This window comes from Uloborus diversus, chromosome 1 (assembly GCF_026930045.1).
Source record: "Uloborus diversus isolate 005 chromosome 1, Udiv.v.3.1, whole genome shotgun sequence".
Taxonomy (NCBI): Eukaryota; Metazoa; Arthropoda; class Arachnida; order Araneae; family Uloboridae; genus Uloborus; species Uloborus diversus.
Window position 1 is genome coordinate 107,540,558 of NC_072731.1, and position 72,089 is coordinate 107,612,646.

The 72,089-nt window shown below is 31.9% G+C and overlaps 2 protein-coding genes across 2 annotated transcripts; both read left to right on the forward strand.

Annotated features, from left to right (window-relative positions):
- Window positions 1-28,936: 28,936 nt before the first annotated feature.
- LOC129234242 (uncharacterized) lies at window positions 28,937-34,137 on the forward strand. The gene is made up of 2 exons (XM_054868220.1): window positions 28,937-29,546; window positions 30,293-34,137. The coding sequence occupies exons 1-2, from the start codon at window positions 28,937-28,939 to the stop codon at window positions 34,135-34,137; spliced, it is 4,455 nt and encodes a 1,484-aa protein (XP_054724195.1).
- Window positions 34,138-35,229: 1,092 nt separating this feature from the next.
- LOC129234248 (uncharacterized) lies at window positions 35,230-36,015 on the forward strand. The gene has a single exon (XM_054868232.1). The coding sequence runs from the start codon at window positions 35,230-35,232 to the stop codon at window positions 36,013-36,015; it is 786 nt and encodes a 261-aa protein (XP_054724207.1).
- The last annotated feature ends 36,074 nt before the right edge of the window (window positions 36,016-72,089 follow it).

Below are 72,089 nucleotides of genomic sequence, written 5' to 3' on the forward strand. Positions count from 1 at the left end.
AATCGCTGATTTTAAACGAGTCTTATTAAAGAGCATAACGTGCTCCCTGAGCGCAGCGCCAACTGGATTTTCGTTACATTTCACCTCAACTTTTATCCTTCGATCTGCACATTATTTCTAGGCACTAGACTTTCGTCTGGCATGTGTAGAAAGAAGACTACGGCGTAGTTTAATTCTGTTGCGACGGTAATTAACGTATGTGCTAAAGCTTGGTGATGAAAAGCGAGTCTCGGCGTTGTTTTTGATAAAATCTTCAAAATAATTATGCAAACCATGAAATACTAAAAATAATAAAGTTTTCTCTAACTTGAGGCCAGGTTCAGTTTTCATCGATAAACACTAATAGAGTTAAGTTTTTTTTTACTTGAAAGATACTATTTGGTATCTTTTTTGTTTATTTGGCGAATCATTTCAAATTGCAGAACAAACCGCTTCACTCGCTAAAGAGTTTTGAAGCAACTGTAAATCAAAAGTTTGACGAATAGTTTTACATTCCAAAAAAACTTTGATAGGTTTTTTGTTGTGTTCGTATTTTAGTTCAAGAAAAATGAGCATTTCACATCGGGGGGGGGGGGGGGGAATTTTTTCATTTAACGGTCTTCTTTTGAAATCTTAGCACGGGACGTTTCTCTGTATCTATTTTACGTTACATAATTGCGTACTTAATTTTTTCAATGAGTGAGGTGTTGCCATTTTCTTCTTCTTCTTCTTTTTTTTTTTGCAAACGCTGCTTTTTGCATACTACGGGCAACAAGGAGATAGTTTTTTTTTTTTTTTTTGCACTATTTCGTTAAATGAATAAAGCGCAGTTTTTTGAATGATCTTAGTTTAGATTAGGAAGGGGGGGGGGGGTAAAATAAATAGAGACGGACAAAAAAGTTAGAGATACATCGTATTGGTAGATAGCTGCAATTTTGGCGTTAAAAAAAGTTGAATGACACTAAACGCCGCTGAAACTAGGTATAGAAAATACGAAAAAGAGAGATATAGATTAACAGCCTTATTTAAACATCCGCCGTAAGCGGTGGAGTTGGAATAAAAGCAGGGGGATTTTTTTTATTCAACGGACGTCCTTTAAATTCTTAGCGCGGGCATCGCCATGAGGGTACTGCTAATATATATATATATATATATATATATATATATATATATATATATATATAACAACGAAAAACAATTTTACTCTAGTGGATATACTATTACACAGAATCTTATTGGTATGCTCAATGTGTTTCAAGTTATAGTAAAACTAAGAAGACATTAAAGATTACCTAAACCCTAAGCATATTTTATTATTTCAAGAGTTAATCTGTAATTTGCACTGTAAAAAAAAAAAAGAATCAGCCGTTCTTGGTCAAATAATGGTCACCTAAGTAGCCTAACATGTGCTGGATATATATTTGACCAAAAACGCAAGCAAACTTACCTACGAGTAGAAATAGCTCCCCGACATCCTGGAGAGCTCCTAATGCATTTTTGCAAATGTGGTGAAACCTTATGCAGAATTGCAAGCAAATATCTAACTGCTTACTTGTATGCACTTCTTAAACAGCTAAAGCATCAAGAGACTACTTTTTGCCTTAATTTTGGGTTCAGCCAATTAGAACGGGTCGTAACTGTGCTGAAGGCGATACATAAATTACCACGCTCAGTCTATCTTTAAACTGATAGCTAAAACATTTTTCACAGCAGTGATAAGTCTGTATTCGTGCAACTTGTAGTAGTTCTGTAAACTTTTTCGCACAGATATATGATTTTCACAGGAAACTGGGGGAAACCCGTGAAACCCGGAACGTTACTCGAAAATAATCTGTAACACTTCGGAATTTTTTTACAGTGTAAAAGCAAAACACGTTTAACGCACTAGAATTTAGAGATTAGACAAAAAATGAGAGACTTTTTATGCAGTATATACAATATTATAGCTTCCTTTTGGAAAGCAATTACTTGTATCTACTTTTTTGTTGCTAAATGCTTAAACCAGCAATTTCATACTATTTTCTGTTGTTGTGAATACAAAAAAAAAAAAAAAATGTTATCGGTTTTTGTACAAAACAAATGACACTCTGAATTCGTTTTTTTTTAGTAGAAATTTTTCTTCACAAGCATTATCAACTGCAATATCCGATGCTATGGGGATAGAAATTTTGTTAATGGAAGTAGTCTTCTTCGAATTCAACTACATTGACTGCGTTTCGTCACATTCTTCCAATCATCGTAGGGGTTTAGAAAAATTTAAAACATTTTTACCTGTCATTTTCAAGTCAAATTACCAATTATATTTGTTTCTGATTAATTATTTATTGCATGCGTTAAAAATTCCTTTTATGAAGTTCATTTTATTGCCGCAGTAAAAAGATTATTCCTTTATCGATGTACTTTAAAGTGAAGCACAAGACGGCAGATAGTAAAATCTTCGAAAAATGATTTTTTGAAAGTAAAGGGTCGAAGAGTTGTCGTAGAAACTGGACAATTAAGTTTTCAAGAGCTTTTCTCCAAACAAAAAATTGGTGTTTATCCGAGGAAATTCGTTACATCAAGTAATCTACCACCACTTGGACCTTCGGCATTTCGCATTTCCTTCTTCCACGCTCTTTAGCTCCCACCTGAAGATCTAGCCATTTTTTCCTCCTCTGAATGAAACAGGACGAAGGAAAAAGTGAGACAGCTCAGTAGCAGAAAATATGAAAGTTCCCTTAAAATCTAAGAAATCACCATTCCTGCGACAAACTATCTGTAAAGTGACAAATTAGCTTTGGAAGACATTCCGCTATTGGCCATTCATTATCGCAGAGCAATATTTTTCTTAAACGTGAAAAACAGAAAATAAACTGGTATCCTCGTAGCTAATTTATATCCTCTAAGTTTAATAGCTGGAAAACTTGATATGCATGAACAGGGAAATTTGACACATAATATATTTACTTCGGTTTTTGAACATTGAAAATTTATTGCATAAAGCAGGACATTCTTTTGGTCGATAATTCATTAAGCGGTTTCGAATGTATGCATGTCGCTGAGAGTTCTGGAATAAATTTGTCAGTAAGTTAAGGATAAATAGTTTTTTAATGAGAGAGAGGGAGAGAGACATACAATGGAACCCTACGTTATCATAAGTAATCTACACTGATTTTATAAAAAAATCGAAATGTTCCTAGAAAATAATGTGCCGCTAATGTGCCTAATTTCTGCCAGCAACATATCTGGCAAAAACCAGGAATGTTTCCGCTAAAAGTAACCTTCCTGAAATTAATCTGGGGCATTTCTGAAAAATTCAAATGCCTTCCCAGTCAAAGCCAGTCATGCTCTTAGACTAACTCAGGAACCTTTAGTGCCAACTTTGTCCGTATGTAGTAATAGCTCGGCACTTTCCCGATTCCCCAGGAAACTTCTTAAAGCCAATATGGCCGAAAGATGGAATCGCAAACAATTCCTTAGATGGTACAATATCTAGAGACTCCGTAACCAAAAGGAAGGAGAACTCTCTACAAACAATAAAGTATGTCTGGATCTGTGTGACGCGCTAAGTACCAATTTTCATGAAACTTGGATCAAAATTAGTTTGTAGCATGGGGCACCTTCAAAAAGGTTTTTAAAAATTCGAATTCGTTCTTTTTGTATTCCAATTTTTAGCTAATTTTTTACATAAATTTGATAATATAAGGGAAATTTATTTCATTCACATTTTTTAGTTTTAGGTCGTTCGATAGCTTGGAATTTTCTGTGTAAGAAGAAATCTGTTCGAGATTGCTATGAGCATTAGGAGAGCTGTAGGACTGGTTTAAAGAAAACCGAAGTTCAAGGCTTACATTCAGCAAGCCAAACGATTCTAAATGATTAAGATCGAGAAAAAAAAAAGATAAATGGAAATTATTTTCGGAGCGGAAATTAAATTTGTATGTTCCCATGGTTACGTCTTTTACTCCATTTGATTGTTTTGTTATTTCGTATTTAAAACCATTTTTCAAAACGAGCCTATTTTGGCGATAAATCCTTTTTTTCTATTGGAAAGGATTTAAATTAAAATATTTCAAGTGTTAAGAAAAAGTAGTTCACTTTTATTTTCTTACTTTTTACGGAAATATGTTCAGCAAATTATTAAAATATTGAATTACAACTGTACAACCGTTACTGTCTATGTACTAACGTTATTGTACTCCTATTGGTACTATAGAACATTTGCTATGTACAATTGTTGACATTTTGTACGAATGAGCAGTTGTATGTCTAAAATCAGACCATGTACTTGGAAGTTTAAATCTTTTATTAATTTAACAAGAGAAATAAATCTTTGGTCTTTACATAAGGATTTCAACAAAAGCTAGAGGCCGGTACATATAGGCACGTATGTGAGACGCAATAACCATCAGGTTCTTTGGAATGAAGGTGACTCAAGGCCAGATTGTATCTACTCACCCTGGAGCATTCATTGGGAGCCGGTTTCCCCTACACTTGCAAGTATCCGGTCGTTTCCATTTCCAGGGCCACGGGTTGGCCAGCCGAGCAACAGGTCTATTCCTATAACTATCCATTTTTCTTTCAGCAAACGCGGTAACCAGAATTCTAAAACCAAAAACTGCAATGATGCCAAATCAGAGAATACAACGTGGAGAGGACAAAAGGTGGAGGAAGAAGCGAAATTGGCGACAAACATTAAGCACCACCTCCCGGAGTCACATGACGGCGGAATCAAAGATGCAATATTGAAAGACGTTGTGAGCAATACAACATACTCCCCTATGCCAGGCAACATTTTGGAGAATGGTGAAAAAATTTTGGAGATAAAAAAAGAAAAAAAAAAAAAAAACAGATCTTCAACAAAGTCAGACCTGAATACTAATTAATTATAAGACCATCACAACGCAGTATCACATACAACATCAGTACATATCGACCAAATACCTGAGACCATTGATCATTGCCTTACAAAGATAAAGTTGAAGACGGCAGAATACTACAACACTCAATTTTCACATCACATGAACTTTCTAGATTACAATAAAATTTTCACATATACATTTGTATCCTTAAAAAATGGTATGCATATATAAAACACATGTAAACAGTACATCCAAATTTTGGCATTAAATTGTACAAAATTGTATATTCTTGATTAAAATTTTTAAATTAATAGTAGAAATCTCAAATTCACAGAAAGTCTAAAAATTACAGAAAGTCTCTAATTGATGAACCTCTTACAAACACAATCTACAGAAGTGGGAAACATTTCATGTTGGCACAACAATTGTCACATATCCTTCATTTGTCAATGGGTTATATAATTGAGTACCGACATAGTTATGCATTGTATATTCAAGTTTGATTCCAAATATGTATGCTAAATTTCACATATAAATTCATTACCTGTTCATGTACATACATGCCGTCTTTAGAATATAATGCATTCTTACAGTACGCACTTCACCATCATTCATCAACTCAAAATTTAGAATCACCATTTCAACTTCATATGGTTTTATATATCAACATTTCCTTACAAACACTATTCTTTTCATATTTGTCTGTAAAAAAACAAACTCAAATGTTTATCATTTAAACTCATGTGATTAGTAATATGAAATAAAAATTCCACAACACAATCCTAGCACATGTATGAAACTTGAGGGATAAACTAAAACATCTCTCATTGCTTAAGAGAAAATTACGGAACAAGCTGAGCAGGATATCATTTACCATGACATATGGAAACCATCATGCCTTATTAAATCATGAGTAATACCCAAAAAAATATTCCCAACAAAATGACTTGTGCAATAAATCATTCAATACTAGAGAACATATATGACAATATGTAAACATTTAGTTTTAAGCAATACCCAATACCTGCAATCCTATACAAGACATGCAACCTGTTCACACCAAGGTATGATGGAAAATATCCCAAAATTATCAAATGCCGCAAACTGTGAAGAAAACCAACATACATAAGTTTATGACTATGTAAGAATATATTTGATTTACTTTACACAACCTTCGCTTCATCTCAGTACTAGGTTCTCAACATGTTATGATAAAAATTGATTTCAACAAATTCATGTAGAAATTTGTTTAAAAAAAAACACATTTGGATTCAGACAAAATTTCAGGATATGACCACTTACATATTCCAAAAATTGTACATACACAGTAGACATTTACCTATGTTATTCATTGAAGAGCAAAACGCATAAACTGCATTTTCTGCAAAAGCTGCAGAAAATCGTTTGAGCATCAGAGGGAAAAGGTCACATATTTTCATAATATGCAAGGATTGAGAAATGTTGTGTTGTTCACAACGTCTTTCAATATTGAAAGACGTTGTGAGCAACACAACAACAACCTTCTTTCGATAATGTTTAATGTTGGAAACAAGTCTTATTTTGCATTTTAAGCGAGGAATATTCCGCGTTTTAAGCAACTTCCCTCTTCTTTCAAAACATTTCTAAAGCTTTTGCTGGTTTCTGTTAAGCTACTTGCTTAATTTTTCAATCTGCTAAAAATTTGAAGAAATCTTTTAAAAATATATACTATTTTGGCGTTCAAAGTAAATATACACATAAACCTAATGACTTTTTAGTTTTCTACTACGAGCAAAGCCGTACGGGTACCGCTAGTATCTAATAAAGAAGCCTAATATAATTTTGCATAGGTAGTTAAAAATGTTTTTCATCCCAGTATAACATCGGCATTCTTAAAATTCATTGTGAATCAAAAAATCTTTTCGCCAAAAATATTGTTTTTCACAGGAAACTAGTACCTTTGAAAACCGGAATCGCTATTTAGAAGCAATCGTTTACGTTTCGATTTTTTTTTCATGTGCATTCATATAAGTAATATGAAAGTTGTTTGAATCTCTTATAGATATTTTTGAAAAAATCTCTAAAAAAGAAAAAAAAAGTTTACTTTTTCGAAAAAAATTTCCTCTTCCAATATTGTTACGAATACAGTGATGCATACGTAATTAAATTTTGGGCAAAAAGATGCATATTTCTGTAGACTCTCCAAAGTATTGACAATCTATATTAAAGTAATAGTATGGGCAAATAATAGAAGTTTCTCTCATAGAAACGTCGAAAAGTTTCAAAAGTTCCCAAGGTACTTAGCATATAAAATGCTCTCAAAAAGAGGAAATAGCTGAGTAAAAGGCGCAAAGATTTAAAGCCCGAACGACTTAGATTTTTCAATGTTACAAAGCATAAATTAAAATAGAATATTTTGCATAAAACCTTCCGTCTTGTGAAGCCAGCAAACAATTACTCTTCCCCTTTCGCTCCGAGGAAGAAGAAAGAATTTTGTTTCTTGCATAGTTAAAGTTTTGGACTTTCCAAATGAAATAACACAAATAAAGGAATGGGGAAAACATTGCGAGTTGCAACAAAATTTAGACGGAATTTCAAAAAGAAATCGGAATTTCCTGTTGAATATTGTATTTTCTATATTTGTTTTTTCATTAAGAGAATTCTACAACATACGTTTTAAGGAAAAAGAGCAATAGAAAATGTTTTAAATATATTTTTGCCGTGGGCAGGTAAACGACTGCATCAGCAGAAATGAGTTTTCGAGATATTTGAAGAAATGTGATTTAGGTTCAGTATAAACAACAGGGAATTTTTGGAGTTAGACGCACTTTTTTTACACCGTAAACCGAGTAAGCAAACTTGTACAATAAAGGTAACGCACCGTAAACGGCAAAAATACACAAAATGAAAAACTTGCAGTTACTGCCCTTTATCTGCCCAGAGCAGTATAAATCACTAAAAATTTTTTATTAGTCAAAGCAATGAAACTACATAAGCATGACGTTACGTTGTATTATATGCTTTTCTGAGATTTTTCAACTCAGAAATATAAATGAAAAAAACTATCAGTTTCTGGCAAAAAAAAAAAATGTACTTCCAAAATATATATGGTTAAACCCTAATATTATTGGACCACAAAAAAATTAAAGTTGTGTCTATCATAATACTCAATCCATTTGAATGGGTGTGATATTTTTATGTTTAATTTTTCACTTTATTCCCGTAAAATGTGTATTAAAATTTTGATACACTCGTATATAAGGAAACATTATGGATGAAAATATAAAGTATCAACTTTCTTTATCGATTTCTTGCAAAAATATTTTTGCAAATGTATTAAAGGGAAATGTATTGGTTCGGCTTTTATTTATATTCAAACTAACTTTTAACGCGGCTTTGCTCGCGTCGATTTTGTCAATTAATTAAGGTTAATAGCCAACACTGGTAGATCATAAATTGCTAAAAAAAAAGGAACACCCATCAACATTTCATAAATATTTTTTTATTTGCATTTGAAAACCTTTCAAAATATTAGCATGCAGCACTCTTAGAAGTTTAAATAAATCTAAGAATAAAACGAAGATTGATTAAAGTATGCGAAAAAGCAGCATTTTGCAATGACACAAATCATGATTTAAATCATGTTTTGCCTAAAAGCTTCCTCATGAACGCTATTTGGTCACGTTGATGCGCTACGCAATAAAATTGCCAAATCCTTTGAGTTGAAGTTTTTATATGGACCCTTAAAACGAACTAAAAGCTCAATTGTTCGTATTACCAACAACATCAAACAGAACTGAAAACTCCTTAGGATTTTCGATAATTTTAATAATTAGTTTTACAGACGGCACCTTTAATGTATGCATTTCTTATAAGTTGGTTGCATGAAAGTATCTTTATTTACGAACTTCAATTTTACTTTTTCCCTTATTTGATTGCTTGTTTTTTTTTTTAGCTCTTGATAAAGAAGTTAATTATATCTAATTCCTTTAATATCCTTATACGATTTCATCAAAACTCAAAAAATATTAAACTATATTTTTTCTGTAAACGGTGCTTTTAGATAATTTCTTAAGAAGCATAATCAAAGAAAAAAGAATCACTACGTTAAAATAGGTTTATTCAGAAGTAACGGTGAAATTGAAGACTAAAAATGGAAAACGCAGTAAGTGCCAAATAAAAAAAATATAGGGAATCAAAAATGAGATTCCAGGCGGATTGTGGCACTTACTGCGTTTTCCATTTTTAGTCAAAAGTTAGTTAGTTCCATTTTTAGCCAAATAAAAAAAATATAGGGAATCAAAAATAAGATTCCAGGCGGATTGTGGCACTTACTGCGTTTTCCATTTTTTGCATTATGGACTTAGACCAACCAAGATAGGTAACCTTCAATAACCATGAATAGCACTTACTGTGCTCTCCACCGCACATGCGCTACTTTTGCTCTACTGGCGGACCCTAAGAACCTGAATTTAACTACTTTTAGGGGGGAATGGGAATTAAATGGTTTACCACAGTGAAATGTCTGGTATTCACTTCATTTGCCGATTTTTTTTTTTTTTTTTTTTGGCATTTAATGCGTTTTCCAATTTTAGTCTTCAACTATTTCAGTACTGCAATATTAAATTGTAACAATTTTTTTGGGGGGAGAGGGGGCCAAAAGAATTTTAGGCGATTTCACCGTAATGATTGAAGCACTATTGAAATGGTTAATCAAATGGTTAATTGATTCATTTAATGATTCATTTAACTATTTACAACCTTTTTATAAATTGCAGGCAAACCTCGTTACCACAAAACTCTAATTTTACGACACTCCGCATGTCACGTTAATTTTTAAGTCTCGAACTAATTGCATATAATCTTACTGTAAGGTGGTTTAGGATTTCACAACAGCGATTTATTGTGAAACACCGGTAACCGCGGCACGTTTAGCTGTGTCGGATGGATCGTATTTTCTTTTACAATTGAAATACTTTCAGTAAAATAAGGAATGCAACTGGAAAAGCTTACTGTAGGAATATCTGACGAGAGAGCTGTGCTATTATAGCTCTAATCATGCCATTTGAAGATCTGTATGAAACTTCTGAATTATTTTAGTTAAAAGTAATAAAAATAATAAATAACATCGAACTATTAATACATTTTATTAGTCTAGTTTTATTAAATATTGTATAGTTAGGTATTTTTAAACTATTCAAGTTAAGGCACCATTCCGGCTATGACGACACTAAAACGAGATAAAGAGACTCGACTGTGTCTCAAACAACACTTAAAGTTGATGAAGTAAATAATTTATTGATTTCATCGAATTTTATAGTAAGCATCGAAGTTATAGCTTCTGAAAGCAAATTAGTTTTTTAGTGTATTTATTAGCGCCTTTCTAATTATATGAAACTTGCATAGCTTTTCCCCAACTGTTTTGCATATTACATTGCTTTTTAATATAGTTTAGAAAAGCGTAGCTGCTTTTAAACATAATTTGTTTCTTGATCACGACTATGATTGTGTCATTTTTATCTATAAATTCCAAGTATTTTCAGTTTTCAAGGAAATTATCTGATTTAAATGCTATCGTACTAAACATATTTAATGAAACTAATTTGCTCTGCAGATGAAATAAGTCAAATGGATTAAATGATTAATAAAATTTAATGTTCCATTAACAGCGGATGAAACATTTTTATGGTTAAAACCGAATTAGTGGTTTATAATCTGATGGATGTTAAGAGTTCAGTCGAACGTTATTTTTGAATATGTTTTAATACATTTGTCATTAATTGAGTATGCTTTAATATTTGTAACATCATTGCAACTAAATTCTAGATAAGTTTCAGAAATGTGATTACAATTTCGAGAAATACATAACAAATAGTTACCTTTAATGTAAAATTAATGAAACTGATTTTAAGTACATTTGATGATGTACTTTCTAAATAAACTAACCGTAATCATTAATGATAAAAGCACATATTTGATCATATTAAAATATTTTTCTACATTTAATGTTGAACAGTAACATTTACAGGACTTTCAAAACCGTCATTTCAAATCATACCATTTCATGCTTAGTAATTATCAATATCGAGAAAGGAAGGTCACTTTAAACGCACCGTTCAGAAATAAAGAGAGAAAGAAATAATATAATTAATGAAAAAAAAATCTGTTTGGTTTCTGCAATCAATAACAGCAGTCAATTTTTGAAATATCATTATTAGCATATTACTTTTTTAAGCATCATTCCTTTTTCTCTTTTTGATTTTCTTTGCTGTATAGTTAATTCTACTCTCACAAAGTTTTGAACAAATTTCAAAATATCTTTGTTCATTTTTTTCACACAAATATCGTGAAAACAGAGACACACCAACAATAAAGCGCTTACTCTAATACGCAATCATTAAAAAATAAACTATTTGTGTAGTAAAAATGTGCAAATTGTTTTAAACAGGAATTTTCATTTTAGCAGAAGAAATGAAAACCAAAAATATATTACAAATGATTCAAATTACAGCTAGAGTGGTAAAAATTTTTAGTCAAATATTTAGACTTTCCTTCAATGAAATCAACGATTATAGTTGAAGAAAACCTAACATGACAACTTTTTACCTATGGTTTGATTAAGAACTGCGTGGCATTGATAATGCTGTCAAGTTAGCTTTTAGACTAGAATTCAGTTTTTCTTTTTAAAATGTTAAAATAGTTTTTTTATCTGATTCTGTCTGCAGTTTTTTTTTTTGAAAAAGTTTCATATTATAGAATTTTGTAAACTTTTTTGCTGTTATTGTTATTATTATTACTACTATTATTACTATTATTATTATTATTATTAATAATTATTTATGTTCAATTTCCTATGACCTACGTAGTAATCTTAATTCTTTGGGTGAGAATCGTTAGTACTACTGTCCTTCTCCAATGAAGATTTTTTAGGAATGTTGTCTTGTCGGCCTGTATAAGGAACTGTTATCTTTATTCAAATGAAAATTTTTAGTATCCGTCCTCATAACTCTAATATGAATGGTTAAGCATTGTTTCGCATGATATTGAAAATTTTCTAGAGGTGTTTTCCAAAATCTACCTAATGTTGGTTCACATAAAATACTGTATTCTTTGTACTTTTTATTCTAGGTACCGATCTACTTATTCTAAATTTCTGTTAAAAATTATCATTTCTACTAATTAAAATTTTAATCCGCGTGATGCGAGTGGACGTGTGTGTTAGTTCGCTCTAATTCGTCCATATTTATCACCATAAGGAATTTTTTCGACCAATCAAAGTTGAATACAATGGGGTTGTTTCCCTCAGTCAAAAGTACTACATTTAGTCACTGAAATTGATAGAATAAGTTTAAAAAATATAATAAAAAAATAAATAAAATAAATAAATAAAAATAAATAAAATAAAATTGAGTGAAAAAAATTTTTCATTTTCTTAACGCTAATTTTTTAATTAATTTTTTAAATGTCCGATTCTGAAAAAAAATGCCGTGTTTTTTATGACGTCACAAACAATGTACTTTGGCGCATCTCCACTGGAACACTGAATGCTTACGCTTGCTGTCTACCGAGTATCCAGCTTATGATAACTAAGAAGCGAATTAAATATTGCACTCTACGCTTGCTGTAAACCATATCGTTGCCAGTACACGTGAGTAAAGATACGAATTAAATATTGCGCTCTGTGCTAATGGCATCTGCGAATGTCATTTCATCGTTTGTGATGTGGTGGTGGGACTTGATCCATGAGTCCATAGATGTGCAAAAAGTTCAAGAAAAGCAGCGCATTGGTCCCAACCTCTTGTCTGGAAAAACCTAGGCATTGGAGGATGTGATGGGGAGAAAAGGGGGCGTCGTTGTATTTGGGGCAACGGGTGAAGAATGTCGAGAGTGTATACTCCTGGAAGTGTCCCCCAAGGAGTGAAGGCAGTTCCATTATGCTCCGCTAAGGTCTGCAAGTGAAGGAGCATGGACAGTCTTCTAACTTAGATCCTAACATTTAGCCAATTAGCTCCAGTTTTTCTGATCAACAGAAGCTGCCAAATTTCCCTCTCTTACCATGAGTCATTTGTGATATCATATGCAGAACCGTAAACGATGAAATTGCACGGTTTAAAATAATTGTTAAAAAATAATAAACTTTGTCAAATTATTATTTGAAAAATGGTTAAATACTACGTTTTTAAGCATGCTCTTTCAGAGAGAAATTCTTTTAAAATTTCGGAAACGATCCCATTGCATTAATAAGTAAATATGAGGCAAACGTTATGAAAGCTTAGTGAGAGCACAAAAAGCTTCTTTCGACGTGTTGGCAGTTTTTGAATTAAGAGGAATAGAACACAGCCGTGGCCACTGATACTCTTTCTCGCTTCTTTCTTCGAACTTCAAATTTAAGATTTTAGAGAGCTTGTGAAACACGAGAATATATTTTAAAGGGATTTCAAATTTCTTAACATGTTAACGCAACGCAACAAATACTCAATATTTAAAAGCTTGTAACTAAATTTCTATACAAGCTATGGTTAAAACTTCCGTTTCAAATAAAAACGAAAAATCTGAAAAGAAGACAAGATGGTACAGAGCATGCATTTGAACAATAGTTTTACTATAGTAAAAAATATTGATTTTTTTTTCAAGTTTGAAAAATTACATGTAACAGCACGCACCATATACTGTCGCACCTGAGCTCTCCAGGAGGGATTTGACTGAAGATCCAGTGACGGTGTTGGATTCCTTTAGGGTAAACAAACTCATGGACTTGATCTAGCACTGCTGACCATGGGAGCATGCAACAACATTGCTGTGCTATAAATTGCATATTTAAGTTTTCCGTTGTAAATTTCAAAATGTGCTTTATCATTGCGATTTTTAAACCACAAATGTATAATGATAATTTTTTTTAAAACTTTTCTTTAATTCCGGTAAGAACGGCAAAAAAAAAAAAAAAAAAAAAAAAAAAAAAAAAAAAAAAAAAGGCTGAAAATATGAGAAAGAGTTATAATTATTTACATCTATAGCTCAAATGTTATGTTTAAGTCTATTGGGGCTCAGTATGGGTTCATCGCCATTGGGGTCGATCTTGGACCTAATAAATGCTCTTTTTTGCCGCTTGTTTATTGGAGAAGCATCATTATCACTTTCAGAATTCACCGAGTTTCATAAGGGCACAAGGGGGTCTTACAATGCAAAATTGCACTAGGAATCTAATTTGGATGGTAGTTCTTAAGCCAAATGCTCATTTAAGGGATCTTGGACATGCTACGTTAGATCATGCGGCACAAACGCTTACCATTTTCTGCATCCTGAAAATCCACCAACTGAAGCCGGTTTTAAAATCGCGAATCTCTGGCGTAGGAGGCCAACGTCTAATCACTGCGCTACTTAGTCAACTGAAATAAGATATTAATTGCAACTGTTAAAAAAAACCTGATGCTAAGGTTGTTTTTAAAAAAAGAACAAATTTGCTTTCATTAATTTAAACGTTAGCATATTTTTAATTTGTTCAAAGCTTGACCTGTTTTAACGAAATGTATAGTTAAAAAAATAGTCTAGGAAAAAAAGTAAAATAGAGACAATTTATACATTTTTTAAAATACATTTAATGTTAACATATGTTGGAAAAACAGAAAATTTCAGCTTAAGCCCATGATTCCTATTTTAACGTTCCTGCACAATGCAAAAGATAGTATTATATTTACAAAAAAAAAATCCCTTCAAATTTTAAACTGAGTATCGATTTATCTCTTCTTTGAGCAAATACTGACTTAACTATACAATTTAATTGATTTTTTGATCATACATTTTACTTCATACATTTATTTTTGGTTAAGTCATGAAGAATAAGTAGGATAAAAAAATGATGTCAAGCAAAGAGAAAAAAAAATTAATAAATAAAACAAAAAATTATTTGCTACTCGATAAAAAAAACATTTGTTATGGTAACATTAGTTTAACTAGATCTTCGATGTAATTACCTTCAAAAAGGGAACACGAAGTTTTTCGTTAATTACGTAAAAACAGCCTTGATATACTTTTTAAAACAGTGAAGCAAGTACTATCAATTGCGAAGGTTACCTGAAAATTGTCTTTTACTACATGATTATAGTGCGTCTCTAATCAAGGTGTCTTACTGCTTTAAATTCGTTCCACAGTTAGGCCAATATGGGACAAAGTGAAGAAAGAAAACTTACCTTTCAAAATCAACAAATAAGAAATTTGTTTTGAAAATTGCAGTAAATAAAGACATAACAATGCATTTTACAATAAAACTTAAACATTATTTTTCCTTTTCGGCATTGGATTAGTACCTAGAAAAAAAAAAAGTAGTTTTTCCTTGCAGTACAAAAAAAAAAAAAAAGATATTTTTCAAATGAAAATTTTTTTGTTTAATTACTTAAAGTACTTTTGATGTAACGAATGACTAAATAAAAGAATGAATAATTAAATTAATAAATAATGAAACAACGAACGATTGAAAAAATGAAGCAAAATAGTTAATATGTTATGACAAGTAAATCTTTACTAATAATAAAGTTGAAAGTCTCTCTGTCTGTCTGGATATCTATGGCGGACATAGCGCCTAGACTGTTCGGCCAATTTCCATGAAATTTGGCGCAAAGTTAGTTTGTAGCATGGGAGTGTGCACCTCGAAGCAATTTTTCGAAAATTCGATTTTGTTCTTTTTTAGATTCCAATTTTAAGAAAATTTTACCGAGCAAATTATCACAACGTGGAAAAGTAAATTTCCAAATTACGTTGGAACAGTAAAATGGTCAAGCAAATTAACATAGCCAATTAGCGAGAAATTCATATCATCCATTATTTGTAAATATACATGAGAACCAAATGGCGTTTTAATTTTCTACTATGGGCAATGCCGTGCGGGTACCACTAGTGAGTAAATAAAGGAGCATAAATTAAAAAATGAGTAATTGAATGAATAAATAAATGAATTTTTTAGCAAAACAATGGAAATCAATTAATAAAAGGATGCATAAGTAATTTAATAGTAGAATGAAAAGATAAACGAAGCAAAATAATTCACTTTATCCCATTCATTTTGCTCTGCTCGTATCTGATACAATACAACTAAACGTTTAAAATCAAAGTATTCTTATTATTAGCAAAAGAAGCATTGCATTAGACTTCAGTAAATCTCAGTTAACATTCAAAGATTAATTGCCAAAAGTAAAATTTTATAGCACCAAAATTGTTTTTGACACGTTGCTACAATCTGTGCATCAAATTTTGAAAATAATTTGTATTATTATCTACCTTGATCTTAAGAACTCTTCCTGTTTTGACTGAGAACGTAAATTAAGTAATATTACTAGATAGGCCTGTAAATTTCACCTGCTCGTTTCAGCATTTCACTTAGCCCATCATTCTCCTTTATGCATACTGGTATTTTTGTAATAAGTTTAAAATCTTTCATTTGTTCCGGTATAATATGTTTTCAGTAAAATTTCTCACCGTACTTCCGCGTATTTAACCACGCGCAATACCCATTGAGAAGGAATTATAGGTGGCGGAGCGAAGCCTTCAATTCGCGAAGCAAGGTACCGAGTCACGTGATGTATTTGAAAGTAAAGGAATAAAATAAATAAGTTTTCTTCCACTCATTTCATGAAAAACGTGTCCCCCATTCGTCGAAATTGAACCATGTGACTTGAGATCTTTGCCTCAGATTTTCTTAAGCCAATCATTAGGCTTGCTCCCTCGAGTTACTAGTTCTTGCTCTAAGGAAATATCCTGATATAATTTTAAATATTTCTTATCGTTATTTCTTCCTTTAGAAGAATACTGTTAATGATATGATTTTAACTATTAAATCTTTCCACAGGTTTTAAACTTCAGCTCTTCAGAACTATTTTCCGAAAAATTTTACCATTTTGTATGTAATGCAGGAACAAATGATTACTGAAATATGTGCGTTTAAAGAGAGAAGCAAATCTGCTGTGAATATGTAAAACGTCTGCAATTTAAATTCCTCACTGTTGAAATGCTATAACTGAAGCAGTTTGCATGAAACATTTCTTTAATGTCCCGACAAACAATTACTCTTTTCGATTATGTATAAAACGGAAGGGGGAAATTTTCTCCCCAGACGAAAATTTTTCCACTTTCTGAGTAAAATAAGTCCAGTGAAGAAACGTAGAAATGTCTGAAGAAAAATTTTGGCAGACTTTCGAATAAAATCTGCTTTTCCATTTGTATATATACTTCTCCTTTCCAACATATTCTTGTTAGAAAAATATACTACACGCTACTTTTAGAAAAATTATACTTTCATAAATGATTTTTTTTTCTATGCAAACATTAGATATGGTTTGTTTTACATTCACGATTATAAAATAATTTTACCTGAAGAACTTTATGTTTTTTGGTTAATACGAGTTTTAATAAGTTTAAGCATTTTTTAACTGTGCAACTGGTGTTTTATTCAAAAATTTTCAGACGTAATGTCTCAGAAATGTTTAATACTGCTTGCAATAAATAATTTTGTTTGCTTTAGAAACATGTAAGATATGCATAAACTAAACTATTTAAAAGATTATTTTTCCGAAACATTCATAAAATGTCTGTTTTAATTTTGCTTACACACATATATAAATTAGATGAACTTTGGGTATTGTAGAATATCATTTTTATTGAAGCTTTTTCTCGGAATATAATTGGTTTTAAGAATCAAACTCGAAAGCTTTTCCCAAAACAATTACGCTTTGTTGACGCAATTTACAGGGAGACAGGAAAACTCTGATTATCATGCAGATTCAGCTGATGAAAATGCTGTACAAACCAGTTTCTTTGAGTCACAAAATTGCATTATAACATCTAGGATTGTGACCCCAATATTATGCGTGAGTCATTGAGAAATTTTGTGTTAATAAAGAAAATAATATTTAGAGCCTATTTAAGAAAAAAAAATCTTGAAGAAGGGTCATGTCAGTTCAAAAGCTTGAACCAAGAATTTTATCAATGATTTTTTCCTCCAAAATCCTGAGAAAGGTTTGTTTGCAAAGGATTGCTTCTATATATTACTGGGGATCACAACAAATAAAACTTGAAAACAACTAATAAAATTAAAAGTATCTGGGCTGTTTGTCATGTTCTGAGTGTACCAACTCCAAACATTTTGACTGCACGTGCGACGGTCATCTTCAGTGGCGACGTGGACGAAGCTTTCAAAGAAAACGACTTCTCGGCAACTGATGCAAGGGTCAAAGTGTTGCCAGTATTAATTGTTGCAGCGCTAAAACCCACTTCGGTTCTAGGCAGGGATTGGCTGATGGATGTCCATCCCCATTTTTGGCTGAAGGTTTCTCTAAGGATGTTTTTTCTGAGTGTAGGATGTCAGAGTTTGTTGAGTTTTATCCCTTCTTCCTTCCTTTTAAAATTTTTGGGATGTTTGAACATCTCGATGGCTTTTCTGTTTAATCTAGCGTAACAGTGGGAATTTCTTAAAAGTATTTTCGTTTCATTGAACATAATGCTATGGATCCCATCACTAAAAGTGTGTTCCGAAACTGATGACTTCTCAGTGTGGCCCAGACTGCAATTTCTTTAATGTTCTTTGATTGTACTATAGGCCCGTTTTTTGTCGTTTCAATGTAGGCTGATGCGCAGGAACAGGTTATTTGTAAACTCCTACGAAGGACGAAGGATCTCTGGCGTTCTTTAAACAACAGGTTCACTAAACATGGTAGGTCGCTGATTCGGTGAGTAGGCTTGAAAACAGTCTTGATATTGTGTCGGCGAAAATGGCTTTCAATTCTACCGGTGACGTCTTCAACGTAGGAGAGGTAGGCTGTACACTTGACTGGTTATTTTTTCAGCCACCTAAAGCTTCATTTGTCACTCTATAGTATGTAAGCATATTGTTAGAAAAAATTTAATTTTTTTCTTAACCCTTTTTGTGTAGAAAATCTGATGTAGCTTGTTACACTATTGGTGGGGCATTCCTGTTTAAGGTCGAATCTCAGTACTCTCTGTGATTCTGGTCAGGCTATGACCATTGAACATTTGGATGTGTACCCTGATTTGAATTGTGTTGTTGTGGTACATTGTAGAACGCGTGTACTAATGGCATAATCAGCAAAGTTGCTATCTGTAGTGCATGGCATTTGCAGAGAAAAAAAATATGTATAAAAATGTTTTGATTGAACCAACATGTGTGATGTCACACCTCTTGTCACCTCCTCTCTCGTATCACAAATTGTCACAATTTCACCCCCTCCACCACAAAACGTGACATCATTTGTGGACGACCCATTGATTAATATTTTGTGCCAGTAAGACGAGTGTCAGTGTGTGATTTCACAAAATGTTTTTCAAATTAAATATAAAACTTTATTTAAAAAAATACTGCATTATGTGAAATAAATAATCAGCAAACAAATTGTTTATGCTCTGTAAGCTCTCTTTTTCTTTTTTTTCAATTCGGGAATAGAAATGTCTCCGTTCTTGGATGCATGTTTGAAAAAAAAAAAAAAAAAAAAAAAACTTTTTTTATTTTATGAACGAACTTTAGAACCTTAAGGTAAAAAAACTCCTTTTTTTGCGGTCGCTGAAAGATAATCTCTTGTTTGTGTTTGAATACTATGTATTTCAATATTTCCCATGTAACGATTTTTTTTACCATTTTGACAGACGCAACAAAGGATAAATTTGTCAGGCGATGGGTGATTTACGTGGATCAAAAGCTCCCAGCGTTTCAAAGAAAAAATACTTTCAGGCGAAGAAACTGATTTCCGACTATGTATTGCAGAAGAATGACAAAAAAAGAAGAATGGCACTTCTTTGATTATTCTTCGGTTGAATGAATATTTGAAGTCCCATTCCTTTTTTTTTTTTCTCTTTTAGTTCTATGTGTAAGAGATGTGCGGAACTATCTGGTTTTCTCATTTTGGTTGTAGAATATTTTTCATGGCTTTTTTTTTTAATCCGCATTTTTACTGTTGAGGCAAAAAATGAAAAAAAAAAAAAAAAGAAGAAGAAGAAAATAAAAAAGAAAATAAAATTTATTTCAGGCAAATAAAAATGTTTCTGTTAACATCTTAAGAACAGTTGAATAAATTTCTTTCGGTGAAAAAAATATTCGCATATTGCATCGTAAAATATTTTTCAGGGATAATTTTAATTTGCGAACCACGAAAGAATTTAGTAAACTTCTGTGCGTATGGAAATACAAGAAAACTTGAAATTTTAAACCTAGTAGAATTTTATACTCTGTTCGGAGACTTCTTTGACCCATTAGAAAATAAAATGCAATGCACTTGGCAAGTTTAGAGTTTTATTTCGAAGGGTCATACCGCCTGAAAATAAAATTTATTGATTAAAAAATATTAGCTTTTTATTAAGTATTCTTCAACAAATCGTGAAAAAATTCTGACAGTTCCTAAACGCTGATATAATGCGTAAGACTTATATCATAGAAATGCGTAGAGGTTTAATTTTAAAATGATTTTTTCTGGCTTCTTTTCTTCCATATTTTGCTGCTTGAACGCTTATAATATTTTACTATATTAAATAAATATCAATAAAATTAATTATGCGCGTTTACAAGATAGAATGTTCCACTGGAACGCTATAGATATGTAATATTTTAAAAATATCAATCTATATGAACACTGTTACTTTGAAGGTTTAATTAGATGTTTCAAACTTAGAAGTATTTATGCATCCATTTTCTACAATTTTCTAAATTTAATCCGAAATGAACTATTAAGTAGTGCTTTTGTTTCTTTGATATGTAGTAATGCTTCATTAAATTTGCTGTACGCAGTTCATGATATATACTGAATGCCGAAAAAGATCCCTTAAAACTGAGTTGTCTTTAGAAGTAAATTTTACGTTTTAAGTCTTTTCTCTCTGAAAGTAGGTTTTTTTTTTCATACATTACCAAAAAAGTTGTCAAAAAAACACTTTCCTTCCAAAGCATATATTTATGAAAAAAGCATCAATTTTGAAGTTTGAATTTAAAGATTTTTTTTCGCAATCACTAACTGCGAAAGGTCTCTACTCGTTGAGTTTAATGTCGACGTGGGGTCCATTTTGTGTCTGAATCCATGCATTACTGTTCGAGATATATCAGTCACATACTATTTACTTAAAAAAAAGCGAAATGTTTACCAATTCATATGGGGAAAGATCTATGCTAATCCATCCAAACTTTGCTCGGTTTCATGCTGTACTTTTTCCGCTAGAGCGGCTACAAAACGATTACGCATATGCGGACAGGCAGACAAACATTTTCCGAAAATGGTTAAAATGCATTCCTTTCTGTCAGAAAATTACGAATTTCAATGTTCCAATACTGCTTGCAGGTCAGGAGATACGCTCTCTGAAATTAGGTTGTCTCATACTGGAAGGCTATCCAAATTAAGCATACATTTTGACAATAAAACTGAAGTGGAAATCCCGACCGCCGTCCTCCTCGACACAACTAGCATGTTTTATCATGAGCGAGTCAAAATAGCTTTTCACACCATTGAAATACATTTCGAAGAATACGTATTTTTTAAAGGATGATTTTTAGGTCGTCGACATTGTCCCCTAACTTAATTGTCAAAAATGTTACTTTATTTTATTGACTTTCTAAGTTTTTACTTTGAAATCACATTTTTTAGCACTTATTTGAAAATCTAGGGAAATCGTTTTGGCATTTCAAAAATTTCTTTTTGAGAATTGAGAGAGCTTTCTGAAAGTATTTTGATTGAAACACATTTTTCTTCCTAAGGTTTGCTGGAATTTAATTTTTATCTGTGGAAAAAAATTTCCGGCAGAAGAAGTTTGAGTTTTGAAAAGCAAGTGTAAAGTTCTGCCACATAAATTGTTTAGAAGGTCGGATAAATTCAGGAATGAAAGTTTACACACAACCTTACACTATTTCTTTCTTCACAGCGCATGAGTTAAAATGAAATGTTCTGCATAAATCATTCCGCTCGAGTTGCAGAAAGTAATTACACTGCCTTGTTTTAAACAAAAGAAACGAATAACATTTTAGCTACAGTCTGCTTAGTAGCAAAGTTTCGAAGAAAATATTACATTAGGAAGAGAACGAAAAACAAAAAAGAAACCGAAGTTCCCAACTTTTTGAATTGAAATCATCTCAAACTTTAATCACTGTTTCTTTCCTTATTTCTGTTTTTGAAAATGTTTTATAACGTTTCTAATACTGGTTTAAAATGATCTCTTACCTCATGAGAGATGACCCTAAAATGTTCTTTGTGTACAGAGATTCAGTCTCACAATTTCTTTTTAGAGCGTATTTCTTGTAGTTCTGCAAGAATTCACTTTCAGTTAAAATACTTTTCTACTATGTAAGTCCTTCACAAGAATGAAAAAAAAAAATATAGTTTACGCATCAATCTGAAATTTTGAAAATACTAAATAGAATCATTTAGTAGTGTCAAAGCATATGTCTCGCAGCATTTCCCTTCGAAATTTCCCATTTTGATCGGGAAAACTGGATTCGTAGAGTGGTTAGCTCAATTAGATATGGTTTAAAAATTTCATTCGAATTGATTTTGGTTCGTATACGATTGTTGCTGAAACGCAATCGGAAGTTCAAAAAAAAAAAAAAAAATAAAATAAAAATAAATAAATAAATAAATAAAATAAAATAAAATAAAGAAATAAATAAGCCCACACAAACACATGTCAGCTGCACTAGCAAAGTCAGAACTTACGTTCTGGGGAGAGAGTATTGTACTATTGTACTACAAGCCTGGATATGAAGGTAGAGTACTGCATCAAGATTGACAAAATTAGAAAAACCAAAGGTTAAGGGAACAGAGGGGGCAGGTATGATATATATATATATATATATATATATATATATATATATATATATATATATATATATATATATATATATATATATATATATATATATATATATATATATAATGTATGTATAATGAATTATTACTTTAAATTCTATTTTATGTAAAGTCAAGTAAATGCATCTAGACAGATTTTCCCTTTAAAAAATGCAAAATGTTCAAAAATATTATCTAGAATTATTCCGCAACAGTTAATAAAAGTATATTTAAGGCACAATAAAGAGCAACTTTAAAGATAAGGCTAAAATATTTTGCTTGAGATATAGAGTAGCTGACGGGAAACAAAGGTCCCGCATGATTATACATTTTCCATATTTTCCATGAACTTCAGGATATAAGTCAGGAAGGTTAAACCAGGACATAATTTTAGTACTTAATTAACTTCAAATGGCTGCCTCATAACGGGATGAGTTTTACGACCTTAAGTACCAGACTAACTATTTAGAAAAGATCTTATTAATTACGTAATTTGCATATGTCACTTATGACCATATGTCGCTATTTCTCGTTTCTTTCACGTTAGTTTCAGAACTTTGTAGTACAAACAAATTTTTCACTTACTACACTTTTCGTCAAATGAATGGTAGACATACGTAAAGTTACAGGTTTAGAATATATTTTTCTTTTTGAGGTTTAGTATCATACGTAGTAGTATTTCCGTAAGAAAAAACCAAATTACTTTTCATCCAAATCGCAAGCCGTAATTAGAATTCTAAAAGACCTAAAATGTTCAAATGAATTTCATTAAATTATTCCTGCTCAAATAGTAGCATGGGTACTATGTGATAAAGAAAATTACTTGGAACGTAATGATTTTCTATATAAACAAGCATTACACGTAAACAAGCATAATTGATTTTTGTTTATGTTTATTTTTTTAGTTGATTATCATGCTTCTTATAACGTTTTTGTTTCTACTTGTTAATGTTACTTGTTTATGATCCATGTTTTCGTGTAAAGAAAGCACATTAATGTATTTTCTTTTATTACAAATTACTAACCGAGGTATGCACGATTAAAAATGTAAATTGATGTTCTTGACACTGATATTAAAAAGGTTTTCTCGATAATATTTTGATAAACGAGAATTTTCAAAAATAACCCCCATAAAAATTGGCCACACGAATAACTTAATCAAACGCAGTTTGGAAGTAATAAGCAATTGAAAAAATTAAGCAAAAAATAACTATTCCAGATATTCCAAAGTGTAGAAAAACCTTAGTGAGTAAGTTTACGATTTTTTCTAGTACTTTTTACCCTTCTTAGGATTTACGTCTAAAGTGGTGGTGCATTAACATATTTTTGAGATAAATTAAGGGATGAGAAAACTTTTTTCTTTTTTTAAAATTAGAAAAGTAGGAATTTTCTTCCCTTCCTCTTTTTGGGTGAAGGGATAGAGATATGATAGTGGAATTTTAAAACTGGCGTATTTGACATTAATTGCACCGGTATCAGCCTTTGAAAGGTCCAACTATCCAACTGCCAGGATATTGCTTTCTATGGGTATTTAAAATCGATATCTTTGTGAAAAAAACACACCCCACTGCTTACAAAATTGCTGATACTGTATATATTAAACTCAGGACAAGGTGAAGAACATCGCATATTTTTTTTAGACAGTTAATTATAGCTCTGCACATGAAATAGTAAGGAAAAACGTGTGAGAATGGTAAAAAAACGATTTACCCTACTTATCGTCGACATTTAAAATTCCCCTTCCCTTCCCCTTAATATACATATATCAAAAGGTAAGGTTGAAACTAAAAAACGGTGTCCCCTACTTTTCGCCAATACGAAATTTCTTTCCCCCCTGCTTTCAGTTTGAATCTTACTTTTTGATACACACACAAACACACCACCACACACACACACACACACACACACACATATATATACATATATATATATATATATATATATATATATATATATATATATATATATAGATATAGATATATAAAAGGGGGAGGAAAAATAATGTCGTCGAAACGAGGGTAGACCTTACAAAGAGGGGGGGGGAGGACATTTTGTGTCGGCAAAAAGTAGAGTCTTCAAGAAAACAAGTGTTCAACAAATCAAAACTTTAAGGGGACGCGGTACCAAACATCAAAAAAATTTTTATATTCATTTTAACTCAAAACTTTTTATTATATTATGTTTATGATTTAATACAATAAAACATTTTACCAAAAAAGCCGTGTTAGTTCATTATTTAATATAAAATTTAAATTTTTTTAAATTTTTGAATTTGTTTTTAAAAAGCTATCTCTTTCTACAATTTTTGTTGTATCGAATCCATTCTTTTTTTAAAACACTATTCAAACACTTTTACATAAAACTAGGTATTTTTTAAAATATCAGAGCTATAGAAAAATATTTATGATTTTTTTTTATACAGTATGTTTAAAAAATTGGTAAAAATCTCTTATTTTAAAGTTTGATTTAAAAAAAAAAAAAAACTGTTTCACTTAGAGTTTCAAAAATACCCAATTATGTGAGGCAAATACTTATAAACATGTGCAAAAAATTTCAAATTGCTATCTTAAATACAAAAGAAGCCTTTGCACTTTAAATACACCAAAACGTGTAAAAATTAGGAACTGAGAAAAACGCATTTAAAGTTTTTAATGTATGTGAACTACAGCAGACATGATGTTACGAAATCGGTTATAACTTTTTTCCCTTTTAATATTTCAGAATAAGATTTAGAACATACAAAGAAAACAGTTGAAGGATCATTTTAAGACTAAAATTTAAAAATCGACAATTTAAAGAAAATTTCACATTTTTTCGGTACTGCATCCCCTTAAGAGAGTTTCATATATTCTTGATAAAGTGTTAATTGTAATGGAAATTCGTAAATCTCTGCTACATTAGGCAAGAGGACGAATTCCTCATCTATTACAGAGAAAATGTTATTGCCATGGTTGCGTTTCCAGCGCACATCACCCATCGATTGATACCCATCGATGATATCGATTGCAAACTTAATGTTGCATTTTTCGAACCACTGAAAACATTTTTACCGTCAAGGCCCGATAATGCCTTCATGTGTCACATTTAAATGAACAAGTTATGTAAAAACATATTTCTCAGCTCCACAGTATTACTTAATAATATATATAATTTTTTCTTTCTCAGGCACAACGCAAAAATTGTAATTAACCATGCTGCTACATAAACTCAAATGCTCCATTATTAAAGTTTTTTGTTTCCTACTATCTGAAACAAAATAGTCATCTTGTACTGTATTGAGTGCAAATATTTTTATTTTTAAAAACTAATTTGATGTGCTGTGAATTTTTAAAATCATTTTCATGTTAATAAAACATTTTTATTAATTAACATTCATATCAAAAGTTTCGATGATAAATTATCAGTTGATATTTTTTATGATCGTGGAAAAAAAAAATCTGTTTATGTCGTTATCTTTACCCGTGCTCTCCTTCTATTTGTAATGAAGTTCAATCCCTGAATCTGTCACATACGTGCATTTTGTATTGACTGCCAAATATTTTCGATTGTATTTAGAAATTTAAGAGTTGGAATTATTTGTAACTAAAGAAAGCTATGTCTGCAATTTTGATTTGGAAACCCTTTATATTATGATCAAAAATTGACAAAAAATTTAAATTCCTACGTAAAGTTAGAATTAAGAATATTAAAAACGCAACACATTGAATAGATATTTCAAGATTGAACGGTTTGTAACTTTTGAACGTATAAAGGTTTTTTAGGGTAAAAGTGGGATAGACGCCAAACCTTTTGTAGAAATTAGTTAAAAAAATAAAAATGCAATATAAATCACAATCCTTTATGTTTTATTTTAAAGTTACACTATTATTAAGTACTAGTGGCACCCGCACGGCTTTGCCCGTAGTAGAAACTTAAAAGGTCTTTTGTTTCGCCTGTATATTTACAATTAATGTATGGTTAATTCCTCGCCAATTGGCTTGCACATGTTACGGTTCCACGTTATGATAACTTGATATTTACTCGTCCATCTTGTGATAATTTTGATCGGGAAAATGTTCTTTAAATTGGAATAGAAAGAGAACAAAATCGAATTTTTGAAAAATCGCTTCAAGGTGCTCACCCCCATGCTACAAACTAACTTTGTACCAAATTTCATGAAAATAGGCAGAACGGTTTAGGCGCTTTGCGCGTCACATAGATCCAGATATCCAGACAGACAGAGAGACTTACAGCTTTATTATTAATAACTAGTGGCGCCCGCACGGCTTTGCCCGTAGTAGAAAATTAAAACGTTTTTTGGCTCGCCTGTATATTTACAATTCATGTATGATGAATTTCTGGCCAATTGGATTGCCCATGTTACGGTTCCACGTTATGATAACTTGGTAATTTACTCGTCCATCTTATGATAATTTTACTCAGGAAAATGTTCTTAAAATTGGACTAAAAAAAGATTCCAGACATCCAGACAGAGACTTTCAGCTTTATTATTGGTTAAGATTTAAACTACCATTAACGAGCTTTAGACTTCAAAATAAATGAAAAATAAAAATTCTATGTTGACAACAGGCTATCTTTCTCATAACCTGTGGGAGAGACGCCGTATAGTGTGGGAGAGATGCCATATATGTTATCATTCCTTGTTTTTTTAAATCCTTTTAGGGGATAATTTAACAGCCGGAATTATTAGGAGCGTTCATTGTTTTGTTCCTAATTTTTTTTTTCTGTATATGCTCCCAACATTTTGCGCTCACATTGTTATCTTGGATTGGTATGGATGCTAAGACAGAAGATGAAGACTTGAAGTCTGCGCTACCTAATTTGAGGTTTGTAGCTACTTCTTTAATTAGATTGACATTAGAAGTCTTCTTACAACGGTTTTCTGGAGAAGTCAAAACACAAGAATTTTGTTATTGCTTCACTGTCGAGCTAGGTAGTTTTGGGATTGAACACGATTTCTCAAGAATCTATTTAGGGGTTTCTTTACTAATGGATGTTTGTAAAATACCTGAAGGATCTAGTCCACACTTTTTAGTATTGCCAGTCATGAGACGCCTACTCATGGTACGAATCGGTATTCTAAATATTTTTTGTGCTTCAATAGCCTGAATTCAGTTCTCTTCACTCCACTGCCTCTGATTACCGTACGCTTTCTTACATATCGTCTAGACATTCTTAAAACATACTAAGAAAAAACATTCCTTCATTTACACTTTTGAAAATATTGGCATATCTCCTCACATTGTGAGAGAGATGCCACATAACTATGAAGTACGTAAATATTAACATTTTTTGCAAAATGTAGTTGAAATTAGTTAACAACAAGCTAAATCAAACATTAAAGCCAGTACTTAGCATACGGTGTCTTTGTTTTACATTTAACATTTAGTGAAACCGCAGCGACTCAAAATTTTCGTCGAAAAATGCTCGCAATGAAATATCGAATCACACTCGAGCTCAGTCGAACAAGAACTGACACGTTAAGAAGCAAACGTCTATGAGTAAATAAAAACTGAGAAATATAGCCATATCTTTCTTAATCACTGAATTTTCGAAGAATGGCGTCTCACCTCATATGGCATCGCTCCTACTTTTACTCAAAAAATAATGTTAAATATAATATAAGGTTCATTCAAAGCAATTTCTAGTATTAAAACTTAAAAATTTGATTTTTGATTTAAATTTTGAATTTAATATTTTTGAACTGGATTCAAATCGCATTTTAAGAATTTGTATACTTAATGCGGTCAACTACATATTCATAACTGAGGCCGTGTGCACAACCCACGATGCCATTGTGGAAAAACTTTTATGTTTTTTAAAATGGCAACAGTATTAGCCAAGCAGTTTGGTGTATATATACTCAGTGAATTCATGTTCAAGGGCTTATGTTGCTTATGTTAGTTCTGTTATGATTTTAATTTATGTTCATAATTTTCATTTAGTTCATAATTTTTCTTCAATAAAATGTTTTAAGTTAATTGGTTTCATGTATCTGTTATAACCGCGTGGCAGAAGAGAGTTAGAAGTTGTTTCGCGACATCATTTTTGGTGCATCAGGCCGCGAAGTCGTGAAAGGTGGAAATTGTGAGAGTTGTGTTTGAAGTTGCTTGTGGAAGTTGTTGGAAATTTTGTGGCACGTGCAAAGGTTGTGAGTGGTTTTTCATTTCTATTTTGACTGAAGTTTGTGTTATTTCTACTGTGTTGTTGTGAACTGAACTGTTGTTGAATAGTAGGAAATTTAAATCGTGAATTGAGAATTATAGAAATTGTGCTTTTATATACGTTAGTTGGTAATTGAAGTAAATAAGGATTGAAATGGCAGATATTGAAAAGTTAAAAGTTAAAAGAGCAGCTATTAGAATGACGACAACTAAACTAATTAAAAAAATAGATGACTTTTTGGTGAAGATTCAAACTTGCAGCGAGGATAATGATACTAAGTCGAGTATTTTGAAAGAGTTTCATGAGCAATTACTTGAGAAAGAAAAAAGTCTGAAATTTGTGAATTTGGATATTGAAGCGTATTTACCGCTAGATGAAATTGAAAAGGATTGTACTACTTCCGAAGAATATTCGGAAAATATAGTACTTTGGAAGGAACGAATAAAAAATAAAATAGAACTTTTAGAGACTAAAACTAACAATTCCAGTTCAGTTAATTCCTCAGAATTAAATGTTCAGAATGTTAGGACTGTAAAATTGCCTCGATTAAACATTAAAACTTACTATGGGGATCCAGTGGGATATTTGGAGTTTATGAATCAGTTTAATGATGCAATTGATAAAAATACAAATTTAAGCAAAATTGACAAGTTTAGTTATTTAAAGACATTTTTGGGAGGTGCTGCAGCAAATTGCATTAAAGGTTTTACTTTATCAGAAGAAAATTACGATTCGGCTATTGAATTACTAAAAAAGCGTTTTGGTAATACACATACTTTGATTCAGTTACACATGAATAATTTATTGAAAATTCCTGCTGTGTATAATTCAAGGGATTTAAATAGGTTGCGAATTTTTATTGATAAAGTGGAAGTTCAAATTAGAAATTTGAAAAGTTTAGGCATTGAAATAGATTCATACTGTAATTTGTTAACACCAATCATACTTGATCGTGTTCCTAGAGATCTTGTTTTGGAATTCAATAGAAAATATTCGGAAGGGTATAAATTTCAGGACGTTCTTACTTTCTTAGAAAGTGAAATTCAATCGCGTGAACGTGCATTACTTGTGCAATTAATGTCGGAATCGTTTAAAACTGGTTCAGAAAATTCGGATAAGAATGATTGTAAAAATGGGTCAAGTAACAGTAAGAGTTATAAAAACTATGCTGCAACAGCAAATTATGTGGCTAGTACAAAAAAGCATTGTGTATTTTGTAATAGTCCAGATCATGAGTTTTGTGAGTATAAAACTATCAAAGATCGTAGAAATAAGTTAAAAATGAAAACCGTTGCTTTAAATGTTTCTCGAAAAATCATTATAGTCGCATGTGCAGGTTAAAAGTTGAATGCAAATTTTGTAAAAGTAAATTTCACAGTTACGTTTTATGTGAAAATGCTAAGAATAAACCTTTAAGTAATGACAAAGTTAATGAACAAAATAACTCTGTTGTGACGCAATGTAATTCGTCGGCTTTAAAATCAAATATTTTATTGCTTACATGTTCAGTGATTGCAAGTGCAGGTAAAGATTCAAATTCTGTAGAAATTGCTCGAGTACTTTTAGATAACGGTTCTGAAAGATCTTGGATCACAAAATCTTTAGCAAGTCGTTTAAAATTAAATATAGTTAGAAGGGAAAGGCTTTCAGTTTATTCTTTCGGTTCGGTAAAAACATCGGAAAGAATTTATGAGGTTGCAAAACTTAAACTATCAAATAGAAATAATTCTGAATCATCAATTGAAATTGAAGTTTTAGTAACGCAAACAATAACTTCAGCATCCTTAGCGGTACCTAATGTCAACGTTCAAAATGCATTGCAACAGAAAGGCTTGTTCCTTGCAGATATGTGTAATAGTGAAAATGAAATTGAAGTTTTAATTGGAGGGGATGTGTTTTGGGGTATAATTTGCGATTCAAAAGTGTTCAAAATAAATGAAACATTAAGTTGCGTACCAACGATGTTTGGGTTAGCTATTCAGGGGGTCCAACAAAATTGCAATTCAAGCTTCGTAGGAGTTTTGGCTACGGATTGCGTAATTGCAAAGGATGTTCAGGTTCTTTGGGATCTTGATGTTTTAGGTATCACAGATAAGGAAGAATTAACTTTAACAGATAAGCGTATAATAGATAGATTTCAATCAAATTTAAAATTCATTCAGGGTAGATATGAAACACGATTGCTATGGAAATTTTCCCCGATTGAGTTAGGGAATAACTTTTGTAATGCAAAGAAAAGATTTGATGAATTGCAAATAATTCTTCGGAAGGATGAATGGTTGGCTAAAGAATATAATAAAATTATTGAGGAACAAGAACGGCTAGGTATAGTTCAGGAATGTATTAGAACTGAAAACGAATACCTTATGCCACATCGTAATGTTGTTAGGATTGATAAGGATACGACTAAAGTGAGACTCGTTTTTAATTGTAGTTCAAAATTAAAGCAAAATATTTCGTTAAATGATGCGTTAGAATGTGGTCCAAATTTAAACGCTAACATTCTTGATATTATGTTAAACTTTAGGAAGTTTAAAATTGCATTCAATGCAGACATTGAAAAGGCTTTCCTTATGATTAGTATTGCAAAAAATGATCGTAACTATTTGAAATTTATTTGGGCTTCAGATAACTCTGAGGGATATAAAATTATGCAAATGAATCGATTACCATTCGGTTGTACAATGTCAAATTTTGTTCTCAGTGCTACAATTAAAACTCACATAAAAAAATATGAAGATAATAGGCGTACAACTGTTGAAATGTTGAAAAGTTCTTTGTACGTCGATGATTTGTATTTTGGAGCTGAAAGCGTGAAAGAAGCATTTCAGTTGTCGTCTGATGCCGTATCAGTTTTGAAAGATGGGGGTTTCAACTTAAGAAAGCTCAGATCTAATTCAGTTGAATTGGAATCTTTATGGGTTGACCAGGGTCTAAGTACTAGTGAGTGCTTGGAAAATTGTCAGTTAATGGTGTTGGGGTTGAATTGGAATACTAAGGAGGACAGTTTGTCATTAGATGTAAAATCTTCGTTGAGTAATTTATCTTCGTTGAAAAATACTAAGCGTTGTGTGCTGCAGACAGCCGCAATGATATTTGATCCAATGGGTTTTTTGTCTCCTTTTGTTGTAAGAATTAGATGTTTAATGCAAGATATTTGGAAAATAGGTGCAGATTGGGATGATGAATTGCCAGAGAATTTGACTTTGAAGTGGAGGAAGTGGTATGGGGAGATTAAAGATTTAGATTCATTAACGGTAGAAAGATACTTCTTTTTAAATGTGAGGGACCTTAGGGATTCTGTTGAAATACATATATTTTCGGACGCGTCATTAGTGGCTTATGGTGCGGTTGCATACTTTAGGTATAGTAATAAGAAGGGTGAAGTTTCGACGTCCTTTATAATGTCAAAAGTCAGAGTGGCACCGTTGAAAAAATTAACGCTTCCGAGACTGGAATTGTTAGGAGTGTTAGTGGCTGCAAAATTGTGCAAATATTTGTCTGGTTTATTTAATAATTTGTCTGATAGAGTAATATTATGGAGGGATTCAGAAATCTGTCTGTGTTGGATTAGAGGTTCATTTAGGGAGTGGAAACAATTTGTTGCAAATCGTATTTGTCTTATTCAAGATTTGACTTCGCCTAGTATGTGGAAATTTTGTCCAGGTTTAATGAATCCAGCAGATAAACTGACAAGAGGTGAATCATTGAGTTTGTTGAAAAATGACAGCGTGTGGTGGCGCGGACCAAAGTGGTTGGCTAGTCCTAGTGATGAGTGGCCGTTGCAGAAACAATACTGTTCGAATGACGCGGCGAAAGTTGAACTTTTGAAAGTTAGTGTTAACACGGTTGTTTCATCGTACAGTCCTGTATTAAAAGTTAACGACTTTAGTAATTTCAAAAAATTACTGAGAGTGACTGCATGGGTGTTGAGATTTATTTCGAAGTCCAGAAAATTATCAATTGAAAAGGGTCCACTGAGTGCTATAGAATTACAAGAAGCTGAAGCGATGTGGATAAAAACTGTGCAGTGGGAAGTGTTCCGCGAGGAAATTCAAAGGCTTCAAAAGAATCAGCAGATTAGTAAATCTTCTAAGATTTATTCCTTATCTCCATATCTGGACGAGACTGGTGTTCTTAGGGTAAGAGGACGTCTAAAAGAGGCTCCATTGACTGAAAATGAAAAACATCCAGTTTTACTTCCGAAATCGAAATTTGCGGAATTGGTGATTTTTCATGAACATTTTCGTGTCTTTCATTCGGGTGTATCATCAACTTTAGCTCAAGTGCGTAAAAAATTCTGGATACCGAAAGGAAGACAGACCGTGAAAAGAGTTATTTCTACTTGTTTAATCTGCAAAAAATATTCGTTAAAACCAGCTAAGCAGTTAACTGGTCAATTACCCTTGGAACGTATTGCTGAAAGTCCACCGTTTACTAATGTGGGAACTGACTTTAGTGGTGCAATAACTGTTAAATCGAAATTAAACAGTTGTGAGAAAGTGTACATTGTATTATTTACATGTGCTGTAACTAGAGCGGTTCATATTGAAGTGGTGCAAGATATGTCCGTAAAAAGTTTTATCTTAGCTTTGAGACGTTTCCTAGCAAGAAGAGGAAATACAAAAATATTTTCTGATAATGCAAAGACTTTCCGTTCATCTTGTGAAATACTGAAATCTTTTCGTAAAATAATAAAGCATCCAGAGCTGCAGAATTTTGTAGCGTCGGAAAACATCATTTGGAAATTTATTCCAGAACGTTCTCCATGGTGGGGAGGTTTCTGGGAACGATTGATGAAAAGTATTAAAGACCCGCTGAGAAAAATACTCGGTAGAGCTCTATTGACATTAGAAGAGCTTGCTACCATCCTTACAGAAATTGAGTTTATTTTGAATAATAGACCAATTACCTATGAGTTCAATGATTTAAATGAACCAATTGCATTAACACCTTCATGTTTTTTATTTCCAGGAAAGGACAAGATTAACTTTCCAAATTATTTCCTTGAGGTATTTGACAAAAACTCTAACCAAAAGACTTTACAGAAACGTAAATTGTTCCAGACTCGTTTAATCAAGCAAATTTGGTCTCAATGGAAAGAACAGTATTTATTGCAATTGAGAAGTGCTCATAATTTTTTAGATCCTCACTCCCAACAGAACTTAAAAATTGGAGATGTAGTGCTTGTTGAAGGACCTTTGAAAAATAAGTTACTGTGGGACATGGGTGTGATCGATAAAGTTCTCATAGGAAGAGATGGCAATGTACGTGCATGCATAGTCCGCACGTCTAAAGGTTGCTTAAGAAGAGCAATTCAACTACTCTATCCATTCGAAGTGACTGTTTTGTAATGAAATGTATTGTTTATTGAATGTTTAAATTAGTTTAATTTCAGACTGAAGTATGTTGATTGTTAATTTAAGTGATGATTGAAATGTCTAATTTAGTTTAAATTGATAGATCTGTTTAATTTATATTCTTAAGTTTTAGTGTACTCATTAAAGAGTACAGGTGGGGAGTATGTGGAAAAACTTTTATGTTTTTTAAAATGGCAACAGTATTAGCCAAGCAGTTTGGTGTATATATACTCAGTGAATTCATGTTCAAGGGCTTATGTTGCTTATGTTCGTTCTGTTATGATTTTAATTTATGTTCGTTCATTTAGTTCATAATTTTTCTTCAATAAAATGTTTTAAGTTACAGTCAAACCCCGATTTAGTGCCTACCCTTTTAAGCGCCAATCCCGTTTTACCGCCATAATTGTGTCTAAACAAATCTTCCATATAGGAGTTTTAATGTAATTTATCCGTTAAAGCGCCAACTCGATACAACGCCAGCCAAATGCCAACCCCAGAAAAATATTTTTTCCAAATTCTCTAACTTTCTTTACACAAAGGTGATCATTGTACTACTGCATTTCTTCCTTGTTATCTACGTGTATAATCCGCCTTACCATTGAGTGTGTCCAGGGAAAAACACCCCATGGAGAGTTCGCCAACAATAAACTTGTGGTTTACCAAGAAACGCGTTCAGTGATTGAACAGGAATAGGGGTCAATTGCTTTGTTAATGTGATCCTCTCACACACCCTTTTCAAAGCTTTAAATGGGTTCTACTATCAGTTTCGGGGGCAAGGGATGCCCTTCTGTTTTGAATACACCTGCCGATTATGCTTCCCATCATAGTAAGAAGAAAAAGTTGTTTTCCTCGGGCTTTAGGAAAGATAAACTTACTGCCTGCTTTGAATAGGATTAGTAAAAGACTCAGTTCTTTCATCTACAATACTTACTATGCTCATAGAATTCAATTGGTCAACACTCCACTCAGGTTTGTGATCTTAAGGAAGTTGTTACTCAGAAAAAATTTAGTTTATTGAGGTTGAGTTGATATAGAATTGGGAAATTAAGCCTGTTTCTTCAGTTTATGTCTGACATTGCTTATACGATGTCAAAAAGAAGTAATCTCTCCATTTCTGAGAAGCAAAAAATTTGTGAATACAAACAGAGCTGTCCAAATACCTCACAGCAAAGCATTTCAAGTCATTTTTCTATAATGTGGAAAAAACCCATCAGCCGACGATGTATTGGAGACATCTTATGCCATAAAGAAAGATGGTTTAATGTTGATGATGCACGAATGGATGCAATACGAATGAAATCTGCTAAACATGAGAAGTTGGAAGATGCTTTATACACTTGGATTATGCAGATGACTGCCAAAAATGCTACAATAACAGGGGATACAATCAGAGAACATGCTAAAATTTTTGGGCAGCAAATGAATATTACTGATTTTGAACATAGCAACGGTTGGCTGAATAGATTTAAAAAACGTCGTGGTCTTTCTCAACACATAAGATCTGGTGAAACTGCCAACGTTGATCCAACTATTGCGACAAAGGGCAGGGAAAAATTACGAGCCATAATTTCCCAATATGCTGTTGCTGATGTCTACAACATGGATGAGAGTGGACTTTTTTATCGTTTGCAACCAGATAAAATATTATCAAATGGAGCCGTTAAAGGATGTAAAAAAGCAAAAGACCGGGTATCACTTGTATTTTGCACAAATGTAGATGGTTCGGATAAGAGAACTGTATCGGTTATAGGTAAAGCAGCAAAGCCTAGATGCTTTAAAAATTTCAATCCCGCTTTGTACGTCGATTACGATAGTCATCCGAAAAGCATGGATGACTGCCATTTTATTTCAAAAATGGTTGAAATCGTTTAATGATGAAATGAAGAGGAAAAAGCGGCATATTCTGCTCATAATGGATAACGCACCTTGCCATAAATCAACTGCGATGAGCAATATACGGATTGAATTTTTGCCCCCTGATTGCACAGGTGTCCTTCAACCCTTGGATGCAGGAATAATCAAGTCTTTCAAAGCGCATTATCGGAAATCATGTCAGACACATTGTCGAGCGCATCAAAAATAATATTTTTTCTCTTATTTCTTTAAAAGAAGCAATTCACTTCATAAAAAAAGCATGGGATGAAGTTACACCAGATACTATTCTAAATTGTTGGAGACACACAGGTTTAGTAGATGGCGAAAAACGTAGTGTTCAAAATCATGTCGAAATGCAGGAAATACAGGATAGCATCGACGAATTAACTGTTTTGGAACATCCACTTACAGCAAATGAATTCATTGATGCTGATAAATCTGCATCAACTTTCGAAGATATGACTCATGAGGACATTATTGAACTAACAGCACCAGATTCAAATTCTGATTTGTCTGAAGAAGAAACTATTGAACATGAAGATGAGAATATCAACTCTGAGGTTGCAAAAGATTGCCTCCAGAAACTAAGAAGGTTTTTAGACAAAAATGCAAGTGATAGGAAAATGATGAACAACCTTCTCGCATTAGAAAAGGACATAGAAACAGTTATTTTGAACAAAAAAAGTCAATGCAGCATTTTAAAATTTTTTGTCTCTGAGAAGAAATAAAAGATTAAAAATATTTAAAAAAAATATTGGTGGATCTCTAAAATCAATTTATTTTTGACATTTGAACTCATAGAGGTAAGTAAATTTGATCATATTTCTTAAAACTAATATATTTTACTTTTACATCTGTTGTCATATACTTAAAATTCGATATACCGCCTAACTCGATATAACGCCACCCTAAAATCGGATCCGACAGTGGCGTTGTATCGGAGTTTGACTGTAATTGGTTTCATGTATCTGTTATAACCGCGTGGCAGAAGAGAGTTAGAAGTTGTTTCGCGACAGCCATCGCGCTAGGCTCTACTTAACAAAACGCGTGAAAAGAGGCAAATTACAATTTCAATGCGCACTAGTTCTTAGATTAGAAGCTTGATAACCTGACCATTTAGTTGAGAGTCCTTCTTACCGAAACAATTCATGGATTTTATGTAACTTGTACATATTTACTATTTTACAATGTATAACAACAAATTAATCATAACTAAATATTTGTATTTTTTTATCGCATATCACTAAAATTACAATTTTTCATACGTTATTATACATTACAATAAAATTTACATTAAAATATGTTATAACATTCAGTGTTATTATGTCATACCTATTTTTTTCATCCAATGAAATATTTGTATAATACTATGGTTTAATTTGAACACTTTAGATGTTGATTCATGTCAGTAAAAGCATGTAATATTCTCCTTAAAAAAGCTGCTCTATCAAAAAAGATCAACGATTTCCAGTCATCCAAGTTATCCTTCAGGAGTTGTCGTTAAAGGTATCACTGGGCATGCTATTTGCGAGACCATCTCTATAGAATTAGAGTGGTCACCAGAATGCATTTTATGGGGTTCTAAACAAGTAATGACTTTTGAACATTTAGAAAATTGAATTGTGCTCTCTCAATATAAAGACTTTTTTAAATTGTACTGGAATTCTCATTAACTTATGACTTAGACCCTAATTTTCGGCATTTGAAGAAAATAACAAATATATACTGCATATTTGATTTTAATTTTCATTAAAAGAGAGAAAAATTACTATCTAGTACAGTTAATTAAAACTTTTCCAGCTTATTAAATACTGCATAAACATTTATACACATTAACGAAGCAAAGTTCCTTATCTTTCAGACATAAATTCAATTTTCTGCATCTACTTTCTTAAATGCACTCTTGAAAATGAGAAAGGCGAATAAACATGTACAATGTAGCACGAAAATAATGTATGTTATTCCTATCTGAAATAGCCAAAAGCCTTGATGCAAACACTTCTTGGAGCTAAATTGTGCGATGTTGACTTTAATTATCAAGCTTATCATATTTCGCATGGCCTTTGTTGCTATTGTGAGAGTGAAAGTGAACTTTAAAAAAAAAAAACGGATTTCTGTTACCGGAGCAGAGAAACGAAATGTTGTAACTAATGTTATATAATTTAGCAAGTATTTCGTAACTTGGTAAAAAGCACAAAGTAGGATGAATGCGTTAATTATAAACAGAGAAGGGTAACAGTTGTTTTCTTTACCTTTGTTCATATGCTTAAAAGCGACAAAAAAAAAAAAAAAACTTGCAACAAAATGCATGACGTGTTACTTTGTAATGCATATAATTATTGCTGAAAAGAAATGTAAAGTGGAGAGACATGTGTACATAAACATGATACACACACACTCGCACGCGCGCATACATACATACATGAGAACACCCATATATATATATATATATATATATATATATATATATATATATATATATATATATATATATATATATATATATATATATATATATTCATGAATAAATAATCTAAATAAAATTGAAGATGCAAAACACATGAACATAAAAATGAAAAAAGGTGAACCAGGGACCGACACTTTCTCAAGAGGAGATCGTTCCCTAAGTTCACAAGGTCCTTTCTGTCTAGCAAGAGGAAAGGTCCCAATAACTTGCTATCCTTCCCGAGAGTCTTGGAGGAAAATTTAACAAGAAAACATACCTTGAAAATAAGTAACGAAAGCGAATTCAGGTGAATCATCAAAAGGAAGAAACAATCGGAAAGTAGACCTTGAAAAAGAAATGATCTGCACATTAGGGTGGCTATATTAGGGTGGTCCTTATTTTTGAAGTTGCAGATATTTTACGCGAAGCCCCCTCAATTTGTTCCATTGTACAAATAAATGATCCTTGCAAAATTTTAAGTCAATCTATTAATATTAACATGTGCCCCTAGGGCCCCCTTCTTCGAGTTTCGAAGAAAAAACTGCGGAATTTCTCATTTTTATGTAAAAATACTCTAACGTTTTATATTTAAAGTAATTTTGAACCTAAATAAGTGCTGCTACTTCCAGACCGACTATTCTTTCACTTTCATTCTGTAAAATTTCACATGTTACATAGAATGAAATTCTAAACACACCAATGGCCTTAAGTCAAGCGTACCGCTCTTCTGCGCTTGTTCCAACCAAGCAACAGGGGAACGTTTCTTCCCATCAAGATGGACACAAGATATTCTATAGGCCATTAATGAATCTCCAAGGACATTAATGAACGATCTTTGACAACAACAAATTGCCTCCTCCAGGCTTTGGGTGTGTTGATTTACAAAATTCCCTGTGTAAGTAATAGGTGTGGCAAATAGAGTCGCAAGGTTTCAATGCTATAAATATAAGTAATTGCAATTATATTTTAATTCGCTGTTCTTTAGATATAAACAAACTTAAATGCTTATGCAATTTTTAATTTTTAAAATATAAATTTCGAAATATCCTCGATTGCTCCTAACATAAAAATATACTGTATTTTCCATAGCTAAAATATAAATTTAAAAAAAAATCCAGATCGGACCAATGTTGAAATTCTTTCTTTAAATTAATTTTCTTCTATTTCAGTACATAATCCTTTATTATCATCAAATTCTTGCGATTCACAAGATTTAGAAACTGAAATGGGTATCTATCCTAATCTGTTGAACTTTTGTTTTCTACAGTTGGTCTATCACAATGCAAAAAAGCTTGACAACTACTGTCCAAGCACGGATTGCATGGAATTTTCAAATGTCCAGATAAGACGAATCTATGTGAATAAGAGGAAAAGTAAAAATTTGATGCGCGTATTCCACTCAGTTGAATGAGACTCTGCTTTGCAACAGCTGACATCGGTAAAAAAATAATAGATTCGTCCATTTCTGGCTGCAAAATGGATGTTTGTCTTTCCATACAATCCGTGGTCAGACAGTATTGATATCTGCTCGCCTTTCATCACTGTTAGACAGATGTCATATTAGGGATAAAGATGTTGTTCATTTATTTACACTGCAAATACTTAAACACTTTTTGAACACTATTTGCACACGTACACTTGTCTCCTTTTTGAGAACACTATTTTTGTAATAGTTATTAGAACCGTTTTGTGAACACATGTCATAAACCTTTTGAACACGTACACTTGTCCCCTTTTTTAGAACACTTTTTCCGGTCAGTTTTCAAAGCACTTCTAGAAACACTGTTCGGAACATGTATATCCTTTTTAGCGCACATTTTAGATATTTCATGGATAGTGTAAAAGAATGGTTTTTGAACACTTGCGCTAAGCATTTTGTGGCACACGTTTTAGTACAGTTTTAAGGATATGTTTCGGAACAATTACCGATTACTAATATCCTCCCGGAATGTGTGCTACCCAAGAATAAAAGAAGCTTATGAAAAGAAAAATTACTCGCTAAATTCATTTTTGTTGAGACTGCAGGCTTGATGATGGGTTTAGGCTTTGAGTGAATATGATTATAAATCTGCATTATTAGTATGAAAGTTTAAAATCTAATGGTATCTGAAAACCAATTGAATAATTTACAGCAAAATGACAAACGAGTAAAAAAAGTAGCAGGAAATTGTAATACAAAATCATATTTACTACAGAAATGACAACTAAATTTGAAATATAAATTTCTATAAGTAAGTTTTCAAAGCCAATCAATAATGTAAAAAGTAAACAAAAATGTGTCAAAAACAAATGGTTATAGAAATTAATTTAAAAAAGAAAATTCCTCAAGAACAAAAACTTTTTTACTACTTTCTATAAATCTAATTTGTTTACGTTCCTACTACTCAGCTACTCAGTAGTCTACTGCTCTGTTTATGATCAGTGACCATTAAAGAAAGTAGCGTTCTTTTATACCATTAAAATGCATTATTTAATTAATTATTAATTAATAACTAATCATTTATGTGAAACTGCGCTGCAAAGATAGAATTACCAATTAGTTACTGTTTAGTTTTTCTTCCTTGTGCAAAGCACAGGAGTAAATGCATTAAATTAAAAAAAAAAACAATTTCATTTGAATTAGGCCAAAAAACCTAACTCATTCCCAGATGTATGTTTGGTGTTTTCGACCGGTCTGCAAGTGCATATGAATGGACGGGCAATCAAAATGTCCTTTTTTGATAATTACTGAATTCATTATCACGAGTTTTCTCGTGGCGTCAGTAAGTACGTGTGTATCAGAGGTGAATTCGTAAATGTTCCAGTTCCAGAAACGCTAATGATAAATGATTGAATAACGATTTTTGGCCAGTTTTGTGTGGAAGCGGAATTATTTTTCTTGAAAAGTAACGTCGTTCCAGTAAGACTAAGCACGAATTCACCCAGTTTAATTCATTTTTCTAGATCTCCCCCTCGTTTTCTCACCTTTACATCACCCAAAGACAGCTTAAACGTTATTTGAAAAACATCAGCTTTAACAAATATCTCGAGAAGGTATCCCTACACCTCTTTTCCGAACATTAAAAATATGACCTAAAATTGCGTTACTGAAGCTAAAATTAGAATTTTTATAATTAAAAGCCCTGAAAATTCCGAGTATTCTAGTCTGTGGCCCCCTGAGCCTCTTTTTATAGTGTTAAATAGTTTGCATAAAATATATGTATAATATTGAAATATTTCTTTAATATCTGCGACAGAATTAAATTTTTACTCATCAATTGTAAATGATAACATTGTATAATTACACGTTTTTCGTCAAAATTTTCATCATATGTTATTTAGTTTTAGTTCATCAAGTTGTACATTTTTCTTAAATAGCACATGGTAATTTTTCAAAACATAAAACTTTTTATTAACGTGTCGAACAGCAAATTGAAAAATTGATTTAAATAAGGCAAAAAAATAGGTAAATTTCTCAGAATTATCTTCTAAACCAGTGATTTTTAACATTTTGTTTCCCAGTCCTATTTTTGAACAATTTCAGGTCCGATATATGTACTGAGACATACATACATTTATACAAGCCTATATAAGCTTTAGTAGTTTCAGAAATCAGATCAACATATTTCACATAACTTTTTGCATATTTGGAGCTCAGAGTAGAAATTCAAACATCATTTTTTTTTTTGCTTTACTATGCATTTGTGTTAAATTTAAATTGTGAGACTCAAATTTCATAAATTTATAAAGTGTAACAAATAACAATAAAAGTTAGGGATCCTTGCTCCAAGCATAATCGATGGTCAAACATCTGGATTACAATCGTATAATTTTTAAATTTAGTTATTTTGATTCTTCTACAACTTAAACAGTATGATGAATAAAAGTTTATTTAAAACAAAATGTGAATGCTCAGACATGTACAAGTGCTTAATGTACAAATGCTAACGCATAATGTACACAACATATGGAGCGCAACGCTCTGCGAGTGCTAAGTCAATTTTCAAATGTTTAAGCATAATGTAATGAATAGTAATGGAAATAAGTAGCTTGCATTAAATTATTCTAAACCAGACCAAAACAGTTACAGATGAAAATTATAAAGTCGACAACAATGTTTACAAATACTTTCTGCGTAGCTTCGCAGAAATTTTCCCACGTGATGAAATACGTCACAATTTCGTAGCACTAAGTTCTTTGAGTTAAGTTTATGAGTTAGGGTATTGAAAAAATGTTACAAAATTTACAGTAAAAATAACGTCATTTAATTTAATAGTGTATACATACAGTATATAGTACAACCAACCAATCTTCATCTAGCCATTCTCATTGCAGCAAATAAAGCAATGATTTTACAAGTGTGCCCAAATGTGACCAAACATGTTTTCAAATGTGTTGACGAACCATCTGCTGCCTGGACTCCGATGTGTTGGCACTCGAGGTTCAGTATCCAGAATATATTCGGAACACTTTCCTTCTGATGGAGCTTATTCAGAACACTTCATAGCGCACATTCACATATTAGATCACTTTTTCTGAAACAAAGTGTTCCAAATTGCGCAGGTTTATTTGCAGTGTACAGCCTATGTAGATGCAGTAAATTTAAATCCAAATGACCTAGTGATCAATCGTACATTCCTTAAGAGAGCAAGAGAAAATCTTCAAGAGGTAAAATTAAATTTCATGAAGTTAAATTTAGATTTTATAGTTATTCACTGGGATACAAAGCTACATCCAGATGTAACTGGAAAAAGAACGCCAACAGGATTACCGTGATAGCTTCAGGTCCTAATATGAAACAGCTACTCGGAATTCCTTAGATATTTCTTCAGTTGTATATAATATCTTAGACGATAGCTATTTATTGCTAACTCTTCTAGCTGTAGTGTTTGATACAACGACGTGCAATACCAACCGTATAAATTGTGCATGCATTTTTTTTAGAGCAAAAACTGAACGGTAATGTATTACATTTAGATTGCCATCATTATGCACTTCAAATCGTACTGCAGAGTGTGTCCTTAAAGAAGTTCTTGTCTTTCTTAGTTCTCTAAATCAGATATTCAATTATTTAAGCGCTTCAAAATTTTGTGGAAAAATCTCCATCATTCAGAACTTATAACATTTTAATCAAGTACACATACCACTTAAATTCTAAAAGACGAAGTAGATGACATATTATTGTTCGTAAAAAGCAGAGTTGAGAAAGATTACTGATAATTCTCATAACTTGTAATAATATTTCCTGGTGAATTTCCTCCTTCAGGGATATTTTTTCGGCAACCTGGAGTTTATCCCTGAGCCAGATGGGTGGCAAAAGGAATTTATTGTTTAAAAATTTATGTATTTAGGAAACAATTTAAATTGACCTTACATAAAGAGAAAGCCAGTAATGCTGTTTTACACTTAAATGATGTATGAAGATTAGCAGCAAAACGGACAAAAAGATGACAAACATGCAGCAGAAGCAGTGATTGAAAATTCATAGATCACTTATGGTATGGGATGAACTAGTAGCGTTGTCCGTATTGTATGAAGGAATTAACTTTGAAGATAGGAAAAGACTGGTCCAAAAATGCTTGTGATAAGGAAGACGTGTCTGATGACTGTTTAACAAATTTCAGGTAACAGTGGAAGATTTGGAATACTTTTTTAGTAAGATCTTCCTCTTTATAGAATAATTAAGAGTCAATAAAACTGTTTGATAAATTACAAATACTAAAAGATTTTTTCCTATTTGATCCTCATTCAAGGCAAAATGAAGGAAGCTATTTAAAGGGAAGAGAGATCGTTAAAATACTGAAAATTGTGAATGATACAACTGAAAGAGGAGCACAATTAATCGACGAATTTCACATTTAATTTACCAAATATTAGTCACAAAGCAATTTATTTTACAGACCGTCCAAAACTATCGAAAAAAAAATGCACACTATCAGGATACAGTGAGAAAAGCGTACGATTAAGGAAATTTTCTAATGCATTATTTCATTCTTATTAAACGTAAAATCTTTAGATGATATAAAGTAATTAAAAAGATTAATTTTAGTGCTACCTCACTTTAAAAATATTTTGCAAACCTAGGAAAAACGATGTACTGGGTCTGAAGTAAAAACTCGAAGATTTGTGTGAAAATTATCAAATATATATATATATATATATATATATATATATATATATATATATATATATATATATATATATATATATATATATATATATATATATATATATATATATATATATATGTGTGTGTGTGTAATTTTTTTTTTTTTTGAAAACAAAAGAAAAAAAAGGTAAAATTTCACTCTATTTGGCTATATTTAGAGGTAGCTCAACGATGGAAAAGTTTGTAGTACACATCATTAATAGGTGAACATGCATTAATTTAATGTAATGCTGACTTTTTAAAAATATATTTATTGCTACTTTAGCATTATATTATAATATATTATAACTTACAAATCGTAGACTTAGATTATATAAAACTGCAATTAGTACAAGGAAAAAAAAATCATATCATCCATTTTCCGTGTCTCACTTTCTCAAATTTTGTCAAGTTTTAATAAAAGCATGGATTTAATCAATTTGATTTTACCGTACGAATATTTATTTTTTAATTAGTTTTTAAATAAAGACCAAGTTTAGATGTTGATATTACTCATTACATGTGCTTTTGGGTATAATTTATTTATTTATTATCTTTTGTTTTTGTTTGGACGATGGCTAAGTTTGCGAGATTAAGCAAACACATGAAATTGGTTTTCTTACATAAAAATCCGATATGGAAAGTCGAAAAGAAATACATTCAAGATAGGAAATCATCACATGTATACATTTTTTATGTTTGAAAGAAATGCTTTCTTCAAGTTTGAAACTACCTTTTTAATATCACCACGGAAGGAAATGGAAAAAGTCTTATTCTTACATCCTCTTTCATTCTTTCGGAATGCCAAAAGGTATCCCATGTGATAGATGGGAGCTTTAGGTTAGCTCAAAAATGGTTGAGTTCTAGAATATAAGGAAGTGTATCTTTTGGCGTATTTCATCAATCACTGTGCCTTTATTTAATAGAATTACTTTAAGGAGACATATGACGATTTACTTCTTTTTTACGGCCATGTTTTCATCCTATTACGCATTTTGTTCTTGATTCCGAGATTTTTCAAAATTGCAGTGCTTTTCTTTACGTATTACGTTTTTCTTACAATTGCATTTTTCTGCCAGCAGTAGGAGAAAAAAAAACAAAAAACGCTAGACTATTCATCTATTACTCTTTATGATTTTTGTATCTTTATGACTGCATAACACTGAGCGAAACTGTTTTATAAATTGTAAGTTATCGCTCTGAGGCACAGTGGATTTGCTTGAAGCCACCATTTTATTTTAGTCAAATTAAAAAGTGCCTAAAAATGCAGTTTGTTCTGTTAAAATATGATTACGAATGTTATTATTGAGACAAAGTTACTTCATTTCAAGCATTTTTAGTACTCAGAATCAAACTTTCAGTACTCGAAACAAAAGAACTTAATATTAAAAATTGGACCTTTTGCGCTTTTAATATAGCACCATTTTCTCAAAAATGGTTTCTCATGTTCTCAGTTTAGCCTACTTTCAAATAACAGTAAAAGAAAGAAGAAAAAAGAATGAAAGAAGTATTCTTAAAACATCACTAAAAATAGAAGTCAAATAAATGAATGAAATAAATAAAAAAACAAAATTATAATTAAATGATTGAATATCGAAAAATTAGAAAATAGGTTTTTCAGATGTAGAAATTGTGTCTGTCGGTTTGTCTGTGTCCTTCTCCCCTCTAATTACGTTTAAGTGATTAGTCCAATTCGAAAAAACTTTTTTTTCAAAGGTTCTCGGTAATGACTCCTTATTCCCATATTTCACTTTCTGATTTGAATGATTTTTTGTTCTATTTTGAACAATTCACTAAACTTAACATTCGTGTCAACGGGGAACTTCACGGAAAATACAAATCCCGAACTTAAAAGCGAATTTGCTACAAAATTTATAGAAGAAAGCTTATGATGAAGAGCATGTATAGAAAATATATTTTGATTTGAGCATTTTTTTTTTTTTTTTTTTTAAAGTTCAACCAAATTGAATAGTCACTACTGCGAAATTTAAAGCAGTGATTAATGCTGAACTTAGGCCTATTTGTTGGACACAGAGCACAGTTTGTTGGAAAGATCTTTTGATGAAGAACAAGTATAAAAAAATATTTTTCAGATTAGCACAATTATTCGTTCAGTTTTTAATATTTCAAAATCCTTAACATAAGGTGCCTACAGAGAAACTTAAGGCAAACATAGATCGCAAATTTGTAGGCGAATATTTGTTTCAAACAAAGTTTGTTGAAAAAGATCGTGATAAAAAACACGCATATAAAAGATTTTTCTAAAATATCTATTTAAAGGGTAATTTTTGAACAATTCAAAGTTTACGAACCACACGAAAAATTATTTTTTGGCGCAAAATAATGCAAAAGTTGAGCAGATTCTGAACCACTCTAAATTTTGGGTTTTAAGAAAAAAAGAGTATTATTGAAAATCGAAATGCTATATCTCGCACAATTAACATTGATGCAAGTTAGAGATAAACTGAAGTTAGAGATGACTGAATGAAAGTGAAATAAATTCAAAGCGCAAATATTTAAACAAAGGCTACCAAGTCGGATGGAAAATGACTAACTTCCGAATTCGATTCCGACTCCTGTACCCCAAAATCAGACGATTTCTGACTATGACTCAGAAGCCTTTGCAGCAATGTAGACACGGCGGGTAAATGACCGACGTCTACTCTTGGAATTTTAAAGTAATTCTCCCTACTCTTACTTCGACTCCTTTATCCCAAAATCAGTCCGACACCCATTCTTTATGTTTTTAATTCCCTTTTTTTTGAAAACGATTAAATATTTTTTTTATTTAAAAATATATTAGCTGCATTGTTCAAAAGGTGCTATCAGTTTATTTTTCGTTTATTTGTGTGAGCATTTGGTTTTATTATGTTCCTCGCGATTTTCATAAATTGCGAAAACTGTGATCAAATCTCGTCTGCTATGTTCGTCTGTCGATTTGTGTAGAACATGACTTGCTCGCGATAATAAATGGTCCTTTCTACAGGTTTGCTATAGTTCCAGCACTGAATGATTTTGGCTCTCGTGTGCACCGTCATCTAAAATTGTATAATTCTCCTACCCTTTTCTAGTATTTTCATGCCAGGCTGCGAAATCTTCGGGCATAAATCTTCTGAACATCTATATCGATCCGCATACCTGTTTCAGACATTCTAGTCGAACACATCTTCCGATGACAAATCCATCGATTGAGGACATTACTTCGGTTTAATGACTCGAGATCGTTCGGAGTGAAGAAATGTCGGACGGAAAATATCCGCGTCATTCATTTCGTTCATCGGAAGTTCGAGGGGACACCACGTAGCTTCTTGGAAAGTCACTTGAACAGTATTGATGATTATTTTCGTCACTGTGTTTAATGTTTGACGCAGAAACGAATTTTCTTCTTTAGCCTGTTTGATGCATAATCGAAAGTTCTTCGATAAGCCAAGATTGGTTTTGTTCAAGTAATCCATTAAGTAGTCTTCGACCGTATAACCGTTCAAAATAAATTGAACCTCAATATTGTATTGAATCAAATCTATGATTTTGGGATTGTAGTTTTTGGTCAAAATTTCGTCCATATTCTTTTTCAACATTAAAGTCGGGGGATTTATTCCCGGTCTCACGGAATAAATGTCATCTTCGAAAGACAGATTCAGTTTTTCAGAAATGTTTCGATAGACATGGATAGTTTTTCCAGTAAGTTACACCCCATAGCCAAGACTAAGACAGAAATACGTGAAATACACCTCCAGTTCAGTCATTCCAGCCGAGGACTGCAGTTTCGTGCTTATTAGCAGTCATCAGCCCTGTAGGGGAAACCCTGCTAAAGTGGATACCCCGGGCAAAGAGAATTTTGCTTATAACTCCCAAATAATTAGTTGGCTGGCAGCCGCGTTGTCATAGCAACAGTCGTCTGTCGCCGCTCCGTGTGCGGCACACATGTCGAGACGAGTTCGCGTCACACAATGCCAGTGACCGAACAAAATTTGTTTTTTGGAAAACAGAATTAATTTACAGAGGTTAGTGCTTCATTCATAACTTTAATAGTGTTTGTGACATGTTCCTTGTTATGAGTAGGATTTGATATACGGTTATGTAGTTTTCAACTCTCCGTAGACGACGAGTTTAGATGCTCTGGTTTTTTAGTAATTTTTAGTAACCTCAAAAATGTACATGAAGGGCAAAGCGGATTGGGCAAAGTGAATACCATATTCACTTTGCCCAGTTATGACAAGTCACTTCATCCGAATCTGGAAGTCCTTCAATATTAAGATCTCAAGACAATACTACCACAGAAGACTCTCCTTATACTCCCATGGGATCTGAAACAACAGAATAAATCCAAGGTAATGATGTTCCCGCCGCTTCATCAAAACCTGGATGTTTAACGAACTACTACAGTCCTTCAGTTTTACTACCTATTGCTCAGCCTGTTAAACCAATAACAACATGTAGACAAAAACTACAGAGATCTACACTCCAGACAAGTACTCCAGTAAAGAACAATCAGAGACAAAAATTTGAAAAATCACAAAAGACTGTCATGAAGTAACTAGATGATGTTTCGACTAAAGCTTCTCAGAAGACTATTAAAAAGACGAAGTATCAAAAAGACTAATCAAAAATCTCTGCTGCAAAACATAGGACTGCATAAGAGAATGATAAGAAGAAGGAAGTAAAGAAATTTGATGATGTAACGTGCATTTTCTGTGATGAAATGTTCATTGAAGAAGATGATCAGCAATGGAAAACAGGATACAATGTCGTATTTGTACTCAGTGGTGTCATAAAGAGTGTTCAGCATTCGAAAATGGTAATGATTTTGTTTGTGATAACTGCAATGATTAGTATTGTAGAAGAATTTTTTTTTTTTAAATATGCTCCTAAATTTTGTATGTTGACTTTTTTAAAAAAATTTCTCTGCTTGTTACAATAATTACTGCAACAATTAGTATTGTAGAAAAATGCTTTTTAATACAAGCCTTTAATTTTCAATGCCTATTTTATTCTTAAGTTTAGTTTCTTTGTTTGTAATAGCAACAATAATTAGCACTGCAGCAAAGAAAATGTTTTTATATACGTTCCTTTTAATTTGAACGTTTATTTTATTTTTAATTTTAATTTCTTTCTTTGCAATTACTACAATAATCAGCATTGTAGCAAAAAATGTTTTTTGGATATGTTCCTTTAATTTTCGATGGATATTTTGTTTTTAATATTTAATTTCATGACAAATAACGTTGCTGTTCGCTTTGCCCTAGTAACGAATCCACTTTACCCGGGGTGTTGGGCAAAGTGGATATTCTTGCCATTTTTGAAAACCGGCGTTATATCTAATAGTGTAATTAATATTAAGGACAACTGTTATTGCATTACGCAAGTTCATTAAATGAAGACTGATTATAAACATTTGTTTCAATTTCTAAAGTCATAACTAAACGACAATAATCAAGAAAAGCTTAAGGTATTCACGTTACCCGGGTTTCCCCTACCGGTATTTGCAGGGGGAAAATACCGGTATTTTAGGTATTAGCTGAAAATAATAAATTGTTTAAATTAAAGAATTTTCAATTTTACTTACTAAATATCTACTTACGTACCTTTATTTTCCCTGACACAGAGCTAAAATAAATCTATTGATGTAAAAATGTGGCTTCAAAATCACGAATAGAATATCATTAAACAAAAGTAGCGGAAAGATTGCAAATTTATATTTTCATTACTTAGATGGTGAGATTAATCGCATCGTTGTGCATCATGTTTTTACTTTTTCTATTTCCCTGATCTCTCACTTTCCCTTTTATGAAAGTTAATTTCGAGTGTAATTTCGAATGTATTTGTTTTACGAATAATTGATTCCAAGAATCAATTGCAGTAATACTTTATGATATTTTCTTTAAATATCTATCGCAACTGCACTAAATTTTGACAAACAACTTTTTCTTGTTTAATTTGTTGTCACCGGTATTGGTTTGCAGTCATGTTTCCTTTTATACATAGCAATATAATATTTAGTACCTTCTTAATTTAGTTAAATATATAGTGCCTTAAAAATTTGCATAGAGGTTAAGCATAACCATTTGCAACATAATTCCAGATATTTACATAATTGTAATTGTAAAGAAAACGAATAAGAGAAACTAACAAGATTAATTTTTTATCAAGTTTAACGTGCGTTTCAAACCAAAGGGCTAATAATAAAAATCAAACATAAAACTCCCCAGCTTAAGACAAAATGATGTTAATATTGGAAAAGCAATGTATCTCGAAAAAAAATTACAACTAGCTATAATTCCTAAAAATTTATTAACAATAATACACGGAATACAAAACATACACACATAAACAAAAGGAATTTTTCAAAAAAAACACGCTATAGACGAATTATTTGAAGAGGAAGGACTTCTAAGCAATTAGAGGTGTTTTGCGCATTGTTGTTGAAATACCACCGACCTGTGTGAATTCAGAAAGAGTATTTTTAACTGTTGGAAAATTGAGCACTAAATAAGTTCTGGGCTCAGAAACAATTCAATGGGTGCATTACGTTTTCTGCAATTGTTGATTTTTTTATTATGATATTTGTTCCCTCATTTTACATTTTTTTTCAAAATACTTTTTCATAAATAATACAAATTTTGTACAAATTTATGAAATTTGATAACGAAACAATATGTTGTCAAAATGTTTTTGAGAAATTTCAGTTACCGGTATCAATACCGGTATTCCGGTATCACGCTTTTAAAATACTGAATACTGGTATTGAATTTTTTATCCGGCATTGCAATTCCTAGACATAAAAATGTTTTATGATGGAGTTTTTCCAAGTTGGATTGAATTTTAGAATGACTTTCTTTGTTGTAACTAGAGTCCTCTTTGACTAAAGGCTCTACCAATCCAGTTTTATCCATCGGGAAAAATGGAATATAAATCCTACGAAACTCGTGTTCGTCGTTTTTAGTGATTTTCTTCTGTTTCTTTTAGTTAGTGTACGTTTGATGATGCACCCGATTTCTCACGACTATGAATGTTTTTGAACACGATGTTATTGTACCTACGAAACCTAGATCCACTTCGCTGCGTCGTCTTTGTATTGAGAAACATTACTCAACTAATTTAAAAAGTAAAAATGTGGACCGCAATGCTGCTGAAATTTGGTTTGGTTGAAGAAATTTTCCTCTTGAGTGTTCCAAACGAACCTTGCTTAAACAAAAGAGATTTCCAGTTGTTTCACTTCATAATCAGACTATAGTGCGCAGATAGTGGGACTTTTTTTAATCATATCATTTTCGTCTTTCACGCGCATTTCATTGAATTTCGCTAGTGCAAGATCCGTGAAATTGTGGAATTTTTGTAAATGCTTGATCAAATCGTACCATCGGTTTTCTGCCGTAGAAAGTGTGAAGAAGATGGGTGGTAAGCCGTATCGGTGCATCAGCCCAAAGAATCCAGATCGTTCGATCTTCCAATGAGTTAGCTACATTTTATATTTTTCTTGATCATGTAGCCCACGTTTTTATACATTAAGGATAGAAGGAACTCTGAATCCTGTATACGCTCGGCTGTTATTGATAAATCTTTCTTTAAAGAATTCGGCCAAAAGCAGATGTAAATGGCATTGAGTAACTTTACGTGAGGAATAAGCAGAGAATTGTATCAAATTATCTGCATTGTCCGTAACTAGACATGCAATAGACGCATTGCATTTTGCACACAAACGGGAAAAGTATCAAATTTTAAAAAAATGAAAAATTAAATTCGGAAATTTTGAATTCAAATTAAGATTGTCGCAATCACAAGTTGCGACAGGGACCTACACATTGGTTACAACCCACATCACTTGTTTCAAGAAACGGCTCCTGTTCTTCCAAGCCTGCCTCTCCTCTTGAGCGGTTACGTGTGTATTTTTGTACGTGTATGTGTAAACTCGTGTGTGTGCGTAGACCTATTTGTATGCACGTTGGCGTGTGTGTAGTGTATGTGTGTAAAGGTGTGTATGTGTAAGAGCGTGCGTGTGTGTAGGACATGCACGCCACCGACCAGGAGCAGCAGATTGCTCAGAACCGGAGGAGCCGCGCCTGCAGAGGACGGTCGGGATTGAAAAAGGAACTAAACATCAAGGATGGTCAAATGAAAACAATTAGCATTCATGATTGCCAAAAAAAATCTAGTGCGTTTAGGTACCATAAAAGACCTAGCTAAATGGAAAGATATTTATTGTCAAGGTTTATGCCTTAATTACTCTGCTGTAGTTTTGAAATTATTAGTTTAATAAATAACATCTGCATCAACTCGTGGGGTACCTTGAGAAGATTATCGCTCACACACTTAACTTTGTCTATATATATATCTATATTTATATATGTGTGGATGTGTGTCTCTCTGTGTGTGTGTGTAATCGAGTCAAAATATACTAGCGTATAAAGAAAGTGAAAAGCGCTTAACAAAAGTTATTGTGTATGGCTAATAAATACATATTAAAACAACAAAACTCGCTTTGTTTTCTGTGTGTTTTCTAAATGTCATTTAGTACTCAACAGATTTTCTTTAACTTTATACGAAAGAAACTGATTCCATTACATTGCTGTTCATTTCTATGGATGAGGTACTCTGAACAGAACGAGATCAAAGAAATACTTCTTTTGTGAAAAGCACATTTTGTTTCCTTGTTCAGTAAAGGTTGAAAGAAAAATATTCCAACATCTATATGCATTGAAATACGACAAATACTCTGTGACACTAAAAAAAAATTTTTTTAGGTAAACATTTTTTACGGTTGAATTAATACCTGGTAACATTTAACAAAATGTTAAAGTTTTGCTTTTCATATTTTAAAAGCATTTAAATTTGGCAGGAAAAAAGTTTTTAGCAATTGTTCAGGTGAACAATAGTAAGTGATTCAGGGATTTATAGTAGTTCTTATGCAGTTTTACATGCAGGAGGTTATTCTACTACTTTACGGATTAAAAAAAAAAATGCCACTAATATTTTTACGAACCATTTCCTCATGTGCCTCGCTAAATATTTTAGATGGAATTGTAATGTGAAATTATGTAGTATTTTTGTTCAAAATTATATATGGCTGCATATATAAAAAAGAACCGTCACGGGACGCTCGGCAGAAGTGATAACATTCATAAGATTAAATGGTTATCATTATTTAATCCTATGAAAGTAAATACAGTAGAGAACTAATTATCCGGGAAGTTCCGGATCATCCATATCCCGGATATCTGAATTTCCCGGTTTTCTGGATCGCTAAAATGTGCTATTGGCCGATTGTTTGTAATACCTGTACACATTAAATTAAGAAGAAAACAGTTCAGAAATGCATATAAATACCGAAATATTATACTAGTGAAAGAATAATTTAAACACCAAAAAGTTATTCATAAGACCAGAGACCCTCACATGCAGTTTGAAAAAGAAGGAAAAACACACACACACACAACTTTTCGTTGTTTTAAAACGAAACAAAATGAAAGGATGAGTTTTTGAACGTGAATGTGCGATTTTTCTACTATAGTGTGAAAAAGTGTTTGTTTTTATGAACGCGTTTCGTTTCTCCTTAATTTTCTGTAACGATTTTGTGTTTGTGTACACGGTAGTTATTAATAACTATTGCTTTTGCATTAAGTTAATATCAAAACTGTCAGCAGAAGAATCTACATTTAAGTATATGATTTTTTTTCTGAGCAAAAATTATTCTATTGAAGTCTGAAATCTTAAACCTGATACTTATATTTTCGCTTTTATATCATGCTTTAGTTTTCTGACCGGAGTCCTATGTTTCAAAAACAGAAGAGAAAAAAAATCCTTACACTTAGGAAACAGTTCAGCTACAAGTTACATCAGGTTTACGTAACAGCAAGGAGCATTCCAATCTCATTTACTTTATTGCCTGACTTGTGTTATTTCTTGTATTTTAAGTGTTCATGTAATGCGTGATTAGTCTGGTTTTTCGATACAGATAGTCCGGGCTGGTCCCGAACACTCATTCTCCTGGTTACCAGTCGAACGCTTTGCCGATCGAGCCATTCAGCTCTGACACTCACGGCGCAATTTAAATTTATAAAATTAACCGAAAGCCTCAGTCCGGTGCTTGAAAATAGGCTTTTTTTGATAAAGGAAAAAACTGAAAAAATTTTAGAACGTGGGTGTATTTTTTGTCATTAGCTTGCATGATAAGCTTTAAAATGACGGGTAAATCAAATAAATCGATTAAGAAATAAGGAAGATCTCGCGTAGGAACAAAAACCAGGCTTCAGAAATAATGTATAAGGATTATTGGTTAATTCATAAGAAAAGTATGACAATGATACGTATATATATTGTTTTTTTCCCACAAACCATTTTTAGCGCCGTTTAGGATTTTCTCGGAAAAGGGCCCCCGAGATTTGTCTCATAGCTGACTCGAACCTACTCCCACTAGATCGCGATGCCCGCATCTTCAGGTCGAGCCACCGAGTCCACGCATATCCTGCGTTCCAAGCATTCTTCGTTATAATAAAATTTACGCCGTTACTCGCGTTATGTCACAAATCGGTTTATTCTCCCATAACAAGTTATCACTTCAAAATAATTAAATTTACAAATTGTCTACCAAAATATAGGTTTATTCCTTCGCTGATGAGATGTGAAACACTGTTTGAAACGCTACATTTTTGATGTTTTTAGACACCGTATGATACGGCAAAATTGTAAAAAATATGATTCAATAAAAATTAAGATCTCAAATACTTAGAATAAAAAAACTAAAAAACTTTTTTAAGCGTTGAGAAGAAAATACTGCAGTTTTACATTTTCCGTATGCTCAAGTGATCAGTAAGTATAAACGCGTGAAAGGTCCATTTTCTCTATAATTTATCGTTAATGCTAGTGGGATTTGTTTTCAGCTCGTTGTGTTCGCCAAATGTATGACGTATTTACGAAAATATGGCAATATCTCACCAAAATTGGCGTCAACCTGGATGTCGGTACATATTCGTTTCGATTTTAATAGCTTATATTAATGATTCAGTATCAATCCTTTGCTGCCCCCCCCCCCCCCTTACTTAGTTTAAAGATAAAGATACATACATCGAGTTATACTTTTTCGTAAATGTGTAGGTTTTTTTTTTAAATCGGTTTTTGTTTGTGTTCATTCAAACACTGAGCGCAAATTTTGCACAATTTTCCCAATTTATGAGCACATGTCATTACATTCTTTTAACTTTCATATAAATCTAAAATATTTTTTATTTAAGGTATCTAAAGGTTTTCAATTAACTTTCAACGAGTAAAAACGTTAGACAAATCATTTTGATTTCTTCTTTTCTCTTTTCCCCTCCCTATTTTTTTAAAGATGAGTTATTTTCTCCTTCTTGCCCGTTTTTTGCATTAATGACAATTTTCTCCACATATTACCTCTTTCTTCTGATTTTTTTTCTAGCATTTTTCAGCCTCTAATAACTATTGCATTTAATGTTTTACACATTCAACCTTTCCTCCATTCTTTAAAAAATAATTTGAGTTATTAAATGTAGTATATTACTATAACGATCATTTGGATGTCCCTTTAGAAGGAATTAGAAAAAATAGATTATATTCTTTTTTATTTTAGTTTTGAGAGAAATGTGAGTAGAAGCTCCCTATTTGTATGTAGGAAAAAAAAAATGCGCGAACTATTATTTTTTTGCAACAAAAGGAAAATAAGATAAAATTTGCGTTAAAAGTAAAAACTCAAATTAACAGAAAGTGAACTTATGTCATGCCTCCAAAAAGAACGTCAATTGGTCAGATTAAAAATGTAAAGAGATACAAATAGACACTAAAGAGGTTTGATCGAATTTAGACCGTGAAAGGTGCTACCTTAGTTAGTTTTCTCTGTATTTAAAGCTTTAGAGACATGAGCCTGGAAAAAAGTAATTTCCCCAGATACTCCGTATACAATGTTACGAGTTTCAACATAAGAAAGAAATACAGTTTAAATGAGATATCTGAACAGATACAGACATGCACAAGGTTTAAAACTATAGTTTAGAACTTGATTATGCTTAATAGATTATGATTTACGCAATTAAAAGGAAAAATCAGAAGCGTCCCTGGAAATTATTGAGCAGCTGTCGTGTCTAAGTTCGAGTAACATAACTCGAAAAAAAAAAAAAAACAGTAACGTTGCTAGCTGAAAGTATGCAACCGTTCTGAAATTAACATGAAACCTTCCTGAAGAACTCGAAAACAATTCCCGTTAAAAGCCAGTCACGTATCTAGCATAAATCAGGAACTTAAAAGAAAACTTGGATATTTTTTAATTAACAGTTTGGGGTCATTCCGTAGAAATGTCAATCTCAACCTCCGAAATGTTTTTCACACAAAGCCTTAATTGTGACCTATCATTTCATTCAGCATACTTTCTAGTACATAAATCCAATAACAGTTTGCAAAAATTTCATTCGGTGTTTTTCTTCTGGCTCTAAACGTGCGAGGTTGTAGAAAAGGCTTAGCATGTGCAAAAAACATGCGTCTACGTTTTCTTGTGTAATGTAAAAATTTTTGCAAATTGTTAAAAGAACTATGTTTATTCTAAATGAATAGATGTTGGCCCAATAAAATTGACTGTTCTTTTTGCATACATTATAAGATAAGTCTTTTAATTAGTTTGGTTATTTCAATGAAAATATTTACGTTACGTTAGTCACGAAAATGTACTAATTTCTGCTTAAAAACTAAACCAGATGATTGAACCAAACAGCACTTTTTATTTTCTTACATTTGTGTCATATCTACTGAAAAAGTGCAAAATATTTAGTTTAGTATCAGTAAATATAAAATAATTAGTGTGATTAACGTAACATTTAAGCTGTGACTAACGTAACAGTTTGCATGTGACTAACGTAACATTTTAAAAATGATTGCTAATATTTAAAACTTATTTAATTTAATGTAAATTTTCATGAGCAATTTTGAATATGTAGGCATTCTATATTGATTAAAAATATAAAGGGTGAAAAATACCAGCAATATTACATTGTAGACCTTCTGTTTACTTAGAAAAAAACTTTTTTAAAGGTCTTTATAAAGATGCTTCCAATTTAAAGAATTATTAAAAAAGAAAAAAAAAGTGAGTAAAGCAAAATGAGTACTCTGCTGAATGTGCATTCAACACAAGAATCCAAGCTTAAGAATTAAGATAATAGAAATACAGTCTTAACAAAGGAGAACGTCTCTATTTTTTAGAAAATACATCTCCACCTATTATTAAAATGAAGTAACGGCTGCTCGTTGGAAAACATTTGAAGATGTTACATGATACAGTGACGATAAGCGCTGCTGCCATATATTTCAGAAAATACAAGAATGATCATTTAGAAATTCAAACATTTGCGGTGATATCTGGAATTAAAATGCATTCTGCAAAAACGTTCGAATATTTTTTTCCTCAATATTACATTTTAATTCAAAAGGATGCACAACACTATTCGTTCGATGAATCAGTAAATCTTAAAAAATAATATGCCATTGAAAAGTACTACGGAGTTTCTTATTACGATAATTAGTATATCAGCAGAAAACTAGAGTTCAGTGAAACTACCAACTTGCAAAAAGTTAATTTTTTAAAAGATAGATATGTAGGATTTAATTAGGTCAAGAATGATGTTATTCAGTTTGTAAAAGCAGTTTTTTTTAATTTGTTTATCTTTTTTCCGTACATTCAGTTAATTGAACTGAATCCTTCCATTCAATTTTTTACAAAAATATGGAAAAAAAGTAAAGAAAGAACCATAATACAACACAAAGAAAGTTCCTAAAAAGTGTAAAAGTAATATAAGAGCAAGAAATTAATTATAAAAAGTTTTGTATATGCATTCATTGCTTGTTATTCGATGGTTACGTTAGTCACACACATTTTTTTGGAAAAATAACATTTAGGGCCAAAAAAGATTCGTCTGTAACAAATCTGTAGTACGATTTAAAAAATAGATTGTTTACCTCTTACAAATATATCGGCCAATTTTAAATGTCTGCGTAAGTTTCAGAAAAATTTGCCTCGTAACATAAGCATTTTTTTTCAGGGTTGCAAAAATGTTACGTTAGTCACGATGCCTTTTTTGGTGAAAAAACACCTGCCAGCGCTTATTTTGCTTCAAATTCTTGGTAGAAATGAAAAATAATCACCTTGTACATTTTAAATCTGTATATTAAACGAAAACACATTTATTTTTACTCCCGTTGTAAGTAAAAAGAGTTTGAAAAGCAGCTGCGAATGTTACGTTAGTCACTATGGAATGACCCTTTGGCACATTTCTTAATTATCAATAAGACTAGTAGAGTAATTTTGTGCGTATTTCCGAAGCTAAAAGAGAATTGTGAGCTAATTATAACTAACGTTTTACCCGCAAAGCTGTAGTTTCTAGAGACTGCATATCGTCCACGTTTTGGGTTCAGTAAATCTGGAAGACCGGTAACAGAACTGTAGGCAAAACACATAAAAAGAAAATGAGCATATCTTCATACAGGTAGTTAAAACATTTCACAGCAGTCTGAGGCATGCATGTATTAACTTGTAGGTAATATATTCGCAACAATACTACTTATTTTTCTCTGAAAACTTTCGGAAACCTGTAGAAAACAGAAGCTTTTATCCTGGAAACAATGTGTAACGTATCAGATTTTTCTTCCAGTATTTATTTGGGACATTGTATTATGTAACTTTTATTTTTATCCCCCTCGATCCCGGTGTAGCTAAAAATTTTATTCACGATCAAAGGTTAAAAAACCAATTTTTCATAAATATCTCTTAAACAGTAATCGTTATCGAAAAAAATAATGGTTACGAAGTTTAAAAAGCGTGCAAATTCCAACAGTATGTATTTTCCAAAACTTTAGTTTCCCCATTGGCGCAAATGTTTAGGATTTTTGAATTGTTCAAAACTGAGTGAAAAATAGTGAAAAGGTTATATACGGAAATGAGATATCCTCGCTGAGATCTTTTGAGCAAATTCAATGTTTGTTCGAATCCGACAATTCATTCAAAAGTTAATGGGGAGGGGGAGGGTGGGGAGACAAACCGACAGATACATTCTCCTTATTTCAAAACCCCTGATTTTTAAATTTTAAACATTTATTTAATTATTGTGTTTATTTTTACTTTTTTACGTTTTCAGCAATATTTTTGGGATGTCTAACGCCCTCCATCCAGTTTCCTCACCCCTTTTCTTTAATGGGGAATTAAAATTAATATACAAACAAAGTGACAGTAAAGGTAAAAATTTGTAATTGTAATTTTAGATGTTCAACAATTAGAAAGAAAATAACCTTTGCCAATGAAGAAAAAAATATCCAAAACAATGTGCACATTTTTAAAATTAAGAAAACATTTTACGACCAGAAAAGTACTTAAAAAATGTTTTTGTTTTGGAAGTAATTGCGAAAAATGGGGAAAAAAGAGTACATTAACGAGACAACTTTAAAGAAACTATTTATTTTCAATGTAAGAAACTAATGTGGCTAATGTATCAACGTTAGTTTAAAACTATTGGAAGAGTAATGCGTCACGTTAAAAAAACACATGTTTTGCAATTCCCAGAAAAAAAGATCCTGTCTACTTCGCACCTCTTAATGTGTTATTAAAGAAGAAGAGTATGAAAATAAATAGTTATTGAAAATATCACTTTTTTTCCTACGCTCTACTGTAACATTCGTTTTTCTTAAACAAAGAAAGCCATCAAACAAATGTAAACGGTTATTACTTTGTTTCGAAAATACATCAAAAAGCTAAGAGTGGTTTTTTCTATGCCCATTAAGAAAATGAAGAGCGCTTAGTTTTTCGCTGACTGGCTTACATATTTCAATTTTATTGTTTTTTCTTCTGGGTAATGATATGTTTACTAAAGTAATTTTAAAAAGCATTTACCATTTTTTTCAGAATTTTCTCGTTTTTCTTTTTCAAAAGTCTCTTTTCTAACTGTTGAATGAAACTATATTTCCTACAAGTAATCGATAAAATACTTGACATGATATTTTTGCAGTTTCGTCACGTTTTATTGAAACTCTGAGCATTCAACTTTTAGTAGTATTTTGGAGCTTTTTTTTTTTTTTTTGTAAACTACTTTTTTTCTCTGATTTTATTTCCGATTCTAATCAAAATTTTCGAATATTTAAAATAAACAATGCATAGATAGCTACGTATTCGATGATCAGCTTGTTTGATTTCAAGTGTTTGGTTGTTTTGTATTATGTTTGCGTAGTTGAGAACTGGGCTCTTTTGTTTCGTTTCACCTTTTCTCAAGAAAAAACTTATGTTAACATTTTTTCTTAAGTTTTCTTTCAATAAGAACAATTTTGCAATATATTTTCTTACACATAGTTTTTGTCGGTTCAAGAGCCTTAAGTAATTTTCTCAGCTAGTAATCTTCCAGAAGAAAACTGTGTCGTTGACTATGTACGCTTTAATCTCCTTCACACCATGAGTTTAAATTTAACTGCTGTCTAAAATGTAAGTACTTATATTTATTATTATTATTATAAGCACTTATATTTTTTCGAGTCTCTAATCAACAATAATGCGAAATATTCAGTCACGAAAATTACCTTCTGCTGCATTTTAATCTTCCAAGTCCAAGAAATTAAAAAAAAAAAACCCTTTCAAATAACCTTATAAGTTTCGCCGAATATCAACATTTTGCGTCAAATGCACGAATAAAAATGTATACAATTTTTTTTACTACTTCATTAGGTTGAGCATTCAGATAACTAAAGTTTTCGATAAGCAAAATTAAAGTATAGTAAACTCCCGATTTCTTGCGGAATAGAGTGTCATGGTAACTGCGGATAAGCGAATTCGCGGATAATCTGTAAACTGGTTATAGTCCAACCGCGAACAAATGACCATAGTCAATAATTTGAGAAAATGGGCAAATTAATTAAAATAGGTAGAGAATAAAGAAAGCACACGTGCCGTATTGTGGAGTTAAGCAATATTTTGACTATATGAAAAAAGAAATGTACTCTTAGTATATTTTCGCTATGCGATTATTTAGACCTGAAAGATTTAAGTTGCGGCAGTAACTGCGTTGAGTTGGCGAAAAAGCATTCTTTATTGCAACCCTACTCGCGCCAATTTTCAATAGAAATTAATTATCGGGGGCGTTGTTATCTCTGACCAATGGCTGCTGAAAGAAGTAAACCAAAACTTACCCACTCACGTAAGATGTGACTTGTCCAATGAGACAACTGCCTTAACTGCACAAAAATAAAATACTTTACCTCTTGGGCTATTATTTCAAATCCCAAGTTGATGTATTCATTCTCTAGAACCAATGATGCACTTGCAAATTCCATTCCAACTTTACTCTCCATATCGCCCCTTCACGAAAATAGACAATTCTGAAACGAGGCGAAGCAAAGGTTCAACTTTTCATGGTTAGACTTAAAAAACTATGCTAGTATATACAGTAGCTGAAAAATATCAATAACAATCGCATACATTTACATTATAGCTAAAATTAAAACAGTGTACGTAAAAATTGCACGTAAAAGCTAAAAAAGGATTGGTTATTATTACAAACAGATTTCACACATGCGGCAGAAACTTGGGCAAACATATTTCCTGCCACAGATGAAACGAGGTTAGGTACACAAAAAACGTAAATGAGAGGGGGTGGAGATTTTTCTTAAGACTGGTTCAGTCACTCGTTTAAGCGCGTAAGTAGTGCAGATTCAAAATTCAGTATGTAAGGAAGATATAAAAAACAGCGAGAGAGAGAGTAAATTCGATTTAAAACAGTGAGTACTGAAGTTCTAAAAATCAGGTTTAACTAATCAGATTTCAGTGTTCATGGAAGGTTAGATGCAATTTTAAGGGAGGGGAAGGGGGGTGGCAAAAAAAAAAAAAAAAACAGGAATGCCTAAAAACAGATTTTGCACTTGTTTAGGGAAAATGTATTTATTTACCTACATTCCAAATTAGTTATTGACGCATCTTTTTTTTTTTTTGAAAATGTGAAATATTGCTGATTTTCCGCCACGCGGATAAACCAGTCGCAGAAAATAGGGAGATTGCTGTGGTGAAACAGTATAAAAACAAAAACCATTTTACGTTTAATTACGTACCGATGTAACAATTCACTCAAAGAGCATAATTTTAGTTTCAGTTACATTTAAAAATATTTTTTGATGTAACGGTTTAAAACATGTAACACTACAAAACATTTTTTGAAACAACGATACAAAGAAAAAGGACATTTTTGCAATCAGTAGCTTAATTACGTGCTTTTTGCATAAAAAAAAACATTTAGTTAGAAAAGAATCCGTAAAAAAATATGAACATTTTGTTCTCAACTTTAGTTAGAATAATTTTCGGTTTTTAAAACTTATTCTGTTTACTGTTTTAGCCATGTGCACCTTTGGGAAAATGACTTAAGAAAAAATGAAATTCTAGAAACTCTCAGACTAAGCCTAATTGCATGCAATTGACTTATATCAGCAATATGTAAAAGAATATACATGTTTTTACCTTTCCTTGAAATGATTTAAAAATATTAATTCTGCCCAATTTTGAATCATTTTTCGCCAATGTTGAAAACCCTTTCTGGAGGAACACCAACTTTTCGTACTGTTCTTCCAAGTAGTGGAAAATTCTTTTGCATTTCCTTTGTTAAAGCCAAAGCCTCTAGGTTAAACAGGTTTTTGAAGGAACAATCGATATTTGTGTCTTTTTATCCAAAAATAAAACTAGGCTCTACCACTTCTTAAGAACCTCTCCAGACCCTTTAAAATGCAAATCGTAAATAAGCGAAAAATTAGGCCTTGGAACTTAGGCTTGACTTATTTGGCACACAACCTTATACAATAAAAATATGATTTCAGTTATATTTCGAAGAATTTCTGAAGAAACTCAGGGCAATATCTTATAAATCCAAGCTTTTGAATCCATTAAAAGGTATATGATATATACGCTGGTAAACAATAAAATTATTAACATGTAAGTTATTCACAAAAGAGAAAAGACAATAATTCAAAATGTACAAATGTAAGAGGTGTAACCTTTTCCAAACACATTAATCCAATAGTTCAAGTTTATATTTTTTTTCCAGTGTACCAAGGAAAAAATACCCCATAAATGTTCTATCATTCGTTTATTTTTTCCAAACAGAATACTTTCGGCGTAAAAGTATTTGAGCATGCAGTGATATATCTTTTATAATGCTCTTTTCGGCTTCATTTTACCACGAAACCTGATAGTTAACGACCGTCGAGGTCAAGCACAATTCTTTTGCAGAGTCATAAAGATTTCCCTGTGGAATTTGTATCTTTTAAATTTTCGAATGTATTTAGACTTACAAAGAACTACGATATTTGAGAAATGCGCATCGTAAAAATAAAGTTACGCAATGGAAAATTTCTTTAAAAAAAGAGTAATGCATACATTTTTCAAAGAAATAATTAAGAGTAATATATCAGATATTTTGTAAGTAATTTCTTCATAAATGTGCTAAATGTATGAAGAAACGAAAGATGGCAAGAAAATACTAAGCAGGAATTTATATATATATATATATATATATATATATATATATATATATATATATATATATATATATATATATATATATATATATATATATATATATATATATATATATATATATATATATATATATATATATATATATATATATATATATATACATATATATCTATATATATAAAAATCTCGTGTCACGATGTTTGTTCGGGGTAAACTCCGAAACTGCTGAACCGATTTTTATCAAATTTCATACGTATCTGTAATTTGGTCCAACTTAAAAGATAGGATAGTTTTTATAATTTTTTATTGCAAATTTCATATTAATTATGCAATAATAGTGTGAATTAATTGTTTAGTTCTAAAAATTCTTAATAGATGGCGGTGTAAGTTAATTAATCGATATAACTCTAACATCGTATGACTTACTGCTAAAAACACCATGATAAAAAAAAAACTCAGAAATGTTGCTTAGAATTTCCATATAACGTTTCGGGATATTACAGGTTATTATTCACTTCCTGAGAAATTCAACAATATTTTTCAAAACGTTTCCTTGAATTGCTACAAATTGCAGATTTCACACCGTTGTGAAAAATATTTTTCTCCACCAGTATCAAGATTAACTAAACGTATTAAATAGGTGTATCGGTTTCGAAGCGACTACAGTTCGTCCAGATTAACTCAACGCCCAATGTGTGCGAAAAGACATCTGGATCACGAAGCTTTGCAAGAGTTGCATTCGAGGTACTTGCTTGAGATCTGTCTTCGCGTTGGCAATGTGTGCATTAATGCTTTGAGAGCTTTCTTAGAAAAGCAGAAAGGTTCCAGGTTATTATATTAAACCTTCGTTAGGCTTCTCTGAAGGTGCCAGAATCATAACTTCCTTTAACTAAGTAGACTACTAAATTCTTCAAAAATATTCCAGGTTAATTTCAGGAAGTTTAATGAATTTAAGCGGAAAACAATTATTTTCTTTATTTTATTCCCCAAGAAACTTTTAATATCATTAATTCTTGCAAAGATACGTTCGCAACAGAAAATTGCAGTGACAATTGCATCGTCAGGCATTGCTGCTACTTTTTTTAGATGGCAGACGAACAGCACATTCAGCTTTAAAGTTGCCTATTAGATATTCATAACAAACAAAAAACATGGAATGGCTGTAGTGTTGCAAGAGAGGAGTGAAATTAAAATTTCGGATAAGTGTACTATGGCTCATGAGTAAAAGCATTCATTCGAAGCACATCATAAGATTGTGCAAGATTTGAACAGCAACGATAAACTTTTAGGCGAAATTGTCTGAATACTGTCTGGGAACTTCCGGCAGACATTACAAGTTATTCCGATGAAATCAACGCATGTTTAAAACAATCGTTTTTATAGCGTAATGTCGAGATAATGCTATAAAAACAATCCTGATACGCAGCTCCTGATTGGCCATGAACATGCGAGTATTAACGCAAAATAATCTAATCCCTGAAGTATTTTCTAAACAATTGCTGGGTATTGGAAACGGTGAAATTGAACTGTATCAAAATATACAGTACAACAAATAGACAGACATTTTCTACACTGCCGTTGAGACGAAAAGTGAACTAATTGAGAGTCTATTCCCAGATAAATTTAATTTTTTTTTAAATCATAATTGCCTCTGTAATCGCACTGGTTTTGTAGCAGTTTTAGTTTCGGTAAACATTTTCGAACAGACAGGAGTATTTGTGGATCGTCAATTGTAGACTGTCAAATACATATCCCTATGCATGTCACAAATTGTATTTATTGGTCGCACAAAGTCATTGGGAGTTGACACTTTCTAATGCGGGTTTGACGTAAGGAGAAACAGTATTCGTCAACTGTTTAAAACAATTTTGACGACATTCTATCCAACACAATCATCATTTTTTAAAGAGAAACTATATAACTTTCACGTTTGAAGACGTATTTCATAAAGTTTACCAAACACACAAATATTTAAATCCAGATTTTACACCAGAGATAAATATGAAGTTTTAGTTTTAACTGAAGGTTTTTGCGTTTCAATTTCAAATTTGCCACTTAGTTATTATGATATGCCGTTACCTGACAGTTGGGCCACCGACTTAGTTAACACTGATTTTCAACGTATAACAACAGAGCAATGACGCTGTCTTAGCTACAATTATTGCGAATAATGAGCCATTACTGACGGCTGGAAAAAAAAGCTCCCCATTAATGCTGAACAAGTCTATACAGTTGTCAATGAAAACAAAGCAGTAAACATTCCAACTGAATTTTTAAATTCCCTGGATACACCAGGAATGCGACTACACGATTTCCGGTTGAAAATTGGCTCAACAATTTATTCTTTTTCGCGATTTAAACCCACCTAAATTTTGCAACGGTACACGTTTCTTCATCAAAATTCAACAATTTTGACCATAAAGTTTAAAGGAGAAATGTTTGTGTTGCCACGTAATCCATTAATAGCGTCATAATTTTCAAACACATTTGAAATTCTTCAATTTTTGATTCGTTTAGCTTTTGCAAAGACCATAAATAGATCTCAAGAACAAACAATGTCTTCTTTCGGTTTGGACTTGAAACATAATTATTTCTCCCATGGGCAACCATATATCACCTACTCACAAGTGGAAAGTTATCATACTTTTCGTATTAGCAAAAGACTGGTTAAGCAAGAACATTGTGCACAACTTAGTGCTTAGAGAGTTTTCAGTTTTCAAATAATAGAAACAATAGTTCGAAGTCAATGTTATCTACTTTATTGAAAAAATTTAATTATTATGTTTTTAATTTAGTTAGTGTATTTTGTAAAGAAGTTATTGATTACAAACTACAGAGAAAGCAGACGTGAATAAAATGTTGTGTAGAATCTAAAAGCGTATGGTGGTTTACACTTAGTTTCTACATTCGGTTATTTTACAATCAGTTTCGATATTTACTATCACTTTCAAGTTATTTTTGCTTTTTTTTTTGGCCAAAGTCATACTTACAAATTTTACTAAGCGTAAGTATAGTGCTTTTTCCATAGAAAATTTAGTTAGTACTTGCTGAATTCAATAAGTACTTTCTACAGCCTGCACTGTAAAAAAAAAAAAAAAAAAATCCGAAACGTTACTGAGTAAAAATTTTCTATACTTGCTTGCAGTTCTGGCTAAGCTTTGGCTATGTTTGCATTACTGCTTATAGAAGTTCCTTAATAAATCAGAAAGGTGCTAAGCTTTTTTTTTTATTCCTTCCTAAGTTTACACTAAAGTTCCAGAAACACGACTAACTTCAAACGGGAAGATCTTCGAATTTTTAAAGAGGTTTCCGAGATAATTTCAGGAAGGTTATTAACTTTTATCGGAAAACTTTCCGGGTTTTGGCATGACATGTTCCTGGCAAACATTGGCCAAATCAGCTGTCCATAATTTTCCAGGAACAGTTATGAATCGTTTGTACATTGAATCACGCCCATTATCAATCTCATATGTTTTAAAATCGGCTATACTATTTTAAACTCTATTAAAAATATTTATTTGATTCTATCAAAATAATGAGTAAAATTATATTTTAATCCAACTTCTTTGCCACAGCAACGCGTGGCTGGGTCAGCTAGTATATATATATATAAATATAACCAAGAAAAGTAAATGTAAAACACACCTGAAAAAAATTGATGCCAACACATTTTGGCACAAGATTTTTGACTTATATATGATTTAAAGAATCATTATTTTTACCTACCGTATCTATTGCGGCAAGATATGAAGCCCTGACTTCAGGTCGAAAGGTCTACTCACCAGATAAAATAATAGATCGTTATCTACTAATATGAAAGGGAAGAATAGATCATGTCACTTGCTGTACACCAAAAGCAAAAAAAAAAAAAGGTTAATTAAACGCTAAACGCCAAGAGTGGGAAAAGGAACAGCAGTAAAAACTCTCAATATTAACCGAAAACGTAGTTATAAAAACGTTGGCAGTATCATTTTATCTACAACATTCATTTTGGGAAATGCGGTGACTTAAATTTTGATTTGGGGCGACAAGAAGTACACAAACTCTGAAGTTTTTAACAATAAAGCGACTAATGATGTTAAGAAGCGAGTCACCTAACTTGCAGGTGGGGATCAGTGCTTCTCAACCCGCGTGGCACGCTCCCGTGTGGACGCGGTAAATCTAATGAGAGACGGAAGTATAACGGTAATAAATGGGGAAAAAATGTTTTTTTTTTTTCAAAAAATAAATAAATAAAGAAAGAAAGAAATAAAGAAATAAATAATAATAAATAAATAAATCATTTTAAATGTAATAGGTTTGAATAACTCACACTAACACAGATATAAAGTCGACTCCCGCTACAACACAATTCGATCTACGCGAAATGTATATAACGCGATTTTTTCCCCAGTAAATAATTTTAGACCTAACAGGAATTCCTTGCCCGCAACACGAAACTTTTCAAAAACGGAATCACAGTGGGAAAGCATCGGCTTTTTAAAGTATTTTTTTCCTAAATGGACCTTCATCCTTTTAGCATCACCGACAGCGGTACTAGTCTGAACATTGCTTTGTTAGTATATAAAAACAACTACTCCTCTTTTTTCTTTTTCATTCTAAATGCAAAAGTTAATGAAATATAAGGACACCTAAGAGCGCTGTTTCATCTACAGCCTGTGAAGACAGAAAGAAAAAGAGAAAGTTTCTGATAACTAAAGAAAAGCTTAAGATTCTCGATATGCTTGAACAACTAAAAAATGCTTCGACGGTAGCACGACAATTATATATGGGTGAATCTTCCATATATTTACAACTAAAAGTCTAGAAAAGGAAATCCGCAAAAGTTCGCAAAGTAAGCAAAATGTAAAACTATAAAAATGGAAGCTGCTTTCGTATTGTGGATAAAAGAAACCATGAAGATGGGTGTTGTCAAGATGAAAGCGTTATAAAAGAACTAGCGAAGCAACTGTTTTTAAAAATGTATTAGAATAACGATTTGATCACTCAGCGTAAATAATCAACATCTTCAATTTTTAAAGTTACAAATATCATTACTGGATCTACTGCACAGTATTGTTATAGTACATCATTTTATTATTTCTGCATACATACTGGTTTATTTTATGTCTCTCTTTCCCCTTGATTACTGATTTTGTACATCATAACAGTATTTTGTCGATTAAAGCAGCTGTTTTAAAAATACAAATAAAAATTCAGTTCTTTATGTAAGAAACGGTAATGTATGGCAAAGGAATGTTTTAAAATAGTTGGAGGTGGTGTTTACAAGTGCTTGAAATAATTTGGTATGCTTATAAAAAATGTACACATATCCTTTTCCACAACGCGAAATTTCGACTTACGCGAGGGGTCTTGGAACGCATTCCTCGGGTAAGTCGGGATTTGACTGTACTATGATTATAAAAATTAATACAATTGCACCCATAATACGCAATGTATACTTAATAAGTACCCAGTAATACTGAATTAAAAGCATTTTAAAGAGATTTTAATGACTCATTATTTCGGAAGACAAGCTCATTTTTTTAAAAGTATTAAGAATATATACTTTGACTTCCAAAATAGCAGCAAAAAGTTCAGCTACTAAAAGTGGAGTTTCTTTTCAAAATGAAAACTCCATGACTTTAGCAGATTTTTAGTAAAGGTCATAGCGTAGCTGTGTCGAAAAAATGCTCAAACGGCATTATTGTTCTTATAATATTTTTTGAGGATATAATTCGAATAATTCTAAAATTTAAGAAACGCATGCATGTAAAGATAGAGATCGACATGAAAATCAAAAGGGCAGAAAAATATATGCCAGCTTACTATTTATTACCACAACGAAGAAATAAAACGAAGGTATAAAACCAAACATAAATACTAACTTTAAAAAAAAGTTAAATAGATCTAAATGTTTCTTAATCCTTCAAGTCCAAAAAATAATCAAAATAAAATAATCATACACAATTGAAAGCGTCGAAATAGGTTTTAGAGATTAGCAAAAGCATGTATCAATATGTCGTTCCCTTATTCCATGCCAAAGCATCTCTAATCCCTCTTGAAGGAATTATCTGCTTCGGACAGAGAATACTTCAATCGAAAAAAACAATTTATAGCCCCTGATAAAATAATCGGATTTGGTTGAGATGAACTCTGTTACAAAGAGCTTTTAACGTAGATTTTGGATAAAAAGTATTTCTGTGTTTTATCTCTTTGAAGCTATTTTTGTACAGAACAAAAACTTTTTCCAGTAAAGTTTTATTGCGTCTTGTAAAAAATAAATAATATTAAAACAACAACATATTTTTCATAAATTCTGAGGCAGAAAAGCAATAGACGTGCAGTATACAAAATCTGTAATTTTAGCATGCATTCATGCATTAGATTTAATTTTACTCTCCTAATAAATAAAATGGAAAACTAGAATGTTGTGGCTATCACAACACTTCTATGTTTTTTACGAGTTCTTGGCTCTTACTTATAATCGCTACAGCTAAGCTTTACTGTTCGCAATATCTGAATCAAGAGTAAAAAATTGAAATTCCTTTTATAAGTCTTTCTACTTTTGTTTACAAGCACTTTTTTTGTTATAGCAAATAGAAGACAGTAACAGAAAAATATTTGAAATTATTGAGATTTCTCCAATCGCCTGCAATAACTAAACCGTATTAAAGGCTTAGAATTTTGTGCAAAACATGCTAAAAAAGTTATAACTCAAAAATTATATAACTTGGAAGTCCATCATACGAAGAAAACTTCGTTCTTTATATTTGCCTCCACTAATTAATAAATTATTCCTAATTCGGTTTTTAATTAATTTATCAAGTAATTAAAGTCCTAAGAAGTTGAAACTGGGCTTAGTGAAATTCTTTTCAAATTTCAACTGTTTTGGCTTTTTGTTCAAACCCTAAAACTCAACCTTTATTTAGGCAATCGTATTTGAAAACATTTTAATGTAAATTACCTTTTATATTGTTGTATTGATCCAGTTATTTTTACTCAAACAAACAAGTAAAAAAATTCAGCCCACCTTGGAGCGATTGCCAAAAAAATGTATTTAGCCCCTTTTTTAGTGAAGCTTACTTTTATACCGAATTTCATCTAAATCGTATCACTACTTTTTGAGATAAAGTAGTGGAAATGAATCAGAAAGAACATTCGATTCTAGCCCTTCCCCTTGGAGCTACCTATGGGCCATTAGATATCATGCTTTACTTCTCGCGCTATAGCAGCCACAAAAAACAATAAAAACGTCAGATTGCTTCCCTCCCCTCTTTGAACTCTTGACTCAAAAATCGAATGAAAACCTGTACTCTCTGAGGTTTACCTGTGGACTATTTTTCTCTAAATCCGCCCGCTACTTCCAGCTATATAACAGACATTCATAACGGAGACAGTGTTCGATTGCTCCATCTGCCTTGAGGGAATATTCGTCAAAACTAATGAGAACCGATTTATATGGTGGCACATATGTGTTGTCAACCTGTTTTCGACTTCTTGCAGTAATTTTTGCTTTAGAACGGCCACAAAAAGAGGTCATGCACGTACCGACAAACAAACACGGAGGCAGACAGACATTTTCCAGAAAAGGTCAAAATACATTCAGCACACCCCAAAACGTGCAAATCTGCCGAAATTCACGCACTCAAAAACTTTCTTCTTTGTATCAGACATAGAAGAATATAAAAAACGGTTCTACTTGAAAAGAAAAAAATGAGTTATACAAATATTTATATCACATAGCTAGTTAAAAAATTCAATAATGAAATCAAATTTCAACATTTCCTTTTCTTATGATTCGCTGAAAACGTTTCGGGGGCAGTGATTCGGTTCAAGGGAGTGAGAAAATTACCGATTTTTTTTTTCCTGAAATCCTCTCAGGGAGAAATTAAAAAGTTTTCATTTCCAGTTTAAATGAAAGAAAAAAAAAAGCTAGTAACTCAAATTAATGCTATGTCTACCAGCTGTGCTGTGATGTGCTTAAAATAGCTTTACAGAAAGCTATGCAAATGGAGTTTATGTGA

Coding starts and splice junctions, on each gene's coding strand:
- LOC129234242 (XM_054868220.1), top strand. CDS start 28,937: ATGGCAGATATTGAAAAGTTAAAAGTTAAAAGAGCAGCTATTAGAATG. Junction 29,547..30,292: donor ATTACTAAAAAAGCGTTTTG/GTAATACACATA, acceptor TTACATGTTCAG/TGATTGCAAGTGCAGGTAAA.
- LOC129234248 (XM_054868232.1), top strand. CDS start 35,230: ATGTCAAAAAGAAGTAATCTCTCCATTTCTGAGAAGCAAAAAATTTGT.